Source organism: Morus notabilis, unplaced genomic scaffold, assembly GCF_000414095.1.
Source record: "Morus notabilis unplaced genomic scaffold, ASM41409v2 Scaffold199, whole genome shotgun sequence".
Lineage (NCBI taxonomy): Eukaryota > Viridiplantae > Streptophyta > Magnoliopsida > Rosales > Moraceae > Morus > Morus notabilis.
Genome location: NW_010366841.1, coordinates 478,353 through 550,441, shown reverse-complemented (window position 1 = coordinate 550,441; position 72,089 = coordinate 478,353). Strand labels below are relative to the sequence as shown.

The window sequence follows — 72,089 nt, the reverse complement described above, 5'->3', positions numbered from 1 at the left end:
TCTGGGGTCAGTTATATAGTTTTTTGTTTCTAATATGCTCTATTAAATACGAGACCTTTCTGAAGTCCTAGATCTTGAAAGTCGTACCTAACTACATCAGCCTAAGTAATTCTTGGTTTACCCATCGCTCTCTTAGTACTAGGTATTTGGATGTTCTCCGAAGCACAAACATGTGCATCTAACGATCTACGTTGTACATGCCCGTACCACTTTAGACGGTTTTTTTGCACCTTATCTTCTATTGGTGCTACACATACTTTACTACGAATAACTTCATTCCGTATGCGATCCATTCTCATATGACCACTCATCCATCTTAACATACGCATCTCCACCACACTCATCTTGTATATTTGTTGTCTCTTGATAGCCCAATATTCACTAACATATAACCTAGTTGGGCGAATTGATGTCCTATAGAATTTTTCTTTCAACTTAATAGGCATATTATCATCACATAAAATTCCCGTGGCATTCTTCCACTAAACCCACCCCGCCTTAATCATATGTCCAATATCCTCATCCATATCCCCTTCACACTGCACAATGGACCCAAGGTACCTAAATTTCCTAAAAGCCCCAATCACCACACAATCCAAAGAAATTCCATCACTCTGATCTCTCAAATTACTAAACCTACAATGCATGTACTCAGTCTTCGTTCTACTTAACTTAAACCCCTTCGTCTCAAGGGTTTGTCTCCATAGTTCTAACTTACAGTTAATTCCCTCCCGATGTTCATCAACTAAAACTATATCGTCTACAAAAAGCATACGCCAACGAATTTCATCTTAAATTTCTCTTGTGAGCTCGTCCATCACGATAGTGAAAAGATAAAGACGAAGAGTAGAACCTTGATGAAGCCAATCCGAATGGGAAACACTAACATAAATCAAATTTCATTTTAACATATAATTTGACATGAACACTTTAGGCACATCGATCTCACGTTGCCGTCACCTACAAGATAGAAATGTTAGTTTACTTAATTTAAGTATCATAAAATCCAATTATCATCATAGTACACCGTTAAATTCCTCATTAACCTGTTAAAGAAAAAGATGGGCGTTACAGAAGTAGTTATATAAAAAAGGTTTTCATTTAAATGCCAAAAACAAAAATTATTAAAAACAATTGTCTATCACATTTATCATACTATGTACAAATAGAATACCTCCAGATTTTAGTTATTGGAAGAAGCAGAAATGTCAGCTTTGTTTTAACTCCATTTTCTTGTGTGACTATTATGTAATTAGGCCACTCATTCATTCAAAAAAAAAGAATTCCACAATGTTTAATTACTTTAATAAAATAAAAAACTTTAAAAAGATCCTAGCCTGATGGCACGTGCGCCTCTTAGCTAGTAGTTTAGCTACAAAATTAACCTTTTGTTAGTTGTTACTAATTAAGAATTAGTAGTTACTAATTCAGAATTAGTAACAAAGGATTCGTTTTGTAGTTAAAGGACCACCTTTTAACTATAAATTGGCCGAATTGTCCACAAATAACTGGTTTTTACTTTTAAACGACAAAATTATTTATAGGTAAAAATAATATTTAGCTACAAAAATCATACTTACGAATAATTGTATCATAGTTAATTACAAATGCAAAAAGTTGTCACTAGCTACATTTATTGTTGACTCTATAGCTACAATTTAACTAGGGTCTTCACATACTCAAATCCATAGATTAGGGTTATATCCACAATCCAATCGAAAAATATCTCTGTCAGATTGGAAAAATTTCAATCCATTGCCAATTCAAAACTATTAGATTTCGAGGGTTGGATTTATGGATTTTACGGATTTTGACTTTTCAAATTAATAAGTATATTAAACGTCCAAACAACTTAATTAAACACAAAAAAGTATTCATCATTCATTAATATTACTTTAAAATAAAAAGTTTGCAATATCTAAAACCCACGTAGATATAGCATCACATAAATAGTTCAACAAATTCCAAATTATTACAACCCTAATAACAATAACAAACTAAATTTAATAAAACTCAAAATAAAATCTTCATTGTGTAGAACAAAAGAACATATGTGCTTGGCACTAAACTTGTAGAATCAGAAAACAAATTACAATATTATATACATACAAAGATTTTATTTTCAAAAAAATAAAAACTTAACTAAAACAATCTATAAATATATATATTATACATATGAGAAACTAATTCAAAACTTTTAGATAGAGTTTTTTTAATTCATTATCAATCCAAAGCCCTTCTCAATCCAATCCAAGTGGACTAGTCGGATTCACAAATTTCATGAACACCTCTAATTAATAGACCATAAAGAAAAAAAAAAGTTACGTGGCTAATTCTTCTAGCTGCAAATACATTACATATAACTACAAAATCATTTGTAGCTAAAATTCTAAGTGGATGAGGAAAATAGCAAAACTTGAAGGGGTAATTTAAATTTATAGCTAATATTAAATTTAAGTTTATTAAATGTCATAAAACCTTAAACCAGGTTAATTTACATTTTCTCTCCCTACATCTTCTTCTTTCTCTCCCTCCTCTTTCTATTCTCTTCTCTCTTTCTCTCCATCAATTCTCTTCTCTCTCTCTCTCTCTCTCTCTCTCTCTCCGTTTCTGTTTCCGGTGAAGACGATGCACCAGATCTGGATAAGACGATTTTGGATGCTGGCGAAGATGTCTAGAGTTGACCTACGCTTGAGATCTCCATATCAGAGATCATGCGGCGTTTCTGGGAGCCAAAAATCATGGTTTGAGATATCCAGATTGGAGATCATGATCTATGATCGTTGTCGAGTAGTTCTCCAAGTTCGACAATGTTGGTAAATATAAAATGTACCTTGTAAATGCTGCATTTATCAACATACAAAAATCTATTAAATTTGATAAATAGAGGTCTAACGTGGTAAATGAGGGATTTACCAGTCAAACAGAAGTTTTGATGTTGTAAACAATGTTATTTTATGGTAAATTGTCAGTTCACATGGTAAAATCATTATTTACGAAAATGCAGATGTTGGGTTTGTATGGTAAATGAAGGATTTATCAGGTAAATGCAACATTTACCACATTCACTCTCTCTCCTTTTTCTCTCATTCTCTCTCATCATCATCACAAACTCTCATCTTCTCTCTCCTTATCACTAATTGGTACACCATATTATTAAAATTTTAAAATATGTGTAAATTTTTAGGGCTTGTTCTTTTTATATTTTTGAGTTAGGTAACTTGAGTGTAAATTTTGAGTTAAGTTTGAGTTATAACTTGAGTTGAAGTTGTAACTTGAATTTGTGTTTGGTTGTGTACATTTGAGTTATGGTTTGAGATAAGAATCTTTTTTGAGTTTGTGTTTGAGTAAGTCAAAACTTGAATTTGTTTTTAGATAGTATTTTAAAAAAAAACTCAATGCTAATGAAAAATTTTAATAGGGTATATAGGTCTAGTTTTATTCGTCTTTTCGTTGTCAACGCATAGAAAAAAAAATCATCTCAATCAGAATTAAAATGAAAAAGTTATAGCATTTTTAAGAATAGAAAAAAATATTGTTCATTAACTTAAGTTCGAGTTTCTGAACTCGAGTTGAAGAGGAAACTTGAATTCGAGTTTTAGTTCCAAACTCGAATTCAAACTTGAGTTCAAACTCGAGTTCAAACTTAAAAGAACATAAACTTGAATAAAGTTGTAACTCGAGTTACCTTTTTTTGAGTTTTTCACTCAAAAACTACCTAAACGAACATGCCCTAGTCATCTGTTATTTACTAAACAACTAATATTATGCTATTTACTACTTTAAGCTTGAAAAATCTGCTATTTACTATCAATTTCCTTCTTTCTTTATTTCTTTATTTCTTTATTTCTTTATTTCTTTATTTCTTTCTTTAAGTGATATGGTGGGAGTATCTCGGTGGTGAAATAGCGCAAGAAAAGTTTTAAAAAAAAAAAAAAAAAAAAAAAAAAAAAACTGCCTTCATTTTATAAGTCACCGATGGGTTTCAATCCTCTAACCTATTTTCTTTTTAACATAAAAAGATAATACTTGCATGGAATCTTGACTTTTGGGTGGCCAAAAAGTTATTTGCTGAAAAATATAAGGTAAAAAAAATTAGAAGAAGGGCCTTCCTCTCAACCACAATGCCAAGCCCCCAATCTCATTCTGAAATCAAACTTGACCAAATCCAGCCAACACTATTGCTCAAAGTCTCACACCAACGTGTCTCTCAAACGATGGTAAAAAATTCTTCATTGATGAGTAGGAGAAATTTATTGGTTATGAAATTAACAAATTTTTAGAAACTGTCGTTAAATCTTTTAATGACCGATAATGGTCCTTATCCTGTGGTCTCTGTGTCGAACCTAAAAAAAAATATATATATATATATATATATATATTCCAAAAACTTTTTATTTTAAATGGGGAAATTTCATTTTATAATTAACTTAATATGAACTCTAAAATAATTGTAAATGACCATTAAATACAAAAGTATTCGACCACATGTTAGATCCACTAGTAAAGATAAATAAAGCACATAGATGAATATGAGTGTCGAGTCCCAATAGGGAAGGACCCGCTTGGCACATTAATAACCAAGCGCGATAAAGGCTCGTTTAACAAAACCACTACAGTCGATGGATTAAACCAGTCGATTGAAACAAAAAGACCCAGAGCACTAGAGTCACTCACAACACCGCATAGGATCAAGCCTAATAGGCTAAACTTATCACTACCATAAAAAGGCAGGACGAAAACTTTCATTATTACATGACGAAAACATAAAAATTAAAATGGCGGAATCAACATCGCATTTATTACATTAAAATATAAAAAATAAACGAGACAAAATTACTCAGCCACACAGACAAGATCCTCAGTGGTAAAATGACCACCAAGATCGTAAAGGATAAATCAGTAAGGACCCACACGACTCCACCATCGACGTTGAGCGCTCATCCACGTACAAATCTCCTTCCATGACCACCGTAATTAGAAGTGCGAGATCCTGAGATTGTAGATACGCCGAAGATCTGACATGCACAACAAAAACTGCATTTTTAAATAACAAAGTATTGTAAAATTTCAACTATGTATTTTTGTATGTTGTACTAATTGCAATTCCGAATCAGCATATATATTGTAAGAATATAAGATTCAATGAATTAAGCTATCACTCCACTAATGTATTTTTTGAAAATTATGTCTTTTTTATATTCACTGTACTACACCAATATCCATTACATACTTATATGCACAAAAATAAGTTCATTGAGATAAATGTAGTGATTTAGGATGTATTGATTAAATATTCCTTTTTTTTAATCTCCTTCAATTTCACTAAAGATTTGAATTTTTTTTCTACATACAAGTATTGTTTTTTTTTTTTTTTTTTTTTAATTTTCACCAAAATCAATACAATATTTCTTATACATCTGGACGCTTGATGTTTCCGTACGTCAACATCAAAAATTTTATTTTTAGTAAAGCAATAATATATACCTTCCAGATACTAAACTCGTTTGTCTGAAGCCACACACACACACACACATATATATATATATATATTATAGTGTAACATAAGCATTTTTTTTTTACCTCGTACGTGCATATTTTCATCATATTCTTCAAATTTTTCTTTTTTCTTTTTTTTTTTCCCCCTTTAAGTGGTTTGTGTGCATTCGTACGCAAGATTTTACTGGTCCAAGAGAAGAATCCAAGAAGGTGCTAGATTAAATATATATGATGGTGGAGTTTTGGCGTTTCTCAATGACATATACTTCATTGGTTCCCATGCAAAAACATCGGCCTAACCAGATTCGCCAATCTATTTTCGGGCCAAAAATCTTCCCCATCAACTTCATGGTTGTCAATTTTGTGGAAAGAATCTCGATATATATGTATTGAATATACGGCACTACTTCTCGCGTCATGCATCTTACGTAGTTCGAGACACCTTTTATAAGCAAGAAATGTTTGTGTTTATATGCATATCATCTCAAACCCAGTCTCATCTTGGCCATTAAACTCTCCTTTCAACCTCATTTTTTCCGATGGCGATTTGTCCTACATTCGAAATGTTGTTCTCAGAGGTCTTATATATTCGTCCGAAAATTTTGGAATCCCAAGGTGAGTGGCACATATTGTCCATCCATTTACCTATCAACTTCGATTTTCTAACGTAAAAGGTCCAAATTTGTGTCGAAGTCTTTATCACTACAAAGGGGAAAAAGGAAAACAAAACAAAAAAGAAGAAAAAACAGTGACTGTTATTTTAAAATAAAACTCTTTCAACTTGATGATTTCATTTCCAAGGTAGCAAATTTTCTTGTACATTTTTGACACATAAGAAGGACAGCTTAACCATGAAATGGGTTAGTGCAGCGGTAATCCCCTTTTTCACTAGGGGCAAAAAAAAAAAAAAAAAGGGAAACTTAATCATGTATTAGTACCAATTTCTCTTGGCAAAGTTAGGCACAATGCTTTCTTCCTACAGATTCTCCAGCAAAAGGGTAAAATAGTGCAAGTTAATTGAGTATGCATACTAATTAGCCAAAATAAAAGGAGAAAATTACAAGAATAACTCTTATGTTTCATCATCTTATTGTTTATGCCATTAAAAAATATCCTGATAAAAATATATTTTACCAAAATACTAATAGTACAAATGATAAATTTTAAATTTGATTACAAAAATAAATTTTAAATTTTAATAGTGGAACATGCTATTTTGCTTCTTTTCCTACCGTGTTTTATTGTTCAATTAATTGTTCAACAAATTGCAGCAGAAATAGTTTTGCATGACTTGTTATAAATTTTTAATACGAACATGTATAAATTTAATTTAAAAAATTATATTATTTTTAAGTTGGTCTACTAATATATTAAGTGTACTAGAGAACCTCTCAAATAATAGATATGGACTAAAACATATTCAACGAAAGTGTAAGAACTGCAGTAGTGCAGTTTAATTGACATGCACAAAAATTAAAATAATAATAATAATAATAATAACAAATGAATATAAAACTGTGGCTTTGGTGTGAATGTGATAGACTATTTGTCCACGTGGATGTATCTCAATCAATGCCTTTGCAAGACCACAATCTACATTCGAGAATCAATTGGGATCCGTTTATTTTATGCGTTTAAATTCATTCTTTTAGTTATGTTACAATGTTTTATTTTAACAAAAAATTTAAATTTTAAATTTCAGAATGAAAAATCATTAATTTAAACAAATAGACCAAACAAATCCTTAATTCTAAAAAAGCAACCGAAATCACCATGTTTTTTTACCTTGCATGCATGAGCGTGACTCCGGGAATTTAAATTGCTTTTTTTTTTTACTACAATTTTAGCCTGATCTCACACTAACATGGGCGATGAATTTCTGTAATTTAACAAAGAGTCTTATGTACTAATCATGTGATAACTTGAAATTATACATAATACAAATTAATTGGTCTCCACACTAATGTTAAAAATCTTTAAAAATTAGAACATATTGCACTTAATACAACATTTTTAAAACTATTAAAAAGATATATTTAAGAAGTAATCTGTCAAGAAATAAATCAATAACCAAAATAATACAATTCTCTCATAGTTCATGATCTAATTTAACAATACATAAAAGAACAAAAATTTTTTAAATAATATTCTCTTCTTAGATTGTCACGTGGTAGCTTCTCCTTCTCCTTCTTTTTTCTTTTTTTTTTCCATCTTTACATTATTATCTTTACTCTTTTTTGTTTTAAACTTTTGCTTTTTTATTTTTTTGTTTATGAATTTTTTTTTTAAATTTTGCTCATATTAGAATCCCACATTGGCTGGAGATATTGGCATGATCCACTTAATAAGGTGAGGGCAATCCTCCCTTAACAAGCTGGTTTTGTTAGGTTGAGTTAGGCCTAATATCCTTTGATTTCTGTAAAATGGTATCAGAGCAGGCCCAGTTTTGCAATATTGAGTCTCCCAATATCGACTTATTCGCAGCGGTTTGACATGGTCCACGCTGTGCGTGAGTGGACGTATTAGAATCTCACATTAACTGGAGATATTTGCATGATCCACTTAATAAGGTGGGGCAATCCTCCCTTAACAAGCCGATTTTATTAGATTGAGTTAGGCCCAATATCATTTGATTTCTGTAAAAGCTCACTTTGCTCCAATCAACATAATGTCTTTTGCGTGTGTATATATTTATTTTTTATCAATGGTTAAACTAGTTTTCCTCAAATTTATCCATACTTAATTATTTTCGGTGTCATTCTTATTATATCAAAAGTTATCTTTACATTTTTTTTTTTTTCTGTTGTAGCCCTCCACCCTCTCTTCTTTTTTTCTATTCTTTTCTACTTTTATTACCTTTTTACCTTTTAAAGGTTTTTTCTACTTTTTCTTCTTTTTAGTGGTTTGTGTGCAATCGTACGCAAGATTTTACTGGTCCAAGAGAAGAATCGAAGAAGGTGCTAGATTAAATATATATGATGGTGGAGTTTTGGCGTTTTTCAATGACATATACTTCATTGGTTCCCATGCAAAAACATCGGCCTAACCATATTCGCCAATCAATTTTCGGCCCAAAAATCTTCCCCATCGACTTCATAGTTGTCAATTTTGTGGAAAGAATCTCGATATATATGTATTGAAAATATGGCACTACTTCTCGCGTCATGCATCTTACGTAGTTCAAGACACCTTTTATAAGCAAGAAATGTTTGTGTTTATATGCATATCATCTCAAACCCATTCTCATCTTGGCCATTAAACTCTCCTTTCAACCTCATTTTTTCCGATGGCGATTTGTCCTACATTCGAAATGTTGTTCTCAGAGGTCTTATATATTCGTCCGAAAATTTTGGAATCCCAAGGTGAGTGGCACATATTGTCCATCCATTTACCTATCAACTTCGATTTTCTAACGTAAAAGGTCCAAATTTGTGTCGAAGTCTTTATCACTACAAAGGGGAAAAAGGAAAACAAAACAAAAAAGAAGAAAAAACAGTGACTGTTATTTTAAAATAAAACTCTTTCAACTTGATGATTTCATTTCCAAGGTAGCAAATTTTCTTGTACATTTTTGACACATAAGAAGGACAGCTTAACCATGAAATGGGTTAGTGCAGTGGTAATCCCCTTTTTCACTAGGGGCAAAAAAAAAAAAAAAAAGGGAAACTTAATCATGTATTAGTACCAATTTCTCTTGGCAAAGTTAGGCACAATGCTTTCTTCCTACAGATTCTCCAGCAAAAGGGTAAAATAGTGCAAGTTAATTGAGTATGCATACTAATTAGCCAAAATAAAAGGAGAAAATTACAAGAATAACTCTTATGTTTCATCATCTTATTGTTTATGCCATTAAAAAATATCCTGATAAAAATATATTTTACCAAAATACTAATAGTACAAATGATAAATTTTAAATTTGATTACAAAACTAAATTTTAAATTTTAATAGTGGAACATGCTATTTTGCTTCTTTTCCTACCGTGTTTTATTGTTCAATTAATTGTTCAACAAATTGCAGCAGAAATAGTTTTGCATGACTTGTTATAAATTTTTAATACGAACATGTATAAATTTTTTTTTTTTTTTTTTTTTAATTTTCACCAAAATCAATACAATATTTCTTATACATCTGGACGCTTGATGTTTCCGTACGTCAACATCAAAAATTTTATTTTTAGTAAAGCAATAATATATACCTTCCAGATACTAAACTCGTTTGTCTGAAGCCACACACACACACACACATATATATATATATATATTATAGTGTAACATAAGCATTTTTTTTTTACCTCGTACGTGCATATTTTCATCATATTCTTCAAATTTTTCTTTTTTCTTTTTTTTTTTCCCCCTTTAAGTGGTTTGTGTGCATTCGTACGCAAGATTTTACTGGTCCAAGAGAAGAATCGAAGAAGGTGCTAGATTAAATATATATGATGGTGGAGTTTTGGCGTTTCTCAATGACATATACTTCATTGGTTCCCATGCAAAAACATCGGCCTAACCAGATTCGCCAATCTATTTTCGGGCCAAAAATCTTCCCCATCAACTTCATGGTTGTCAATTTTGTGGAAAGAATCTCGATATATATGTATTGAAAATATGGCACTACTTCTCGCGTCATGCATCTTACGTAGTTCGAGACACCTTTTATAAGCAAGAAATGTTTGTGTTTATATGCATATCATCTCAAACCCATTCTCATCTTGGCCATTAAACTCTCCTTTCAACCTCATTTTTTCCGATGGCGATTTGTCCTACATTCGAAATGTTGTTCTCAGAGGTCTTATATATTCGTCCGAAAATTTTGGAATCCCAAGGTGAGTGGCACATATTGTCCATCCATTTACCTATCAACTTCGATTTTCTAACGTAAAAGGTCCAAATTTGTGTCGAAGTCTTTATCACTACAAAGGGGAAAAAGGAAAACAAAACAAAAAAGAAGAAAAAACAGTGACTGTTATTTTAAAATAAAACTCTTTCAACTTGATGATTTCATTTCCAAGGTAGCAAATTTTCTTGTACATTTTTGACACATAAGAAGGACAGCTTAACCATGAAATGGGTTAGTGCAGCGGTAATCCCCTTTTTCACTAGGGGCAAAAAAAAAAAAAAAAAGGAAAACTTAATCATGTATTAGTACCAATTTCTCTTGGCAAAGTTAGGCACGATGCTTTCTTCCAACAGATTCTCCAGCAAAAGGGTAAAATAGTGCAAGTTAATTGAGTATGCATACTAATTAGCCAAAATAAAAGGAGAAAATTACAAGAATAACTCTTATGTTTCATCATCTTATTGTTTATGCCATTAAAAAATATCCTGATAAAAATATATTTTACCAAAATACTAATAGTACAAATGATAAATTTTAAATTTGATTACAAAAATAAAATAGTGCTATCTTTTTAATGACATTCTTGAAAATTTCCCAAATAAAAATGAGTAGGCATACTTTTGTAACTAACCACGCAAGGCTATCCTTTGCGCCTGTAAGTTGTAAGCACTTACCAAACCACAAGATATTAATTAGGCCCTCCAAACCCTCCTCAGAAGCCTCGATACACAGATAGAGAAGTCTTGAAATTTTTTTTTTTTTAATTGACAATACAACACAGTAACAAATAAAAGTTTAGCAGCACAACTTACTAAAATTTTTTATAGAATTTTAATAGTGGAACATGCTATTTTGTTTCCTTTCCTACCGTGTTTTTATTGTTTAATTAATTGTTCAATAAATTACAGTAGAAATAAATTTACATGACTTATTATAAATTTTTAATACGAATTTGTACAAATTTAATTTAAAAAATTATATTATTCTTAAGTTAGATTATTAATATGTCATGCGTATTAAAAAACCTTCCAAATAATAGATACCGACTAAAACATATTCAACGAAAGTGTAAGAACAGCAGTAGCGCAGTTTAATTGACATTCACAAAAATTAAAAATAATAATAAGATATGTGGCTTTTGTGTGAATGTGACAGATCCACGTGGATGTATCTCAATCATTGCCTTTGCAAGACCGCAATCTTCATTCGAGAATCAATTTGAGTCTGTTTATTTCATGTTTAAATTTTTTTTATTTTATTATAATATTTTAATTTTATAAAAAATTTAAAATTTAAATATTAAAATGAAGAATTATTAATTTAAACGTATAAATAAAAGATCCGTAATATCTAAAAAAAACAACCAAAAGCACCATGCTTTTTACCTTGCATGCACGAGCGTGACTCCAGGAATTTAAATTGCTCTTTTTTTTTTGTTTTTTGTTTTTTATTTTTTGTTTACTACAAATTTAGCCTGATCTCACATTAAAGTGGGCAATTTAACAAAGATTCTTATGTACTCATCATGTGATAACTGAAAATTATACATGATATATAAATTGATTTGTCTCCACACTAATATTGTTAAAAATCTTTTTAAATTAGAACATATTGCACTTAATACAACATTTTTAAAACTATTAAAAATATATATAAAAGAAGTAATCTGTCAAAAAAAAATCAATGACCAAAATAATACAATTCTCATATTTCATGAACTAATATAATACATAAAAAAGTCAAAAGTTCTTGAATAGTACTATCTACTTAGATTGTCACGTGATCGCTTCTCTTCCTCCATTTTTTTCCCTTCTTTACATTATTATCTTTATTCGTTTTTCTTTTAAATTTTTGCTTTTTTATGTTTTTGCTTACGAATTTTAAAAAAAAAAAGTTTTGCTCACTTTGCTCCAATCAACATAATGTCTTTTGCATTTTGTCAATGGTTAAACTAATTTTCTTAAAATTTATCCATACTTAATTGTTTTTCGTGTCATTCTTATTATAGCAAAAGTTATCTTTACACCCTTTTTTTTTTCTATGGTAGCCCTTCACCCTCTTTTTTTTTTTCACATTCTTTTCTATTTTTTCTACTTTTATTACTTTTTTTTAATGTTTTTTCTTTTATTTTTATTTTATGAATATTTTTTTACAAATTAATTATTTTTAGGTGTGTTTTTCTCTTTTCTGGTCTTATTTTGTTTTTTATGCTTTTTTTTATTTTGTTAAGGGCTCTTTTATAGTTTATTATTTTCGTGACGATCTATATATTCAATCTAGCGTCTAACGTCTATAAAAACGGTCAAATCGACTTAGGAGGCACGTCTTGACTTCTTTTTTCTTCTTATTTTTTCCTGTCTTTTTAAACTTTTCCTCTTTTAATTTTTTTTCTTTTTTTCCTATTATCTTTTTTATATTTTCCTCTTTGAGATTTCTTTTACTTTTTACAATATATTTTTTAAAATACTTTCTTCTAATTAAAATAATCCTTTTGAATATATCCATACTCTTTTTTTTTTTATCAAAAACTCCTATATAACTATAACTTTTTTTCTTTCTTAAGTTTTCCTCTTCTCATCTTTTTATTTTTTTATTTTTCTTCTTTCCGTTTGCTTATTGACTTTTTCCTAACATTTTTTGATTGTTACATTTGTTTATATAATATCCTACTTTGAAATACTTTCTTTTTGTCACTTTATTTTAATTAAAATAATTCCTTTCAAATGTCCCTATACCTAAGATTTTTTTTTCTTGCTCAAAAACTCCTATATAATTTTAAATTTTTCTATATGAATTTTTTTAAAAAATTTCTCTTGATCTAATTAACAAACTTAATTTCTAACGATACTATGTATTTTGACGTGGAGATTAAACTTATAAAGTTATTCCTTATATGCATAGCACGTGGCTCAACTAGTATACTTAAAAACTCAATTCTAAAATTGTGCATGGGTCCTCTTAATGAGTCCTAATCACGTCCTTTACCTTTTTTTTTTTTTTTGAAATGGGAAAACCTTTAGCATTTTTTATGTATACAATTTTTTTTTTTTTTGGATGAAAATGTATACGTCCTTAATCCTTTTCTATATATACCAGCTTTTCCTGCACAAACTGGCCTGTGAGAGACATAACTTATACACCCAGTATACATTTTCTTTTCTTTAAATTAATAAGACTCGACACATACACTACACTAGAACTTGTTATAAAACATGGCAACCGAGCTCTTGTGCATGAGCCCTGGATGCCTCTTTACACACAAAGTTAGTACGTTACAAAGTGCACGGAGGCCCCATCATGGCATAGTTACCTCGACCACGTCTTCCCGGACCTCTCAGCTGGTAATTCGCTCTTCAACCAGACAAAGTTCGGGTTTAACAGCAGACAGACAGACGGCTAATTACCAGCCATCTTCTTGGAGCTACGATTTTCTGCAGTCCCTTGAAGCTACTTACCATGTAATTATATGATATAATACTCATGACTATATATTTTGTTTTAATTTGTACTGTACTGTACATAGTTAAACCTTTTTCTTTTTGTTTTTTGTGATCACTTAAAACCTTGAAAAATGAAAAGGGCATTAAGCAAACAAAAGACTGACCAAAAGCAGGTTATAGATATAGATATAGATATAGATATATATACCAAATACCTCACGATTATTAATTTTTAATGTTTGACCAAGTATGGATTACGACATTTCATATATACGCAGGTTGAAACATACGAGGAGAAAGTGGAGAAGCTGGAGAAAGAAGTAAGACTCATGATTAATGAAGAGAATGCTTCGTTTGTGGCCTCACTTGAGTTGATTGATGAGATCCAACGGTTGGGATTGGGATACCGTTTTGAGGAAGATATAAGGAAAGCCCTTGATAGGATTTCCTCACTGGAAGGATTTAATTCTGGAATCGAGAAAAGCCTACACGCTTCTGCTCTCAGTTTCAGGCTCCTTAGACAACATGGCTTTAACAATGTTACTCAAGGTACTAATTTTTGGATCTAACTATAATTCTTCTGATGTTTATAAATATATTAATTTTAGAGATGCTAATTATGATTCCAAGTTTTGTAACAACACTTAAATTGTCATTGTTTTATTGATAGATGTTTAAAAAATTCAATCAATTAATAATATAAGAAGATGCACCTATTAATAGAAGAATGATGACTCAAAAGTCAGTATAAAAGTTAGGATTAGACTTTATTGTATCCCTAACATTATTTTTATAAATTATGACACACATCCACGATAAAGCACTAATACAAAATTCTCACTAAGCAAACACGAAATTGTAGGGCAGTTATTACTATCCCAAAAATCTCCAACAGTTAGCTTTTGTTATATCCTTAAAAAATAATTTGATTTATGCTCTCTTGATTCTAGGTTGTTTAGCTCAGCAATCTTGAATTAACGGTCAATTCAATGCTTGTTTTAAGACAAGCACGTATAAAAATGTGATTTGAAGAGGAAATTGCCACAAGATTGAGATAGATATGTTTGAATAATTTTTCAAGAAAACAAAAAAAAAAAGTAATACATTAAGGCCTCGTAATGGTCTTTCAATATCAATAGGTTGATTGTTTTACTCCTGTATTTTTTAAAAGGAAAAAAGATTTTTGAGAGTTGTTTTTTAGAACCAAAATAGAGTAATTAATTACCGTGTTATTATTAAAAGTATATAAAATTTAAATATAAATTCTTAAAAATGAAAAATTGAAAAAAAAAATAAAGTTTCAGAGCAAGAAGGCAGAAAAAGGGTAAAAAAATGACTTAAAGAAATAAATAAGTTTTATAGCAAAAAGAATCAAAATGAAAAAAAAAAGAGTTTATGGGGAAAAATTATTTTAAAAAAAGCTAAAAAAAGGCCAAGATGAAAAAATATAAGTCTTAGGACAAAATGAACCAAAACGAAAAATAAAATAAAATTTGAGGACAAAAATGAGAAAGAGGGTAAAAAAGGATTAAAATGAAGAAATAAATAAGTTTTAAGGTAAAATTAATTAAAATGAAAAAAAAATGGAATTTTAGGAAAAAGAAAATGGGTAAAAGAGATTACTAAAATGAAGAAATAACTAAATTTTAGGACAAACAGAACCAAAATAAAAAAATAAAGTTACTATGTAAAAATAAAAAAAATGGTCAAAATGGGGTTAAAGTGAAGAAATAAATAAATTTTAGGACAAAAAGAACCAAAGCGAAAATAAAATAAAGTTTTAGGATAAAAATAAAAAAATAAAATTTTGATGTAAAAAGTAAAAGGATAAATAAAAAGGACCTAAAAGAAAAAAAAAAAGAGGAGAAGGGGCGAATTATATAAAAAGACGGACCTAAAAAAATTAGAGCAAAAATAGGAGAAGGAGAGAGAGACCTACAAATAAAGTTACGGAGAACTAATTAAAAGAACATTAAATAAATAAATAAAACAAAACAAAAGAATCTATAGGCACATAAGATTTTCTTTTTCAGGGGGTTGAAATAAACAAAACTTTAAACTAAAATTACAGTACAACTATTTTTTTTTTTTTAAACTCTTGTGTCTTTCTTTTCTTTTTTTTTTTCTTTGGTTTGTTTGGGATTTTAAATTAGAAAATTAACGTAATTAAACTTTAAAATTTAGGGTACACAAAGAATTAAAAAATTGGTATTTTTAGAAAATTCTATGTAAATATTATAATTTCAGGATTTCAAGGGGCAAGGAAGACACTTTTTTTTTTTTTTTTTTTTTAGCTGAGGTCAAAAGTAAAAGGAGCAGCTTAATTGATTGAAAAATTAATGGCACCTCTGTGTACTACTAATCAATCAGTTTAATTATCTTTGTCATATAATTTAAACTAATAAATATTGTGTTTATGATCCTAAAACAGACATCTTTAAAAATTTCAAGGATCATAATGGCAGTTTCAAGGAATCCCTCTTCAAAGATGTCAAAGGCGTGCTAAGTCTCTACGAAGCTTCACATCTCGCTTTCCCAGGAGAGGACCTCTTAGATGAGGCCAGGAAATTCACACGGAAACATCTCAATGACCTAATCAGATCAGGTAATTTAAGCAAAGACGTCGCTGAGGAAATCAGTCATGCATTAGAGATTCCTTTGCACCAAAGAATGCAAAGGCTGGAAGCTAGACGCTACATCGAAGCATATGATAAAAGGTCGGACGCTAATCGAATCCTACTCGAATTCGCCAAGTGGGATTTCAACATGGTGCAATCCACACTGAAGAACGATCTGAAAGACTTATCGAGGTATATATTGATGAACAATGCTAAAAGGCACTGGTGATATTTTACGCCACAGTACTAACAGAAAGTTGGCCTCATGCACAGATACTGAGGCAAAACTCTTTATTAGCTGTGGTGCTAAACACCAATACTGATGTCTTCAAGTATTTTTCTATGTCGATTTTTTGTTTATCATGAAAGAAAGCATTTAGTAGATATTTATAACTAGGTTAATTTGACTTGCAATATTATAGGTGGTGGAAAGACATGGGATTGACAAACAAGTTGAGCTTTGCAAGAGACAGACTTATGGAGTCCTTTTTCTGGGCTGTTGGGATGGCGTTTGAACCTCAATACAGCAACCTCCACAAAGAGTTAACAAAAGTGGTTGCTTTCATCACCGTCATCGACGACGTCTACGACGTTTATGGCACTGTGGAAGAACTAGAGCTATTCACCGATGCTGTTGAAAGGTTGGTGCTATAATTTTCTGTTGACTGAAATCTCCACAAAATAAACTTTCTTAATTATAGTAGAAAATTTTGATTATTATTAATTTGTAAATTTTTCTTAATTATGAATTTCAGATGGGATGTCAAAGCTGTGCAGAATCTTCCAGACTACATGAGGATATGCTTCCTAGCTCTCTACAACACTGTCAATGACTTGGTTTATGACACTCTCAAAGAGCATGGCGTGTACATTCTTCCTTACCTCACAAAAGCTGTAAGCAATGTTAATAACCATCTTAATTTATATGTTCAAATTGCCCATATTAAAGAGATTTTCAGCTTATGTATATATATAATTGGCAGTCTGGTAATTAACTAATTTGGCATAATTATTTGTCTGTTTTTAGTGGGCTGATATGTGTAAGGCTTTTCTACAAGAAAAGAAATGGACCCAAAACAAGGAAACGCCCAGTTTTGAGGAGTACCTCGAGAATGGGTGGATGTCATCATCAGGAGGACTCTTATTGGTTAATGCATATTTGTTGATGATCCAAAATATCACAAATCAAGGACTTGAGAGCTTAGAGAATTACCATGATCTCTTGCGATGGCCGTCTGTTATTTTTCGGCTTGTCAATGATTTGGCAACTTCAACGGTATTATAATTTATTATATGTTAATTAGATATATTTTCACATTTGGAAAGTTATGTAACAGCTTTTCAATTTGTTTTTTCTGCTATAAAAATGTAGGCGGAACTAGAGAGAGGTGAGACTAACAACTCAATCTCTCGCATCATGAGCGACAGAGGCCTTTCTGAGGAATATGCTCGTCAAGACATAAGAAATTTGATTGAAGAAACATGGACGAAGATGAACAAAGACGCGACTTCTGACGATTCTCCGTTCGCAAAGCCTTTTGTGGAGACGGCAATTAACCTTGCCCGGATTGCGCAATGCCAATACCAGCATGGAGATGGCCATGGAAATCCCGACGCTGGATCAAAGAACCGAGTCTTGTCTCTTATAATTTATCCCATTCAGTAACAAAAATCTTTTCTTTCTTCTTTCCTCATCTAATAATTTAGAAAACGGAGACGCTATAATGATGTAAGAAATGGATACAGAAATAAATATGTAACAAATAGACAGGAATAGAGCATAATCTAAATGTGTTATGTAAGTATTCTGTTTGAAGGAAGTATATATGTGTGATCCTTTAGCCACCAAAAAAGAAAGTAAATGTGCTTGTACTACACTTCCATATCTGACTCCACAACAAAGTTTAGATTTCAAATTCGAAAAAAAGGGTAAATTATTTGAAGTTTAAGAACACAAGGAGCAGCCAGTCTAGTGGAAATGTGCTCTTGAATGTACCTAGATTAACTTGGTCTAAATCTTTATGAGCAAAAGAGAGAATGATGAGTTGAGATTCCTGATCCAGTTTAACAAATCTTTCTTGACCAGATATGGAAGGTTTGGAATATTTGTTTGGTATGCAACTCATTGGAAAAAGATGGTTGCGGAGGCAGAGCACAAATTCTGAGAGGAGGAGGAGAAGGATTCGTGAGGTAAAAAGAGTACTCATCCTCAAAGCTTGGTGGATGAGCAGTAAAACGACAAAAAAAGGAAAAACGACAATACAGTAAAATGAAAATTAAACCTTAGAAACGAGAATATGTTAACTAGAAAACTTCGAAAATTACATAAGCAGTTCAACAGACCCAAGATAAATAAGAAACGACAAAGAAATCAAACTCAAAAAAATAAAGAAAGAAGAAAAAAGATCTTGCATACGACAACAAAATGAGTAAACGACAATAAAATTATAGAACATGGATAAATTAACAAATTAAGGACGATAGCAGCAAAAAATATATATATATATATATATATATATATATATATATATAACAAGAATCAATAAAATGTGAAAAAGACGTATGAACAAGAAAACAGAAAGAGACGTAAAAAGAAAATAAATAGAAGAAAGATTATTAATTAGAAATTTCTGCAAAAATTCAATGTAATATTCCTAATATATATGGTTAATTTGAAACAAATCGACAGCATTAGCTTCTCAATGTTAATTACGTTGTTTTTCCTTGTAGTGCTTGTTTTTAAGAAACAAACAAGTCAAAGGTTCCTCGGCAGTAGCTTGCAAAAAACTCAACGCGCATATATTCCGACTATAAACCCAATTCAAATGGTACAAGATGTTCGGAAATCATGAGGTTGTCCTTCTTGAATCATCGCTTTGCAGAGTCCTAAAATGCGGTTAAATAGACTATAAGGCAGAGAACAAGGCACGCTTGAAAGCATGGAGAGTTGAAGATGGTAGAGGAATGCATGACTTATCAATTTATCAGCTAAACTGCTTGTACAAGCTGAAACGGAGAGGTCAACCCAAATTAGGTTATTGAGGACCAAAACGATGTGCAACGTAGGCACAATTAAATACGGCATAAAAGTGAAACCCAAACGGCTTGTACAAGCTCATTACAAGTTACAACGTTTTAAATTTATTATTGTTTTTTTTTTAATGGTAAGGCCTTGGCAATGCATGTTTCTAATTGTTGACTCCAATCTAAATTTTAGGGGTGTTCACAGATCTAATTACACGGATTAGAAATTAATCCGTAATCCAAGCTGTTACTACGGATTAGAAAAATCTCAATCCGTTATTCATCCATGAGACCTCAACTCAATCCAATTCGAAGACAAGAGATTCACTACAACAAAAAGGGTTATTAGCGACGACACCTGTCGTTGCTAATTGTAGGCTATTTCCGATGACATGTCGTCACAATAAATGAAGCAAAATTTTTTAACGACATTTCACCGCATTTAATATTTCCGAGGACTGGTTGTCGTATATATGTAAATATTTGCGACTACAAGTCGTCGCTATACTAGGGGAGAGTATTTGATACGACATGTCGTCGCAAATATTTATCGGCGCCAAAACTAATATGGCGCTAACATGTTTGGCGCCAATTTGTCCATTAATTGTGACGACATGTCGTCGCTAATATTTAGAGTTACGGCTGGTAGTTAAGTGGCCAAAAAAAGACAGAAAATTTGGCGGTTTCCCGAAAATTAGTTCCAGAAAATTCTTCATTTTTTGCAACGAAATGTATGAACTATCGTCGCAAATATTAGTTCCAGAAAATTCTTCCAACCATGAGGAGTTTTTGCAATGATAGTATGAAATGTTATCGTAAATATTGATCAAATTTAATTTCTCACAAAAAAGGTAGAAAATTTGGCAGTTTCCTAAAAAAAATTTACGACAACTATATTAAAAAGTCAACGCAAATATTCGTTCCAGAAAATTCTTCCAACCTCGAGTATTTTATGCAACGACAGTATGAATTGTCATCGCAAATATTGATCGAATTTAATTTCTCACAAAAAAAGGCCGAAAATTTGGCGGTTTCCAAAAAAATATTTGCGACGACTATATTAAAAAGTCGTCGCAAATATTAGTTCAAGAAAATTCTTCCAACCACGAGTAATTTTTGCGACAACACTACGAACTGTCATCGCAAATATTGATCGAATTTAATTTCTCACAAAAAAAAAGACGGAAAATTTGGCAGTTTCCTAAAAAATATTTGCGACAACTATATTAAAAAGTCATCACAAATAAGGAATATAGGTATATTCCCAGTGAATATGGTCAGAAATATTAATGAGGTGATGGAGAACGACGTCATTTTGATATTAATTGCGATGACTTTTTTTTTTATTTTTTGCGATGATATATTGTCGTCGCAAAAAGCCATATGTATAAACACGATCGCAGAACTCTTTCCTCCATTTTTTCCAGTCACCCTCTCGGTTTTTTCCCTCCCTCACCGTCTATAAACCACCCCAAAACTCTGAAAAAAAAAAAAAGCTCAAATTTATCATTCTCTCTTCAAATCTTTGATTTCTGGAGAAAAGTATTTTGAGAAACTCCAAAAACAGCAGTGTTTTCACCTCGTCGTCGCCACCCATTTTCCTAGCCATCTTCCTACTATCGTCGCCCTCCCAGCCCTGCTGCATTACCGTTTTCCAACCCCGGGTGTTGTGGGTTTGAATTTTGAGAGTTAATATTTTTGGTATTTTGTAAATTGAATTTTTTTTTTTATTTTGGTTGTGGTTTGTGGTTTTGTTTTAGATTTTGAATTTGGTTTGTGGTTTTGTTTTAGATTTTAAATTTGGTTTGTGGCTTTCGATGTATTTAGATGTTATTGGTGGATTGTGAATATGGTAAATTAGTATTATAATTGAATGGGGTAGAATTGTGAATGTGGTAGATTGTAAATTACAATTGAATATAGTAGAATTGTGAATGTAGAATTGAACGTGGTAAATTAGAATTGTGAATGTGGTAGATTGTAAATTAGAATTTAAATTTAAATTTGTGGTAATTAGATTGAAATTTGTATGATAATTTTTATGTGATGATGATTATGTTGGTAAAAAAATTTAGATGAAAATTTTAAGAATTAAAAAAAAAGTAAAAAATAGTGATATGTTTAATAATTAAATGATAAATGGTAAAAAATAAATGAAGTTGAAAATTAAATGTAAAACATGTAAATAAAGTAATTATTATATTATAACAATTTGAGAAAATGTTATAAATGAAAGAAAAAAATATCTTAACAAATTTAATTAATGAAAAAAGTTTTAATAATTATTATATTAATAATAAAAAAAATTAAAAATAACTATTATAAAATAGTTAATAGATTATTAAAGACTTGGTATAAAAAAAATTTGTGTTAATTTTTATAAAATTTGATAAAACTTAATAAATTCTTCGTAGTGGAGATGCTACCTTCCTTAGATTTTTTTTAATCTTAGAAAAATTATAATAAATAGCATATTTTAAAAAATAAACTAAAAAAATAACAGTTTTGTAAAACTATTTGAAGTAAATATCAATTTATAGCGTAAATGTATCATTTACGATTAGTAAAAAATTTAAAAAATTACAGAATTTACTTGTAACAGTGCATCAATTAAAATTATTACTCCTTACTCTTAATTAATACTTTTTTAACTAATATAGAATTTTTTTTAATGAGAAATTTTATTTCATAAGAAACAGATTGCACAAGATATAAATGGGTCCAAATACAAAGGAATTCGACTTGAATCAATGATTGGATCCACTAGTAAGGACCAAAATAGCACAGGAGTGAATACAAGTACCGAAACTCAAATGAAGAAAGACTGGCTAGGCATATGAATCATGCAATTTAAAGGAGTATTTGTCTCATTTTCTCTCAAAGACAATTTACGTGGTAAAAACCTCTATTTTTGTGGAAAAAAAAATTTTAGCAATCGTAAAAAGAAAATTTATGTGAAAAAAAATCTATTTACAAGTCGTAAATGAAATATTTTATGTGGTAAACTGTTATTTACGTGTCCAGATCTATTTCCCTATTTTCCTATCTCAGTGGTTGTTATAACATCCGGTTAAATTAATTGAGATTAATGAATTTAATCCAATGGTTAGTGTTAATTAATCCGAGATCAGTGAAAGAATTTCAGTTATAATTATCACATAAGGACCTTTCCTTTTGAAAAGGATTGTGTTGAAATTGACACTGCTATCCCCCGAACAGTCTAAAGTGTTGGTAGCTAATTTTTTAGAATAGAAATAATGGGTGATTCCATACTCTATTCAAAACGGGCTTTCCAGTTAAATTAATTGAGATTAATTAATTTAATATGATGGTTAGTGTTAATTAATCCGAGATTAGTGAAAGAATTTCAATTATAATTATCTTGTAAAGACCTTTCCTTTTAAAAAGGATTGTGTTGAAATTGACACTGCTGTCCCCTGAACAGTTTTAAAGTGTCGGTAGCTAATTTTTCATAACATGAATAATGGGTCATTTCATACTCTATTCAAATTGAGCTTTGAAGTCTAATCATAATATTTGCCCAGAAAGCCTAAGCCCATGTTTAATCATTCACCAATAGTTTTGTAAGGGGTGGTTCCGACGATCTAACCGTTGGATCGTCGTGATTTTGTTGTCAAAACACTCAAAAGATCATGGGTAATAAAATCCCTCAACCAATTTTAAGATTTCATTACCGGAAATCTGAGATTTGAGTCGTTAAATTTTACCAACGTTGTCGGTCCCGATCTGTACTGTTAGAAGCTAAATTGTGTGAAATTGACCACACCATTGAACTCAGAAGGGTCAATTTACGGGGGATTGGACCTAAGTCCGCCGCGGAAATATGCTCTGGCAACCTCCGTCGCCGTTGCCGCCGGTGGTCAGATTCCGGCGAGCTTCTGTTCAGTAGCCTCCCGACTTCCGTTCATCGATGAGAGACCACATCCTGGCTCATTTCAACGTGTTGAATGCAATTGGTGCTAATTTCACTCCGTTGAAAAGTCTACCGGCACTGTGCACGCGAATTGAGGTGAATCGAACGGATTCGTTGAAGTTCAGAGCAAGCTATCCAACACTTCTAGGTCAAGAGGGCTTTAAAACAATTATGGGCCCGACATGTACAGCAAGCAGAACTAGCAACACGATCGGACAAGGAGCTTCAAGAATAGACAATTGGACATCATGAAATTATCCGTAAATTAAATTGCCAAGAGGTAGGATATTGTTTCCCTATCCTTGTTAGCCTGTTTTAAAGTATTTTGGCTATGTAAATGTTTTTAAAAGACAAAAACATGTTTGATAAGAAAAGTGTTTTAAGACAATAGCTTGATTATTGCTATTGATCTCATAATGAACTGATTTCAAGTTTGAATGAATAGTTTATTAAGAAAAGATATTTTACGAATTGGTAAGCCCGCTGATGGCCTAGATAGATATGGAGATCGTATCCTTAGGGGCAGGACTCAAAATTCAGACCAGGCCACTACAGTGGTGTTAAGACTTATTTTTATGGTTGTGTAAGTAATTTATCATAGTATAAATTACTTGCTGATGCCTGTAATATGAAATTTAAAGTTTATACTTCCTTTCAGAAAAAAGATGTTAGGTTCTAGTTGTTGTGTTGAAACTAGATATCTTTATTTATTTATTTACTCGTTTGTAAAGTTTTCTTAAATATCTCCAACTGGGCATTTTGCTTACTTTTTCTCTATTTTCAACGTTTTAACCCCTCCCTCCAGAGTTAGCGATTTAGATTTACAACATGGCAAGTGGATGCCAATAGATTGAAGGCGCGAGATTCAAAGTGGTTAGTTTATTTTGAATTTACAGTTTTTAATTCTGAGTTGTACTGTATTTTTGTATATAAACTGTATTTGGTCGATAGTGTCCCAGAGTTGTATAATTTTAAACTTTATAGACTGTTTTAAATATAGCTTGTAAAAGAAAGACTCCGGAACAATATATTTTAATATCTATTTTGGTATTTGTATATTTTATTTTATTTTCATGGATTTTCCTTTATTGATCCAGTTTAATTAAGTTAAATTTTAAATTAAATCTGAATAATCACGACCCTATCCTTGGGGTCATGACAGTTGTTCCTCTAGTAATTGTTTCCATGTCGTCTAAAGTTAGTAATCTGACTATATAAATAAGAAAAAAAAAACTAAAAATACTTAAGTAAATCACGAGATATCAAAATTTAATTAGAAGAGTAGTCACCGAGACATGAATATGGGACAGCAGATCTCGTTTCATCATTTACTTCAAATCGTTTAAAAAAATGCTATTTATTTAATTTAGTTTCATAGCTTTACTATTTACTACAATTTTTTTTTTTCTTCTTGGATTGTAGGTGTGAGTGGTTCAAACCTTTATCTTTATTTGTAACTTTATGTAGAATTTATCAACTATTTGTAATTATGACTACTATCACAAAAATGTATTCTGGAAAGCCAAAAATAAATAATGACAATAAATCCAACAAATTCTTCCAATGAGAGCTACTATACAGATACACTTTTTTTTTTTTTTTTTTTTTTTTTTTATAGAAATACATACATACATATTACGTTGTGTGAGGCTTGTGTAACAATTGCATCAAATTCAATGGAAGAAATGGGAACTCACCGACCGGAAATGAGGAGCCAAAAAACATAGGGCCTGTTTGGTTTCGTTTTTATTTCCGTTTTTCGAGGTTAAAAAATAAAAATGGGTAGACAAAATGCGTTTGGTGTAAAATTTTCTAAAAATTGAAAATAAAAACTTTTTTTGTCTTTTTTTGAAAATCTGAAAACGAATTAAGATCGTTTTCTCCGTTTTCGTTTTTGTTTCCTTCTTCTCCCATTTGCATCTTTCGAAGCATTTCACTCCTCTCTCTCTCTCTCTCTCATGAGCCTCCGCCAGCGACCATACCCACCGTCGCGTCTGGGCCCGGCAGCGGCGGCGGGAGATCCGGAGTCGGAGCCGTACAACATAATCCCGGTGCACAACCTGCTCACGGACCACCCATTGTTGCGGTACCCAGAGGTTTGAGCCGCGGTAGTGGCGCTGCGAGCCGTCGGGAACCTCCGTCAGCCGCCGTTCGCGCAATGGCTCCCTCACATGGACCTTCTCAATTGGCTCGCCCTATTCTTCGACTTCCAAAACGATAGCGTTCGGAACCAAAGGGAGCACCTCGTCCTCCACCTCACCAACACCCAGATGCACCTCACACTGCCGCCGGACAACATCGATACACTCGACACCGGCGTCTTGCGCCGCTTCCGCAAGAAGTCCAACATTTGGATCTCCGACCGGGTTGAAATGGCCTGTTGATGTTGGGAGCAATTTCTTTGTGACTTCTAGTAGGAGTAGGCATGTGGGTAAGACCGGGTTTGTGGAGCAGAGGTCGTTTTGGAACTTGTTTAGATGCTTTGATCATGCTCATTTTGTTCCTTCAGGCGGCCATTATTGTAAAGATCACTTGGAAGTTGAAAGATGGTAATGGTTCTGCGTTTTCAAAGTACAATAAACGGCATTAAAATTTAATGCTATTCTCAGGTTTTTTATCGTTCATCATGTTTTATACATCCTTTTTACTTTTTAGACGTATTTTTGAAGATTAATAGGAAGTATGTTTTATAAATTATTATTTAAAATATTATTATATGTTTTTAAAAATTAAACCACCAAACGCAGTTTCAATTTTTTTTAAATTGAAAACAATCTCAAAATAAAATTACCGAATACATTTTTAGAAATGATTCTAAAATGGAAATGAAAATATTTTCATTTTCATACAAAAAATAAAATTATTTTAGAACGAGTTCCAAACGCACCCATAAATTTTCAAGTCTATCTATTATACGTTATTTCACCAATGCGAGTGCCAAGTTGTTTCGAGTCTCAGCCTTGCTCAGCTCCAACTTCAAAGGTATGACATGTATGCAGATTTTTTGGTAGGTTAAGTTCTTTTCTAGCTACATCTTGCGCCCATTGCAAGTTTGAGTGAAATCGCCATCATTTTGCACCAACAAATTAAACCTTCCAATCTTTTCAGAAATAACTTTTAAAAAAACGACAATAAAATACAGACTTTTCTGGAGGAAAAAGGAACAGTTCTATATGATTAGAAGTAACTACTATCATAAACCTTACTGGGCCCGTTTGTTTCTATTTTTAAAAACGTTTTTCACGTTTTCCGAAAAGTAAAAACGGAAACGTCACAAAAATTACGTTTGGTGATCCATTTTCCCGAAAATAAAATTAAGAACACCAATTTCATTAGAGCTGACAATTTAGGTAGTGAGACGACGATACGATTCGAAATCTACATAAAATTTATAAGTTTGATTTATCATAAACAAGTTTAGGTTAAACTTATGAAACACGATCAAATAACATATCATTTTCAAATTGACCCGTAAACTCATAATTAATCTACTGTGATCCGTTTATTAAACGTGTGATATTTAAGTAATACAAATATAAAACACAATTATAACCCGTTTATTATCCGTTTACAACTATATTTTTTTTTAATACTTAATAATATATTCTTTTCTTCTTTAGGTTTTCACTTTTCACTTATTCCCTTCTCTCATTTTCTCACTCACGCGCCGCTATCTCCTTCTCGAGAGAGCTCCACCGCCGCTGGCCCGCTAGGTCTCCAGACAGCTCCACCGCCGCTTCTTCTTCGCTTCTTCTTCTTCTTCTTCTTTCATCTCCGCCCCATTCTCTCTGAACTCTCGTCATCTCTCCGTCAGATTCGGCGTTGGGAAAGTCTTGTTATTCTCATTTCTTCGTCAGATAGGGCTTCGTGAAGTCTTCTTCTTCTTCGTCTTCGTCAAACTCGGCCTTCGGGAAGTGAGATTCTCAGCTCCGTTTCAGGTATTTCCCATTTCTTCAGCAAATAAGTTTGTTTTCCTCGTGTTCAGAAAATCCACTTCATTTATGAACTTTACATGATTTCTGCTTTCTAACTTGGTTTTTTTTTTCCTGTGTTTATTTGTTTTACTTTCTAACTTGCTTTGAGTAAGGATGATTTCCTGTCCAAGGGATTTAAACTGGCGTTGTAAATAGAACAATGTCCACGGGGCTTCTTCTGGGTTCTTGACTAATTGCAAAGTAAGGATTTTCTCTAGTTCTTACGTTTGATTTCTCTTTTTCTGGTTAGGTCTTTTCTGTTCTTGTTGTTTATTCCAATTGGAATTGATTCGTCTATTGTGTTGAGTTTATTTAAGTTGATGAACGTGTTCTGATCTTTCTTCAAATTTGTGTTGGTGAATCATAATCGTCCAATTGTTGACAGCTCGTTTGCCCTTTTCTTGTTAATAACACATTTTGTTAGTTTCTTAGGTCTGTAACTGCTATTTCAAAGAACTGCTTTGGTTTGATCGCCCTTGGATTCTGAAACCCTCATAACTTTGTTTAATTCAGTCTAATCCATAGTTTGATTTCAAACAGATTACTTATCTTAGACTTAATCAAACCATTGGTGAATGATTACCTTTAAAAAAGGTACCATTGGTGAATGATTACCTTTAAAAAAGGTACTATTGGTGAGTGATTATTCTTCTTCATGATCATCCATATTCAATGAATATGATTTGTTTGCTTGCTCTTATGTTTGAATTACGCAATTTATGTCTATGGCTTCTTATTATGTTGTACTCAATAGAGTTAGCTTAATTCATTTTGCATACTGCACCATTTGATGATTTATGTGTTTATGGTTTGATCTGTGTTCATTTATGTGTTTTCGGTTCATTTCATTTTCCTTGTTCCCATAAAGAAGGGTAAAACAGGGGAAAAAAATGCGATATAACCCAAGCAAAATAAAACAGGGGGAAAAAATGGGATATAGCCCAACCAAAATAAAACAGGGGGAAAAAATGGGATATAACTCAACCAAAATAAACCAGGGGGAATAAATGGGATATAACCCAACCAAAATTAAAGGGGAAAGTCGGAAAATAAATCCTTTCCTGTGTAATTTCATCTGATTGTTATGGGATTTTTTGCTCTTTTTTACATCTATGTAGGTCATGGAGTTTCTCAAGTCACTTGTGATATGGAAGAAATCAAGTTCCTTATAAATACTATATAGAACATATAAAGAAGAGAATCCTCTTAACTTATACGTATACTATAAGGAGAACCTACTTGTTTTTCTAGAAATTATACGAAGAGCTTTGTGAGCAGAGTTGCGTAGAAGACGTTTTTTTTTTTTTTTTTCCCTTCAACATGGAGATGTCGGTGCCTAGTTGTTCTGCTCCAAGTTTTTGGTCTTAATTGTAAATTCTCAACTTTAATTATCTTCTATTTTGTTTTATGTGAGAGTTTTATGTGTTTGTTTTAATTTGTGAGAGAGTTTTATGTGTTTATTTTAATTTTTAACTTAGATTATTTAATGTCTCTTCAGCATGTTAAAGAAGTTGAGAAACAGATCTTTTAGTACAAACAGGTTGAGAAACAGGTTGATTTATAGCTTGATACGACCCATTTATTATCCATTTTATAAACGGGTTGAAAAACAGGTTGAGAAATAGGTTAGCACGACCCATTTATCACCCATTTTATAAATGGGTTGAAAAACAGGTTGAGAAATAGGTTAACACGACCCATTTATCACGCCATTTTATAAACGGATTGGCAAGTAATCAACGGGTTGACACGACACATTTACGACTTGTTTAATAAACGGGATAGTCGTGTCGTATTAACCTACCAATATACAGGTCGTGTTTGGGTTTTGTTATTCGACACGAATAATAAACGGGTTGTGTTCGTGTCAGTCTTAACCGTGTCAACTGAGGGGGTCAACACGATACGAGCACGACCCGTTTATCTCATGTTTCTAAAAATGATTTTTTATCGTTTTCATTTTCTCCATTGGATTTCCTTTGACTTCTCTTCGAAATCGCCGATCTCCCTCTCATCTTCTCTCCACATTCGATGTTCTGAGCTCATCTCTTTTCACGTTGAAGTCGCTTGATCTGATCTCATCTTCTCTCGTCGCCTGATCTGATCATGAATTTGTTGAAGGTTTTTTCTTGATCGGCGAATTTCCGGCCCTCCTCAACCAAATCAACCGAGGTATGGCCCTCCTCCAGGTGTTTAATTGGTTATTTTTTCTTATTTTCGGATAATTTGTTCATAATTTCTCCCAACCAGTAGATCTGATTTGGTCCGTGATTATGAAGGAAATTTTTGGTTATTTTTTCTATTATTGATTTCCCTAATACTCAGTATGTGATTATAAAAGAAATTTGTTATTGATCTGCAGTCCTATTGCTTGACTTTGTAACGATGGGTTGTTTACATGGTTTCATTAATCCTACAGGCTATTTTTTTACTTCTTTTAAAATTGTTGATTTTAGTAGGCTTAATAGGTGATGCTTTAAGAGTCATCATGAAGCATCAAAATTTATGTTTAAATCCTGTAATTAGTTGAAATGAGTTTGATCTGCTTAAAAAGAATAATAAGAACGAGGCCTCAGTGCTTATTTTTTATTTTTTTTCTTCTCGTATGAACATGCTTAAATATGGACAGTTTGTCTTTTGGCCTAAGTTAGTTGTCTTTTTATTATTATTCATTGTTAATAAAGGTAATAAGCGAAATTTTGTTTTAATCCACTTTTGCTCTTCTCTACCCCATAAAGATATTGAATAGACAGAACTTCTTTTTTTACCACTGTAAGTTTGAAAATAAAGATTTAAATGTCCCTCAAAAGTAAGTAAATAGATCCGAAACATATAAAATGCAGTTAATCCCGCTGTGGAAAAAGCTATTATTGCAAAAATTGGTGAATACAACCAACTATCATTAAGAATTTCATCTTTGGACCAAAAACAGCCAAGAGGTGGAATACCATCCGCTTAGGCAATGTAGTGTAGTGGAGCGTTGGGATATTATTGGAGGCAAGAGTTTTTATATTTTGATTAGGCTTTGTTGGTTATGGAATCTGTACTGAGATTTAGACTGTGAGATGCACAGAACATGTTATTACTTTGTTGTTACTCCAAGTAAGAGTACCTTAGGAATGAATTCAACATCTATTTAACTTGACGCATTTAGCTAAAACTGTTTATTGGCTATGTTTCGAAACTGTCATTTGATAGTTCTTACTCCCCTAAAGAAGTGGTGAATGGGTATACATAGGTGACTTTTTTGGCCACAACCCTGTAAGCAACCACTTCTCCTTTCACCAAAAACTCAAGAACATCTCTGTTGAACCCATCATCTACCTCAGCTTGCAAATATTGGCCTGCAGGGACATTAATGTATGTTTAGGATTTTATCATGTTCTTGATTGTTTGATTTCATATTGCTCGTCAGAACCAAAGATTGATGATTTAGTTAGTGTTTTGAGCGAGAGAAGTGCTTTATGAATATGATTTGTGCACTTAAACTAAGCACATCTATAAAGGCTTCTTTCCATTAGGCATAGTCTGACTCTAATCCGCAGGCACACTCTAACTAAAGAAAAATGAATAGGCTAGGATTATTTACTGTGTAATTTTTTTTTTAATGTAATTATTCACTAAGTAATTTTATTTGTATTTATTTACCATATATTTGTAATGTACTTAAAAAAACTGATTTGTAGGAGGCATGCTTGGGACGTTTAATTACTAGGCAATTGATTGGGGATTGTAGAAGGCAAAAAAGAAAGCCCAATCTTTCATTAAAAAAAAATATATAAAAAGAAAAAGAAAAGAAAAGAAAAGAAAAGAAAGCCCAAGGAAGCCTTGTCACCGGAACGGTTCTACCGCCGTGTCTCTTTGTCGGTGTCGTTTCTTTGCAAAACCCAGCCTTTTTGCTTCAGAACTAAGAGCTGTTTAAACGCTTGTTTGGGTTTGAAAAATTTTCTTTATTGACTGTTGAGTGATTTTTATTTTGGTCTGAAATTGGTTCAAACCTGTTTTCATTTGATGTTGAATTGGGATTGTAAAATTTTGGTTTACAACTTTGTCTAAAATTTGGATGAAATGTGTATTTCCATTCTTTGTAGGTGGTACTGTAAACCCAAGAAGTTGAAAAACATCTTCAATGGAAGTTAAAAGCATTGTAGCTGGACTTTTCTCAAACACAACAACCAATTCAATTCAGACCCCCAAGAAACCATTCTCTGCATTCTTTGTTCCTCCTTCCACCATTTCCTCTGTTCAACTCCAAAAACGGTTCTTTAGTTACCTTTACAAAGTCGCTCTTTCCACTTCACAGCGGGTTTGCCATAGCAAGAAGATAAGAATAAGAGAATGTAGAAGAAACCTCGTGGTTGAATTAGCTTCAGACAAAGATTTAAGAAGTGAGGTTCGACGGAGAAAGCTCGCGGTTTTCGTTTCCGGTGGAGGATCCAACTTCCGCTCCATTCACGAGGCTTCCCTTAAGGGATTGATTCTTGGAGATGTTGTTGTGCTAGTCACTAACAAACGTGGTAATGCAAATGCCTTCTTTTTATGCTATAACGTCTAGTGCTAATTAGTATTTGTATGTCATTGACTTCTTGTAATTGGGACTTGGAAGAAGTTATTGGTTTTCTTATTGTTGATTGAATGCTAAGCTTTTGTTCTTGTGAGGGTAGTAATATAAATCACTTTGAGAGACCTTATTCTGAGTTTAGTTGAAAATTTTGCCAATATAGGTTATCATGCAACTTGTGGAGTTGTGCTAATGATAATCTGTCACCTGTGATGAGAGTAAAACTACTTAGGCACTAGAAAGCTTTAACATCAGCTTCATTTCAATTTTAAAAAAAAAAAGTCATAATGAGGAAGAAGAGAAATGCTAGCATCACTCTTTCTGTCACTTTCTGCATTCACTGTTTGACACGTGGACTCCACTTAACATGATATATTATTATTTAAAAAGAAAATGAGATAGTAGAGTCTACATATTAAATAATGAATATAAAAAGTGACAAAAAGAGTGACATAAATAGTGATGCTAACATTTTTTTGATGAAGAAACATGTGAGTGCACTATTTTCCCTTTAGATTTAGTACGAATTTTCTTCTCTGTCATTGCAGGATGTGGAGGTGCTGAGTTTGCAAGAGAGAAGGGTATCCCAGTTATTTTGTTCCCCAAAACGAAAGATGAACTTGATGGATTATCCCCAACTGACCTTGTAGCTGCCCTTAGGTCAGCGTTCTCTTCCATAGTATAAATGGAGTCGTTCTTCGAGAAATCTTGTATTTTCTAGAAACCAAGAAATCTTGTATGTTCTTGTATGGCGTTACTAATTTAATCTTTGGATGTTTTATCTTAATCAGGGAATTTGAGGTTGACTTTGTCCTCCTAGCAGGATACCTAAAACTCATACCAGTTGAGCTCATCCGTGCTTATCCGAAATCAATTATCAATATCCATCCATCACTTCTTCCGGCTTTTGGAGGTAAAGGTTATTACGGTATGAAGGTGCACAAAGCAGTAATTGCTTCTGGAGCAAGGTATACCCTACTATCCCCAACTCTTCCAATCCTCTTATTTTTTGGAATTTTCAGAAATACCCCTTAGCGAGTCGTCGTTGTTTCCACCTTGATTAGATTCTCAGGTCCCACAATACATTTTGTCGATGAGCACTATGACACTGGTCGTATTCTTGCTCAGAGTGTTGTCCCTGTGCTTCCCAACGATACTGCAGAGGTGCTAGCAGCGAAGGTTCTTAGGGAGGTAAGAAAAATTCACGTCCTTCACTTTTTATTTCGTAGATTTTCATGTTTTCTCTCTGCCAAACAAAACAAACAAACTCATAATGTTTTTATCCCAAAACTTCCTCACAAAGGCGACGTGCATATGCATGATATTCCATAACTTTGTTCAGCTTACCTTACACCTTGTGTTTAACTTTTTATTATAGGAACACAGTTTGTATGTGGACGTGGTGGCGGCATTATGCGAAGATCGGGTATTGTGGAGGGAAGACGGTGTTCCTCTCATCCAGAGCAAAGAGAATCAGAACGAGTATAGATAGCACGAATAGCATTTTGTTACCCAAACGGCGAAAATGCTCGAGATTTGGGTTCCTGTATTGTAGAGGAAGGGTACACATGACATGACCACCGTTGTCAATAAGAAAATAGTACAAGTTTTGAAGCACTCCACCATCAGCGGTTCCATTTTTGACTAGTATCATCAATATTTGTATTTTAAAGTTTGATTTTAAACAAGCATAGTTTAGATTCTAGGGTGAAAATTATTTAAATTTCGATAACATGTTTGGCTCTAATTTATTCATTAATTGTGACATGTTGTCGCTAATATTCAGGGTTACAATTGGCAGTAACGTGGCCAAAAAAAGATAGAAATTTTGGCAGTTTCTTAGAAATTAGTTCTAGAAAATTCTACATTTTTTTGCGACGACGTGTATGAATTGTCGTTGGAAATATTAGTTCTAAAAAATTCTTCCAACCATGAATAGTTTTTGCGATGACAGTATGAAATGCAGTTGTAAATATTGATTGAATTTAATTTCTAACAAAACAAAAGGCAAAAAATTTGGTGGATTTCAGAAAAATATTTGTGACGACTATATTAAAAAGTCGTCGCAAATATTAGTTCTAGAAAATTCTTCTAACTGCGAGTATTTTTTGCGACGACAATATGAACTCTTGACGTAAATATTGATTGAATTTAATTTTTAACAAAAAAAAGGGTGAAAAATTTAGCTGTTTCTCGAAGAATATTTGCGACGACTATATTAAAAAGTCGTCGCAAATATTAGTTACATAAAATTCTTCAACCACGAGTATTTTTTGCGATGACAATATGAACTGTCACCGTAAATATTGCTCGAATTTAATTTCTCAAAAAAAAAAGGCGAAAAATTTAGCGGTTTCTCAAAAAATATTTGTGACATCTATATTAAAAAGTTGTCGCAAATAAGGAATATGGGTATAGTCCTCAAGAATATGCTCATAAATATTAATGTGGTGATGAAGAATGACGTCGTTTTGATATTAATTGCAACAATTTTTTTATTTTTTTGCAATGACATTATAGTCGGAAAAAAGCTGCCTGTATAAACGCGAACGCATAACTCTTTCCTCCATTTTTTCCGGTCACCCTCTCTGTTTTCTCTTTCTCTCTCCATCTAAAACCTCTATAAACTGCCCCAAAACTCTGAAAAAAGCTCAGATTTATAAATCTCTCTTCAAATCTTGGATTTGTGGAGCACAATTTTTTGAGAAGCTCCAAAAATAACAGTGTTTTCACCTCGCAGTTGCCGCCCGCTTTCCCGGCTGTCGTCCACGTTTTCCGGCTGCCGTCGCCCTCCCAGTCCTGCTGCCTTATTGTTTTCCAACCCTTGGTGTTTGTGGGTTTGGATTTTGTGAGTTAATATTTTTGGTATTTTGTAAATTGATTTTTTTTTTATTTTAGTTGTGGTTTGTGGTTTTGTTTTGGATTTTGAATTTGGTTTGTGGTTTTGGATGTATTTAGATGTTGTTGTTGGATTGTTAATGTGGTAAATTAGAATTAGAATTGAATTGGGTAGAATTGTGAATGTGGTAGATTGTAAATTAGAATTGGAATTGAATGTTGTAGAATTGTGAATGTGGAATTGAATTAGGGGTGTCAATTTATGTCACGTGTCGTGTTCGTGTCGTGTTTTGATCGTTTTTTTTAAATTTTCAGTCAACCCGAACACGACCCGTGACACGAAATTTTTTAAAAACCGCAACACGAACACGACACGACCACTTTACGAGCTGACACGACACGACCCGAAAATGACCCGTGACATGAAATTGACCCGTGAACCCGAAATTGACACGAAAATTGTATACTTTTATTTAGTTTTTTACATATTAGAAATAACTTAAAATTCATAACACACTAAATTACAATAACATCCATTGAAATTAAGCAAATAATAGTATAAGATTTTGAGTATAACTATCATGATATCACAAGTTCATAATAAAATTTAAAATATGAAATGAAAAATATATGTATTTTTTAGTTTTTTACGAGTTTCGTGTCGTGTTCGGGTTAGGCGGGTCCAACCCGAAATTGACCTGTATTTTTCGTGTCAATTTCAGGTCGACCCAATTCTGACCCGAACCTCTTTTTTCTCAACCCTAACCCGCAAAATTCGTGTCATTTTCGAATCGTGTCGTCGTGTCGTGACCCATATTGCCGGCCCTAAATTGAATGTTGTAAATTAGAATTGTGAATGTGGTAGATTATAAATTAGAATTGAAATTGAAATTGGTGGTAATTAGATTGAAATTTGTGGTAATTAGATTGAAATTTGTATGATAATTTTGATGTGATGATGATTATGTTATTGGTAAAAAAATTTAGATGAAAATGTAAAGTTAAAAAAAAGTAAAAAATAGTGATATGTTTAATAATTGAATGATAAATAGTGGAAAATAAATGAAGTTTAAAATTAAATGTAAATAAATGTAAATAAAGTAATTATTTATTACATTATAACAATTTGAGAAAATGTTATAAAGGAAAGAAAAAAATATGCTAACAAATTTAATTAATTAAAAAAAGTTTTAATAATTATTATATTGATAATAAAAAATTTAAAAATTATTATTATAAAATAGTTAATAGAATGTGAAAGTCTTATTAAAAAAATTTTGTGTTAATTTTCATAAAATTTGATAAAACTTCATAAATTCTTCGTAGCGGAATTGCCACCTTTCTTAGAGTTTTTTTTAATTTAAAAAAAAATATAATAAATAGCAGATTTTAAAAAAAAAACTAAACAAATAACAGTTTTTAAAACAATTTGAATTAAATAGAAATTTACAGCGTAAATGTGTCATTTACGATTAGTAAAAAATATAAAAAATTATAGAATTTACTTGTAACAGTGCATCGATTAAAATTTTTATTTCTTACTCTTAATTAATACTCTTTTAACTAATATATTATTTTTTTAATGAGAAATTTTATTTCATAAGAAACAAATTACACAAGATATAAATGGGTCCAAATACAAAGGAATTCGACCTGAATTAATGATTGGATCCACTAGTAAAGACCAAAAAATAGCACATGGATGAATATAAGTACTAAGACTCAAATGGAGAAAGACCCTTTAGGCACATGAACCATGCAATTTAAAGGAGTATTTGTCTCTTTTTCTCTCAAAAACAATTTACGTGGTAAAAACCTCTATTTTTGTGGAAAAAAGTTTTTAGCAATCGTAAAAAGAAAATTTATGTGAAAAATAACCTTTTACAAGTTGTAAATGAAACATTTTACGCGGTAAACTGTTATTTATGTGTCCATATATGATGTCTATATTTTCCTATCTCAGTGGTTGTTCCTCCACTAATTGTTCACATGTCATCTAAAGTTAGTAATCTGACCATATAAATAGGAAAAAAAATTAAAATACTTAAGCAAATCACGAGATGTGAAAATTTAATTAGAGTAGTCACCAAGACATGAATATGGGACAACAGATCTCGTTTCATTATTTACTTCAAATCGTTTAAAAAAAAATGCTATTTATTTAATTTAGTTTCATAGATTTACTATTTACTACAATTTTTTTTCTTCTTCTTGGATTGTGGGTGTGAATGGTTCAAACCTTTATCTTATTTGTAAATTTATGTAGAATTTATCAACTATTTGTAATTATGACTACTATCACAAAAATTTACTCCGGAAAGCTAAAAATAAATAATGACAATAAATCCAACAAATTCTTCCAATGAGAGCAAATACACAGATACACTCTTTTTTTTTTTTTTAACAGAAATACATAGATACATATTACGTTGCGTGAGGCTTGTGTAAAAGTGCATCAAATTCAATGGAAGAAATGGGAACTCCTAAGAAAAAAGGGGAGACGCACCGACCAGAAATGAGGAGCTAGAAAACATAGGGTGCGTTTGGAATTGATTCCAAAACGTTTTTGTTTTCTGTACGAAAATAAAAATGAAAACGTTTTTAGTTTCATTTTTGAATTATTTCTGAAAATACGTTTGGTAGTTTTATTTAGAGATTGATTTCAGTTTTAAAAAAAACTGAAACTGCGTTTGGTAGTTTAATTTTTGAAAACATGTAATAATATATTAAATAATAATATATTAAATAATAATATATTAAATAATAATATATTAAATAATAATATATTAAATAATAATATATTAAATAATAATATATTAAATAATAATATATTAAATAATAATATATTAAATAAATAACATTATTAAATATATTATATTAAATAAACATATATAATACAAAAACGGTTTCAGAAAAGAGGGAAGAAAATGAAAAAAAAAAAGGGAAACCCGTTTTCAGAAACCAGAAAACGAAAACGAGAAAATGAAAAACCCTTTTTTTCGTTTTCTGATTTCCACAAAAAGACAAAAACGTTTTTGGTTTTGTTTTTAAAAAAAATTTGCGCCAAACACGTTTTTAACACACGTTTTCATTTTTTGCTTTGAAAACCGTGAAAAACGAAAATGAAAACACAAACAAACAAGCCCATAGATTTTCAGGTTTATCTATTATACGTTATTTCAACATTTGAGATTTTACAAAAGGATCAACAGCGTAACACTTACGCAAAAGATTATACGAATATTTAATAATTAACATAAGTACCAAATTTTAACTTCAAATAAACATGGGTTAATTGTGTATCATTTTTAAATTATAGGGATCAGAACAAAAGAACCGTTATTTTTTAAGGCGTAAATTAAAATTAATCCTTTTTTATTATTATTTTTAAAAAAATTTAAATTTAAATTCCCCGGCTGTTTGCATCTATCAGTGTCTACATTTTTTTTTTCTCATTCCTCCCGTTTCTCTGTTTTTTTTTAATTAAGAAAAGGTGTAATACCATAATCTCTTCTTCATTTTTTTCCCCTTAATCCTTGGGATAAGTTTGTAACAAGAACTAAACGAAAGCATAAAAAATGCGTAAAGGAAGAAACTTTATTCATCGTTTCTATTCTAATTGAAGAAAGAGGGTAAATTACAATTATACTTTGAAATTAAACAGAGCTAGGATATATTTGCAATTTTTGATAACCATTTGCACAAAAATGACTATCTACATGTTTGGAAAATAAAAATATTGGCTTTCCTCAAGCGAATACTAATTTGGCTTTTGCCAACTGCTAACAAATTCTAATCTTGCTAGCCAAAACAGAACTACCAGCCCCAAAATCTAAAGCCGGAAAAGAAAAACAAAAAAAAAGGTCCCAAAATTAAACAAAAAACAATGCCTTCGATTCTTTTATACATAGCTATTATAACTAACTATACTATGGCTCTCGACCATTGAAGGCGGCAGTCAAATTCTCTACTCTCAAGCCGACCCTCGATGATGATAAATCACCCCTGCAAAATTATGGCATTATGGGCAAAGTCTCAAACCCCACAGAACTCTTTGCATCAAAAGCTTCATTGAGTTTAGACGCCTTTTTGGATGGAAGTGAATTAGTGGTCCTTCTGTAGGGACCAAACCATTTTGTCTTCATATAGGCGTTTCTTCTCCATGGTGGCATGGGCATTTCCCTGCTCTTCATTGATTGCTTAATTGCAGTGCTCACTAGCCTCACAATCTGCTTGAGCTCTGCTACTTTCCAAACAAATATCCGTGGGAAAATCTCAAGCAAAGAGGCATAATGATCGGTCGGACGGGCGGTCTCAAAGTCTCCGACTAGGAAGGCCTCCACAATGTAGCGAGTTCCTTGGACATTCATATCAACATACTCGTAGTCTCCTGCTGGAAACCTTTTGGATTTCTCCCACTTTGACTTGCAAAGCTCTGAACAATTTGGACACATGAAACATTAGCAATGACACTGCCATACAGTGACACAATTTCAATAAAATACAAATAAATTTGCCAAAAAAATGTGAATCTGTGTTGATATTGAATTGTGTGTAATCATCTCATTTCGGATCAAGTCAAGTGGAAAAATTGTGTGTGCGGGTGTGTGTTTTTCTCCATTTTGAAATCCACATTTTTTTTTTTTTTTTAATGAAGTGTGGATTTGCCGCTAAGCGCTAGAGAATGCCTATAATAGAGATGCAGAGTATCAAATCCCATACTCCCTCTCTCATTTTTCCATCACAATTTCTATTTATTATTTTCTTTATTTTATTTCATATTACCGTCACATCAGTAATTATTATAGGTTTATTACCATATATAAGTAACATGTATACTCTTTAAACAAACACTAGTACAAATATCACATTTAACGACGGTTTTTAACCATCGTTAAAAGATATGACGACAGTTACACAAACCGTTGTGATATTCGGAGTCATAAAATTTCTGAGACATATGATGACAGTTTTTACCGTCGTCTAGTAGGCACGTAGGAGGCACATTAGAGGACAGTTTTTTTCAAAAACTGTCCTTTAAGGTACACATTAGATGGCGATTTTTACAAAAACTAATGTGAATTTTTAACGACGGTTTCTATAAAAAGTGTCCTTAAAAGTCTTTTTAAAAAAAAAGCCGAAATATAGTTCTTTGCTTAAACAACGATTCCTTCAAATATTATTCACAAATTATAAAAGCATAAATCGTATTTCCTTCAACAACCCACACAAAAAACTTTCAAAAAAACATGTTACATATTCTCCTTCTCATTTATAATCAATATATATGTAACACAAAGATTGAAAGCCCATAAACAAAGTTTCTCTATGAAATATAACAACAAAAATACTTGAATACATAGAAAACTCTAAATCCAAGCAAATATAGAGTTTGTAAAAGAGTGTCAAGGTCACAAGGGCCACAAAAAAAACCAAGGTGTGGCGGTGAGGTCACGATGGCCGATGATTACGGAGGTGGCGGTTTGAGAAAGTGAAGAGCGTATATTAGTAGGAGTGAGGAGTGTAGAAGAGATGAGTTTTGAAAGAAAAACATTTAAGTATTGAGAGGGAGAATGAGAGAGAAAGATTGTTAAGGTGTGAGGAAGAGAGAGAGAGCTTAGGAGAAATGGAGGGAATTGATAGAAAAACTCAAGAGTTTGTAAGAGAGTCCTCGGAGTTATAAAAAGATATCAAAACCTTAAAAATTTTAAGAAAAAGAATAAGCGGAAAAAAGCCCGCCTTTATTTTCAAAAAATTTTAACAATAGACGACAATTTTTTTGAAGATGACGGTTTTTTGAAAACCGCCCTCTAATGTAACACTTTAGACGACGGTTTTTAAAACCGTCGTCTAATATAGCACTTTAGACGTCTAATGTTTGTGTATAAATTTTTGAAATACGGAATTCTTTGTGCCGCGTCTTTTTAGAACATTAAAAGACAGTTTTTTATTAAACATCGTTAAATAGGCGCCGTCTAATCTCCTATTTGTTGTAGTGAAAAAACCAACGACATATATATTTTCTTTATTTTGTTTTAGTGGGGAAAATAATAAAAACAACATTTTTGAACTAAAATAATAGTTTAGTAAGGATACAAATTGTCATATTACTTACTACTAAAATTGTATTTGATATTGATCAACAATTTGAATATATCTCACATATTCTAATATTTAGAAAGCACTGCCTATATGATATTCTAATTGTGTCTCAAATGTCACTTGAGGCTAGCTTAATTAAGTGGTTTGGTGTATTAGTGTGTGCATTAGTATCTGTGTCCACCAGAATTCGGATCCTAGTAGTTTCATTTTTTATTAATAAAAGTGAGAGACATAAACCCCACACCATATAAAAAAAAAAGAGACATAAACCCCACACCATATAAAAAAAAAATTATGAGAATAGAAGTGCATTGAAATAAAGTGAAAGGATTAATGAGAATGAAAGTGCAGGGAAATAAAGTGGAAGGGATAGAAGGAATTAAATGGCAACAAAAATTTAATATTTTGTAATGTTTAAAATCTTTTTTCATTAAAAAAACGTGAGTGATGTTGAAACAAATTTCTTCAAATTCAAAGAATATTATGGCCTTGTTTGTTTAAGCAATCCTAATCCAACAATTCAATATTCCACGGATTAGATTATGCAATTGACCTATGTTTTGGACCTTAACTCGTGTAGCTTCTCTCTTTTTAACATTCACATAAAATTAATAATAAAATTAAATACAAACATAACATAATATAAAACTAAAATAGTTTCAAAAAATCTAATTCATTAGAATACAAGTCTAACATAAAATTCAAGCTTTTAACCAAAAATTCAAGGCTTTTAATTGGATGTCGTATAAGACTAAGTCTTTTTCATACATATTCACTTAAATATATATGTATCATATGATTAAAAAAATCTGTTAATTTATAAACATATATAATATAATATATATTGAGGGGATTGGAGGATTATGCGGATTGAGAAATGCTTAATTTGTTGTAACTACAGGTTGGAAAAATCTCAATCCGTTACCAATATAAAATTCTTTCAATCTCATCCAATCAATTGGATTGGATTGAATTATGCAAATTAGACGGGTTGGTGGCTTACCCCTATCAAATCTCACAAAAAAAAAAAAAAAAAAAAAAACTTGGGATAATTTCTGTTATATATCTAACGATTGAAAACCAAAACCGGGCAGTATGTTGCATTTTTAGGGCCTATCATAGATCTTTTTATTATCATTATTATTTTGTTAAAAAGCTTATTACAAGAACAACATTCAAAAGTAAACAAAGCTGGCAGAAGCTAATTGCCAACAGTCATATTCTTCGTAAAATGTAATCCTATTTTGTAATCCCGAAGGACGAGAACGTGGACAATGCCATCAAAATATACGTTGCTTCAGCCAAATGCTCTTCAAATTATACGTACGTGGCAATAATAAGTACACAATCACTTAATTCCGAATTCTCGTATAAAATACTTCATCTTGGTAAATCAGGATGTTCTGTTGAAATAACTAAATTAAAAACATCGTAATTTGGACCCTTAATAACAGGCAAAGCCTTGGGAAATTTATACAGTAATACAGGAGAAGAGAAGTGGCGTCTAAGGAAAAGGATTTCTGGGACTTTGTCTCATGACTACATATAATCAATTAATATTATAAAATGATCTCTTGTTTGCGGCAAGATTTGGTACTTATAAACACTTTGATATGGATTAGCATCATCTTCTGTGACAAGTCACATGTGAAGAAGAATTTTATAAACTAATAATTTTTTTTTTCCTGAAATTTTGGTCAGTAACACGAAAGTTGAGGTCCAGAATAAAACCTGCATGTTACGTTATGTCAGGGAAGGGTTTTGGGGGAATTTAATCGAGGAGGCACACAAGTTGGTGATTGTAGCATGACTAGTAGTTTTCACCCCACAGCTTTAATTAACATATGATGTTTCTTTATCTTTAGTTTCGTTCACTTCGCAGATTCGAGTTTTCATTTTGAGTTGAGATATGATATTTTTTGAGAATTTTTTACTGTAGCAAAAAAAGTTAGATGTGATATTTTCTGAAAGTTTTTTACTGTAGAAACCTAGAACTAAAAACTCGAATCAGTGAAATGAACGAAACCTTTATGTACCTGTTTTATTTTTTTACATAAATACCGCGTGTATATATATAGACTCATTTTCTGTTTTCCCTTGTGATATTCACTTATACTATATCGGTGGTATCCATATATTCATGATTGATTTTGTGAGGTCCAGTTTTTGAACAGTTTGTTAACATTCCTTTTGTTCCCACCAAAAAACAAAAAATTAAAAATTAAAACCTCGTTTATTTTATCGATTCGAGTTTTTAATTCTAATTTTGCTACAATTAAAAACTCTCATAAAAAGTCACATATAACTTTTTTTGTTGCAGTTAAAAACTCACATAAAATCACATTTTAGCTTGAATTGAAAACTCGAATCAACGAACTCAATTCTAGTTTTGCTACAATTAAAAGCTCTCATAAAAAGTCACATATAACTTTTTTCTGCTGCAGTTAAAAGCTCTCACATAAAATTACATTTCAGCTTGAATTGAAAACTCAAATCGACGAACTGAATGAAACTTTAGGCAAAAAGTCAAGAGTCTTTTGTAAATTATATATTCTCTGAAAAATTACATAGCAACCACAACTATTTTCAGATTTACATCACATTTTGTTAACCTTTAACTCGTCTGTTTCCCTAGCATAAATCTAAAACTCTAATATCCGTGTCATAAGTCTAAAGGTTATATTTTGTTTTTTTTTTTTTGTGACATTCTTCAAAATATTTTTCGTGTTCTTTTCTTTTTTTGTTGATTAATTTACTGACTTTTATACTAAATGTGGTGTTCTCACCATCTCGCTGTCTCTAAGTCCTATCTCATTTTCACATTACTTATTAGATATTACAAAAAAATTAGACTGCATAGCAGTTACGGACTAAATTTAGACTGCATAGCAGTTACGGAATAAGTTACTTGGGGTGGCCTCCAAATTAATCGGGAAAAATAAAAATAATTAAAAAAAAACAATTAGCATAAGATGTACTTACAGTCAATGGAATGACTCCCATAATCTACTTGAATATATATATATATATATATATATATATATATATATATATATTCTGGTTGCTTTTAGGGCAAGTCAACCACTTCATTGACCCTAAAATAAACTTATTAGTAAATGACTCGTAGTGTTCTTGTTCTATTAGTTGACTGATGATGGAATCCTTTGTAAGTTTTAATATTGAAGAAAAAGCAGCTAAAGGAACAACTTTAACATGATTTTTGAGAAATCGTGTGGTCGTTTAAGGATTATAAAAGTTTGCATTTTGATGGATTCAACTTAATTGATACAACTTATTTATTTATTTTTTAACTCATAAGATTGCCAGCTTGCAAAGCATATCATCCACTGCTAGTGAATGCTGAAAATGACTTTAGAAGACGTATCTATAATCTAAAATACTACAGAGAATTAGCAGGGACCACTTGTGTGCCACCAAATATGAACACCATGAAAGCTTTCTTTAAAGACTGTACAACAAAGATTCGTTCTCTGTTAAATGAAACAACTCACACATGATTCACCTTTAGCTGGGGAAAAAAAAAAAAAAGGCAAAAGGGAAAGAACAGACAATTGTAAAAAATTAGAAGGTAAAAACAAAAATTCATTTCTTTATGCTATACAATATATGAATCATGAGGTGATTTGTTTAAAATACAAATCGAATGGCAAGTTTGAGAGCTTTGTCTTTTATGAACACAGCCTAGGCAAGGATCTTGAATGACTGTGGCTTGGAGCCCTTGATTTCATGATCTTTGCCATTTGGATTTGCATTTTTCTGCATACTTTTTCCAACTCCATCACCCTCCATTGCATTCCTTGCAAATGCGCCCTCAGGTCTTTGCTATCGGATTGAAGATCGAGTTTCCCCGCGTAAAGGACTATTTGGTCTTCTGATTCGTGTTTCTTTGATTCGTTTCCGGCTTCCATGGCTGTAGAGGGTGAATCAGCAAATGACTTGGGAGGTTTGGTGGTGGCATGGAGTAAGCTTTTGAGCTTGAACTGCTGAGAGATTAGTGCTTGGACTGCAGACTTCGAAGGGAATTTCGTGTTCTGAGAAAGGTGTATGCAGGCTTCAGCTGAGAGCTTCTCAAGGTTCAGAGAACAGCATATTTTCATCTTTTCCTCTTCGGATAATCCTGAATGCACCTATTGAAAACCAGATTCAATCAATAAACACAACATACAGATCAAAGTTGTCAAAAAGACAGATCTAGAATTAAATTATTCAATTAGGACAAGGTTCTAGAAACAGATCAAATCCAACAATGGGATTTCTCAACTCAATGCTTAAATCCAAAAGTCAAATAATAAACCTCGTACATATAAATGAGTTTGAGATCAATGCAATACCTCAAGATACATGTCCACGGCATGATAAATCTCATCGTAGGAATCTCGAGCAGATTCTGGTAAGGCCATGATCAGGGCCAAGAATTTTGAAGGTTTTAAATAAGGATCTGGTGCTACTTCAGCAATATACAAGTCCAACAAGGATGCTACTTTATTCAATCTCATCGCAGATACTTGACAGAGTCCGCGAAGAAATACCTTGAGAAATCTCAGAACAAGATTCACATCATACAAGTAATTCATCCCATAGGGAGATGGAGCAAGCAAATTATCTAATGTTGCATGATCCAACTGTGAACCAATCATATTCTCCAACTTATTCCTGCTATTTTTCCTCAACTTCAGATTCAGAGCAACCCAGTGAATCTCAAACAAACTCTTGCAGGATACGCAGCTTTGGTCAAGAATGTAAAGCATGTCAACAACGGTTTCGACAATTCTGCACTTCTCGCTGAATGAGGCAGTAGAAGACTTTGATTTCTGGTAATAAACAAGGAACCTACTGATAATGACATGGTTGAATTTTCGAGAAACCATGGACTTCACAAGCATTTCAACCAAGACAAGACTTAAAAACAGGAGATCCTCAAACCACCAAGTTGTTTTAGAGAAGACAGTCTTCAAACTCTCGGTGCTTTTGGTGTCGCATGAAAACCGAAACCCTGAGCTATCTGGGGAAGAAGTAGACGGACAAGGACTCACTTCGCTGGCCAAAGCCAGCCTCCCAACAAGAGAATCAAAGCACTTGTCAAGAATTCCTGAAGAATCAGAAGCCGGAAGTAAGCCTTGGCATTGCTTCAGAGCCATTAGAAGCTCGGCCCACGTCCAGTATCTCGTCTCTTCAAAGGATTTCTCGGTTTGTTCCAACAAATTACTAGCTTTAGAAACAGAACTCTTCATTTCCATGAATTTTGCAGCACAATGCAGGAGAGAAATATTGGAAGGAGTTATCGCAGTCCTACCAAAGTTGTAGCAGAACCTCAACATCAGCTCAAAACACTCTGCCCCACCAGGAAAGTCATGGAATACTACTTTAAGGCTAGGTGCTGAGCCTTTGGATTTACCAAATAATTTACTTAACCTGCCTGAATATGAAGCAAGTATTTTCTGCAAATGGGCACGAATAAAAATAAATAAAAATAAAAAAAATAAAGAGTTAAAATGATAAAGAAAAGGCCAACATGTTTTGGCAATACAAGTACAATTCTTCAGAGATTAACTTGAACATACAAGAAAGGGGAAAGGGGGACAGGTATTTGTGTCACAGAGAAAACCAAAAGGAATTTGGAAATAAAGTTCTGCAGATTCAAGCAATAAAAGGACAAGAGCTTAATCAATCCTACGGTAGAATGAGACCAACCAAAAGAATTAACTCATGGAATTAAAGGAAACAAAAAGGTGGGATTAAAAGTAGGAATCTAAAACAACAGAACCTGCAAAAGAATGGTGACAGGTCGTTATAGACAATAAATTTTTGGTAAGGGCAACCAAGAAAAAGATGTCTGCTAATCAGCTAGTAAAAAGGAACTTATGGGGAAAAAAAGATAGAGAGAATTAAATGCCTACGAAAGCAACCCTTTAGTCCTTCTCAAAAGGAGTGAATAATAAAACAAGTAAATAATAAAGATATAAACGTTTGAGCCCCATAACACAGCATTAAATGACACAATTCCTCATAAAAAGAGAAGGTCCTCTTACTTGGTGTAGAGTTTCTCAAAACGGTGACAACAAATTGGCAATGAAGCAGAAGAAGAAAGTGATAGCTAAAAGCTATGGTTGCCACTACCATGAAGCATATCGATGCATTACAGGTGTGAAATAAATGATGGGCCGAGAGAAAAAAGGAGGAGGAAAAAAAACAAACAAAAAAAGAACCATAATAAATTCAATGTCATTTTTTGCTCAAGGATCACAAACTAGAGAGCTTGTATGAATTGGCACCAAAAATCCAGACTTTCCAATTATGTGTATGCAAATAAATGAAGAACATTGAGGACCAAGTTTTTACCCTGTCCACCATGAAAGTCTCTTCGCCATTGACATCAACTTCAAGGTCACAGAAAAACTCCATGACCCCAGAAAAGAAAATTATAAAAAGGAAATGGGGAAATCCAAAAAAAAAAAAAATAATCATACAAAATATCAAGTCTTTCTTGGGAATCTGTATCAGACTAACAACCCCAGAGGAGACAAGGAGTTGAGGAAGGAGAGCAAGAACAAAAGGCCATATTCTGAGAAGAAGAAGGAGACAAACACTAGGAAATGAAAATTCTCACTTGGGCCTTGCAAATTGGAAATGGGCACTCGCCAATTGTTGCTGGAGTGGAGAAAAAAATGGTTTTTTCAACTGGGATACAGAGACAACACACACACAAAAGAGGTTTTGAGAGAGAAACAAACAAGGAGAGTAAAGACAAATAAGTCACTTATAATATTCCACTGTGAGGGAAGCAGTTAGAGAGAGAGAGTTGCTGTGTCTGTGTGTGTGACCAACCGGGCTCAAATCTGACATTCCCCGAAAAGACAACGTAGTTTATTAGTTGAAAAATGAGATTTTTCTTTTTTTCTCTTTTTCTTTATTTTGGGGACAAACAAAAACCATAAGCTTTAGCTGCTTAGGCCTCAAGCTTTTTTGCTGGCTTTTGTAATTGTTATTTATTTCGATTTCCAGGTTCATCGCTGCAAGTCTCCGTGGCAGTGCACCCACCAAAATATACTTCACTCCCCTGTTTGCTGAAATGACAGAATTGCCCATTTTGGCACATCTCTTTTTCAGTTTCCATTTTTTTCCTCTTACTTCCTTCTCCACGTTGGAGGCTGGACTCTCTTAGAAATGGGTTTGATATTGGCTACACTTTGTCCAAAGGGTCCCACAAAGAAGGATCCTGATGTTGTCATTGGCCCACAAATGGATCGTGATTAAGAACCTAACCACGTCGATTCTTCCGTGTTGTACACATAGAACGCGTACAGTACTATTTAGCTACAACCGGATTGAATTGAATATTTTTGGGCAATGGAATATTGCCGTGAGGTCGTTCCCATGATATTTATCTTATAACCTACCTTATTCACAAGAGTTTTCATCGAATATGTTTTTTTAACGAAGCAAAATGCTTAGTATACTAAGGTCTCGTTCCCTTCGTAAATTTAAATTTTTAATTTGAGTTGAGATGTGACATTTTCTGAGAGCTTTTCACTGTAGCAGAAAAAGTTAAATGTGACATTTTCTGAGAGCTTTTTAATGTAAAAACATAAAAGTAAAAACTCGAATCGGTGAAATGTATAGATATTTCACAAAGTGAATTATTCATATACCTAGTCCATTACAAAGTGGATTATTCATATACCTAGTCTATCACGGTAGGATTAAATCAAATGATTAAATTCTCGATGGAAGTACGCGCACTCATTAAAATTGTAAATTTGATACATACATACAATTTTACTTAATAATGTAGAATTTTAACTATATTTCATTAATTTACGCAGTCTGTGTGTGTTATACACGCTAAGCTTCTCTCTCCTTTTTTAGTTCAATTTTTATTTTTATTTTATTTCGTTGGGCCTACGAGAATTGAAAAATGCCGCTTCCGACCATGCAGCAGATGCACGGTAAGGATATGAACCAAACGAGGGACGCGTGAAATGTCAGATTCGCAAACTGAGAAGACTGTTTTACCCCTGAATGCAGGTTCAATTCACGTTTTCACCGTTCTGACAAGTTGGATTAGAAAAAAAAAATAAATAAATAAAAGAGTGGGAAATGGGATTTTCACCTGCGAAGGAGAATAATAATAAGTACATTTATCTCCATCTTTTCAACATCATATGATGCTTTGTGAAGACTTGTGATCATGATAATCATTACCAAATCATCTGCTTTGTCTGCTAAAGCAAACAATAAATGAAGGAACGATGTCGTTTGTAGTTGGTAAAGTCTTAACAGGACGAAACGACGATGTTCCAAATTTGAAGCAATCAGGATTAAAATCATTGCTTTTTTAATTTCTTGGGCAACGTTATCTTGCATGTCAATTTCCCAACATCGATTTTTTTTTTTTTTTTGGCTCCGAATTCCCATCATCAATTGAATGCATAAAATGATACATATTGGATACGTCGCAAATTCATATTAAAAGAAAGTGTCTGAAAAAGCTCAAGAAATTTATTTGTAGTTTTTAAAATTTTGATTAGTAGTATTCCAACAATTAAAGGCGTTACTCAGACCAAGTTTATGTCCTAATTATGTTCATTTACATAATTAAAATCAATTGTGTAGATAAGAAAAAAATACTGTAATAAACAAATTAAATTTATAATTTTTTGTTTAATTTGAGGGCACACAAAAAAATAACGTGAATTGATAGTTATAGTTTGCGTTATGGATGCTTGCCTCTGTTAATTTTTTTTCTACTCTGCTCTGTTCATTAAAGAAACTAAATAATATATAAGAATAAAATTAAGAAACATGTAAAAATTAAAATAAGGTTACACTAGTTTTTGCCAATATTTGAGTATGTATTATTTATTAAAAGAAAAAAAAAGAGTATGTAAATCTTATAACCCTTTTTTCTAGAATATGTTATGGATTTTAATCAACATTATTGCACCTCTTTTCTTTTTATTTTTCTTTTGGGTTATGATTATTTTCTATAGTTGTGTAAAATTTTAAAACTCTAAAGAGGGGTGGGATCACGATGTAACATTTTCGCTAACACAATAACCAATTAGGATTTTATAGATATGTAGTGACAACAAACGGGGCACTTTACAATTGTCCCTTTTCTTTTGTTCATTGACCCCATCATGTCTCAACTTGAAATTCAAGTTTCAAACACCAATAAAAGAGCCACGGAAAAGTATTTCAAGGAAATCTTCCACGAGGCCTACAGAAGTTTATTAAAGACTAATATCAGCCATTATCTTTCAGCAAACTGAAAAAGAAACATTTATTTTTTTTGAATTAATCACCATTAATGGCATATTTACTTATATGTAATCAAAGTGGATATGAATTAGAGTGGACAGGAATTGGAGTCAGGAATCGGAGTCAGAATAAGCTGTTTACTTAGGTTCTAAGAATTGGAGTCGGAATCAGTCTCAATCTCATTCATGTGTTTGCTTACACCCAGAATCGAAATAAATTGTTATAAATTTACTTACCTATCATTTTAATAGATTTTTGTGTGTTGAACTTTAAAAAAAAAAATTGTATATTATGCTAATTATCTAAATATTAGGATAACTAATTAGTAATTATATTTTTTTTAAACACACCTAATCACACCTAGATTTTTTTAATTAGTAATTAGAAATTGTAATGGTATGGATCTCCACGAATCCTTGAAATGATGTTGTGCAATCAAGGGGCAAAACATGGCTTGATCACAAATTCAACAAATAAACACATAAAATAAAAATAAAAATAAAAAAAATAAAAAAAACTTGCGATTTAATAAAAAAAATCACGGTGATTTATGTTATTGACTCACCTTGAAGAGAAAATGGATGCTCTTGGTTGCTATGGATGCAATGCTATGTTTTGAAGAGAAGAAAATATCAGAGGAAGTGAGCAAAGAGATACGAAAAAGTGAAAATAAATTAATGCATTTTTAATTTTTTAATTTTTAATTTTAATTTTTTAATTTTAATTTTTCTATTCACAAATTTATTAGTAGAATTAAAAGTAGAATCGTAATTCATATTTATTATTAGGGTTGAGAGTGCCAATCCGGTGGAGAGTGAAGAGTGTCAATCTCATTCTTTAATCTTAAATTAGTGTAAGACCTACACATTTTTATTCTCATTTTAAAATAAAAATAAATAAATAAATATGAGGTTGATTTTCTCATTTTCTATTCTCCGCTCCCTAATAAGTAAACATGACATAAGAACATACCTAATATTCCTTAGTTCGATTATACCTTTTCTTCCCGAACCTTAATTGAGCACGTTGCAACAAAGTGTTGAAAGTCAGTTTTTTTTTTAAATAAAAATAAAAATAAAAAAGCAAAGTCGTTGATAGCTGCATCTGCAGTGTGTTTGCTATTTATTGGTATGCCTGGGCCATTAGCCCATTTGGTTTATGCACGATTCCAAAGATGAGAAAATGGCTGAATTTATTGGGCTTGTTTTTTTGAGTGAAAAATTTAAAAAAATACAACTCGAGTTACAACTTTATTTGAGTTCATGTTCTTTTAAGTTTAAACTCGAGTTCAAACTTGAGTTTAGGACTAAAACTCAAGTTCAAATTTCCCCTTCAACTCGAGTTCATAAACTCGAACTCAAATTAATGAATAATATTTTTTTTATTCTTAAAAATACTATATAACTTTTTCGTTTTAATTCTGATTGAGATGATTTTTTTTCTATGCGTTGACAACGAAAAGACGAATAAAACCCGACCCATATACCCTATTAAAATTTTTCATTAGCATTGAGTTTTTATTAAAATACTATCTAAATACAAATTCAAGTTTTGACTCACTCAAACACAAACTCAAAAAGATTCTTATCTCAAACCATAACTCAAATGTACACAATCAAACACAAACTCAAGTTACAAGTTCAACTCAAATTATAACTCAAATTCAACTCAAGAATTATACTCAAGTTAAACTCCAAAAGAACAAGCCTATTGTTATGCACGAGTCTAAGTTTTTATTTTTTATTTTTAATTAATACCTTTTATTAATATAATTATTTAATTAAAAAGAGTATTAATCAAGAACAAAAGTTAAAAATTTAAGTTTTATGTACTTTTAAGAGTTATTTGTAAGATTTTTCTTTCAAGATCTATATATATTTGGGGAAAGAAGACAAAAACCTTTTAGAGTGCATAGGTATAAACTTTTATTCTTTACTTTTGATTAATATTTTTATAGTCAAATAACTATGTTAGTCATAAGGGTATTAATTAGTAAATGATAAAAATCTAGACTCGTACACTCTAAGAGTAAGTTCAACAATTTTATCTATATATTTTGAAACATTTCAACCGCGTTCTTTTTGCGGGTTTGAGTCGTCTTTTTATTTTCCAATTTTATTTTTTTATTGTTACTCTTTTAAAGAAAAATTTAAAACTTACTCTTAAAGTGTATGGATCTGAATTTCTACAATTTACTCTTAATCATTATCATTTTAACTAATATAATTATTTAATTAAAAATATTAATTAAGAATAAAAGATAAAAATTCATACTCATATACTTTAAAATATATTTTTATACTTTTTTTCATGGGCTCAAAGAACTTATGTGCTTTTGAAAGATGACAAGACATATAAACTGTTTATGTGTAACAGACCAAGGCCAACCTCTCATGCTTGTGAAGGTTATAAGATCTTTTCCAACTTAAGCTTTGTTCTTCACTCAGGGAACACTTCATGCTCAAGAATTATTACGTTTCCCCACCACGTTTCGAATTCAAATTCGGAAAATTTTATTATTAATTGATCCTAAAAATGAATAACTAGACTGATCCCTTATATTATAATGAAAAAAATAAAAGAAAATTAAACTTTTGAGCTCTGGGTTTGACACGAATGACCCAAAACCTCACGTAGGTTCACTCAAATTTGTTATATTCGATTAAGGCGCAGCTTAAGAATTTTGGGGCTATCAAGAAGAGCGAGGTACTTGTTTGTTTGTTTTTATTTTTGTCTCTACAAGGAATAAATTCAGGGCTTTTATCCTAGGAATTATCTTTTTATTTTTTTCATGTATTATTGTTATAGATAGAAACTTTATTACTTTAATCGTTAGATAAATTTTTAACGGTTTAATATGTGAGTGTTTTATGTAAAAAATTTACACCGCATAATACGAACTGCTATTATTAATATATCAAACCGTTTGAAAATTTTATCTAGCAACTACAATAGTAGTACCTCCCAGAATGATGGATTTAGGTATTAAGTATTTTTTTTTCCCTCTTTCTTTGTTTTTTCTGTTGAGCGGGATGTGGATTTCCTAGTACGGAGATCAAAGAATATGCTAGCGGGCACGATGGACAGTGGGGATGGAATAGCTATAGGTGAATTAAGATAGCTGATCTTTAAAGATAAAGAAGGTCGTGAATTTTATGTACGTTGTATACCTTTTTTTTTTTTAGAAACATTTATGGCTGTTTTGGGAGATTGAGACAAAATTGTTAGAGCCGATGTTCCTTTTAGAAGGGCATAATCGAAATGTAGTATCAAACAAATAGGCATAATTATTGAGTTCTATGGCGGTAAACTCAATGGAGTCAGTTATTGTGAAAAAAACACTACAAGAAAAAGGGGTTTTTGCGACGACAAAAAGTCGTCGCAAAAACCCGAATGTCGTCGCAAATAAGATTTTTTGCGACGACATGTCGTCGCAAATAATTTGTCGCAAAAACGTTTTTTACGACGACATAGTGTCGTCGTAAATGTATTTACGACGACAGTCTGTATTTGCGACGACAGGCGTCGCTAATACGTCATTGCAAAATTCTCGTGATATGATCATTTTTTGCGACGACATTTCAAATTGTCGTCACAAATAATCTTATTTTTTTACGACGACAAGTCTAAAAAAGTCGTCGCAAAAACCCGAATGTCGTCGCAAATAAGATTTTTTGCGACGACATTTCAAATTGTCGTCACAAATAATCTTATTTTTTTACGACGACAAGTCTAAAAAAGTCGTCGCAAAAAACCGAAATTTATTTTTTTTATAATTTTTAAAAAATGGCAATTAATTAATTTTTAATATTTTTAATTAAACATTATTATGTTAGATACTGAATAGAATTTATCAAGATACATTAAAAGTGAAATATAAATTAATATTAAAAACAGTAAATCTAAATAATTTTATAAAATATATTATGAATACTACATGAAGTGCATATATAATGTTCAAAAAAATATAAAAGTCTAAATAAAGTGAAAAATAAAAAAGTACATATAACGGAACTAATCGTCTAAGTTTGCAGCATCGCTAGCATCTGAATCATCATCAGGACAGTCATCATCTGAAGGAGGCAGAGGAGCGTCTAGGTCAACTAGTTCTGGACGATCAATTGGATGTTGGGCTCCAATTTAGCCATTAACTCTAACACCTTCTAACTAAATTTCAGCAACATAACGGCTTATTTTTCTTATGATCCAAAAATCTAAACCTGCAGAAAAATAACTTTAAAAGATTTTGGCACACTTTAGCTGCAAGATGTGCCACCCATAACAAGAATCACAAACATATACTAAATTTCAACAATATAAGAAAATCATAGTTCAAATATCAAAATCATAATCCCAAATTCATACAACCAAAAACTACAACAATTTTAAACTAAAAGTACAATAAATATAAAAAACTTACAAAGTTTAAACCCACTAAACGGGGGCTGAAAGAAGCGGGATTACGTCGGAGGAACCGGGCAAACAGCGACGAAGGTGAAAAATCAAACGCCTACATCAAATTGAAACATCAAACATAATTTAACATGACCGAAATTAACATTTTATTAACATCTAGAGTAACATATTTAAATACACAAAAAAATTTCATTCCTCGGCATTAAATCTAATTATGTTAACAAATAATGTAAATTAATAAATTAACCACTAGTTCAAAAATAATTCTAAATTAACGTCATACAAATACTTTACAAACAACTCAACAAAACACATAAAAACAATAAAAAAGTTACCAGAGTGTGTAAAACATACCGGTAAACGTCAAACGGTGAGGCGGCGATGGGCGATTCAGCGGGGCGGCGGCGGAATCTGGCTGGCGACGGCGGCGGCAAGCAAGGGAAGAAAGTGAGAGAAGGGAAGAGAGGGAGACAAGGGAAGAGAGGGAGAGAATGGAAGAGAGGGAGACAAGGGAAGAGAGGGAGAGAAGGGAGAGAAGGGAAGAGAGAGAGAGAAGAGGAGAGAGGAGTGGCGGGGGGGGGGGGGGGCGGCGGGAGCGGCAGCGGTGACCGGAGAGGGGAAGAAAAGAGAAGGGAAGAGAAAGAGAAGAGGGCCGGTGGCGACGGGCGGTGGCGGCGACGGCGAGGGGAAGAAGAGGCAAAGAAAGAGAGACTTAGCAGGAGAGAGAGAGAGAAAGCGTTGGGGGAAAATGAAGAGGAAGAAGATAGGGTATATTAGATCAGACTTATTTGCGACGACAATGTCGTCGCAAATAAGTTTAGAATGTCGTCGCAAATAATCATTTTTCCCGCGTTTAGTTTTTGGTGAAATCTTAAAAAGATTATTTGCGATGACAAAGAGAAAATGTCGTCGCAAATAACATGAAATTATTTGCGACGACAAATGTCGTCGCAAATAAATGTAAAATGTCGTAGCAAATAAATGTAAAATGTCATCGCAAATAATCATTTTTCCCTCATTTAGTTTTTGGTGAAATCTTAAAAACATTATTTGCGAAGACAAAGAGAAAATGTCGTCGTAAATAACATGAAATTATTTGCGACGACTTGTCGTCGCTAAAAATGGATTACCTTGGCGGCAAAAATCCACGCCATTGAAATTTACGCTCTAAAATTATTTGCGACGACATTTAAGTTATTAGCGATGACATGATTATTTTATTTAACGAGGAGTAATTGCGACGACATGCCATCACAAATATTGTATTATTTGTGACGATAAATGTCGTCGCAAATGGCCTTTTTTGTTGTAGTGAAAATGCTAGACGTGCTCAATTAGGTGAAATTGATGAGTGAGTATTTTATACACAAATCAAGTACTTTTTAGCTCGAGTATTTGTAAGTTTTCAAGCATTTTTATTAGTTTAATGTGTTTTTATTTTATTTTTGTAGGTTAAAGTTAAAATGGAATAAAATGAGCGAAAATTCTACTTTGGAACATACTTAAATATTAGGGACATAACTCTCTCATCCAAAGTCCAAATGAGTTTATCTTGGTGGCGTTGGAAAGGTAAGAGATAGAGCTACAACTTTCATGAAGACACCAAACATAAATTCGGCCATATAAAGGCGAAAATCCTCATCAAAATCACACGCCCACTGCAGTGGAAAATCCATCCGCTGCAACGGATTTCCTACCCGAAGCAGGAAAACCACACACCCGCTACAGTGGTTGTACCAGTTTCGCTAGGGTTTTTTCAAAAACCTTAGCGGCATTGCAACAAAAAACTGATCTATTACAGTGCCCAGACACGAAATGCTATCAATTTGAGTTGATTTGGAGAAAATATAAAAGGGGAGAAGACTCATTTTCCCAAAGTTGGAGAGAGAGAGGAAAAAGAGACACAAAATTCTTAGAGAACAAGGAACTTTGGAGGCTCAAATCTCATGATTTCATTGAAGATCCTTGAAGAAGATGGTGGATTCAAGCTAAAAAAAATCATTCTTACAACATAGCTCTTCCTTCTCCCTTTATTTCCTTTTTAGTTTTTAGATTTTATTTTTGGTTATAGATTCCTCTATGTTGAGCTAAATTATTATTCTAGGACTTGATGTAATCTTGTTTGATCTATATTTTAAATATTTTGTCAATTGTTAGTTTGATTTCCATTTAATTCATTTGTGTTTCTCTATGTTAATTGTTGTAATTTGTGTTTTCATGGATGAGAGATATATGTGTGTGGATTTAGGCTCGGGAGAGTTACTTTCACATGTTAGATTTGAGAAAACACAACCTAGAGTTAGTTGAGTTCGGTAGGCCAATTAATTCGGATAATCAAAATTAGGTTGCTTAATAGTGCTTGATTCGGTTAGGCTAATAGGGATATTATTTAACTGAGTTTTGCATATTATTTTGCTCGGCACTTAAGAGAGGGAGTGAAATTAACTTCGAAAATCTAAGATTAATGAATTGAGTGGAATTGGCTAGCAATAACTAAATAGGATGAATATGGAAATGATATGGTAAAGTCAAGTCCCTAGTACATTTGTGCATAGGAGTTTCATATTTTATTTTATTTTCATATTTATATTTGATCTTGTTCTATTCTAATTTCAATTAGTTCATATTCCTAAATAAAGTTGAATTACAATAATTACGGTACTTAATGACAATTTAATACCTAATCCATGTGGAGATGATACTCATTCATTCTTTACTATCAAAACTTAACACCGTATGCTTGCGGACTTACAGAAATTATTTTGAATTAGAGCATACGACTTTGAAATACAATGGTGTTTTTTACAGCAGTCCAAGAGATTGGTTTACTTTTGGACATGCTTTGATTGCTCTACTATTCTTCTTCGGACATATTTGGTACGCTGTTTAGGAATTTTTTTTTTTTTTTTTTTGGCTGGTGAATTCAACTTGATGCGGGAGAGGCATGAGTGCAGTTCGAACTTATGGCGTATTCGTTTGTAGTGAGCTTTAACTCGGAGATAAAAGAAGATGCTAGCTACTACGCTGCTTTTATTTTTTATTTTTATTTTTGCTTGTGTAGCTACCCGTTGAGTCTTGCAGTTGTCCTAAAACATGACTATACATATACCTACGAATCTCTCGTAATTTCTAGCTGCATGACTCGAAAATGTTCATATTCTAACAGGCGAAGCTCAATCCGATAAAGCATTTACTAAAGATGACATGATTAGTAATGGAACAAATTTAAATATCAAATACGCATACACTCTCAAATTTGTATTCACGCTAATTTGTTCCTATTGACGCAAATGATTGCTTTAATTTTTCAATTTCTTTAATTTCCATATGCATGGGGTGAAAATCTCTATGTTTGTATAGAAGATATACAAAGATTTGGATTCTTAATGTACGTATAGCTTATTTATGGCTTTACATGACTAATTAGGTGGCATAGGTGCTGCTCTCTTTAGCCAACTGATTATATCGTTTTCTAAGTCATAAATCCGAAGTAATAATATAATATTCCTATCAGGAGTACTGTACTAGTGCTTATCCGCTTTTAATAATCACACAATATAACGACAAACAGAAATAGAGTTCAGGGCTTTCCGGCGTTGTTCTTTTCATTCTCTCTATCTATTTAGTTGAGGAGAATATACTTATTATATGTGTATTATACGTATTCTCTCTATATCTTTTGTTTTCTTTCTCATGTCACGTCTCAATTACTATAACCTCGTATGATCATTAATGATAGGTAACAATTTAAAACGTTTACATGCTTATATCAACAGTTCTCGTACGTGTTACATACTTTTTCCTTCTACTTTCATCAAATGATCAAGTAGCATAAGCTAATTTTCATAATAGAGTCACTCTTTTCGTGATTCTCCTTTCACAATTACCATAATCTCGTGTCATTAATGATGTTATATAACAAATTATACGTTCATTATGTACTTGTATAAATCAAACAACGTAAATTATAACATGCTAACATTACAGTACGGAACTAAAAATGACAAAGACATGTCTAATTCCATGAGGAACATATAGTAAAAGCGTCCTTTTACTTGTAAAAGAATCTAAAGCGCAAAATACAAGGTTTTTCATTGGATTGGCTTGGTTTATAAAAATGACAAAGACATGTCTAATTCCATGTGAAGTAACGAATGGTTCTGAAGGTATCTATTACTCCTGCAAATGTCGCTGATAATTCAAGTCAGATCTAGTACTCCTGTAGATCTTTATCACCTTCACTGATCTTTTCATTTTTATTTTCTTGTAATTTCTCTTAGCGCAAACAGCAAGGACACAAATATACATTCATTATTGTTCAGTGTTTTCTTTCCGCGGGATCTCTTGTTTTATTCCTTTTCACAAGCATATTTTTGCTCAGAAACAGTGAAAAATATCTCTGCTGCTAAAGAGCAAATCGGTGAAAGTAGTCCTGTTGATTCATCAGCTTGATTGTCGTTTATTGCGTATATTTCTAGGTAGTACTATACTACTACAGAACGCAGTGTGTGGAGGAAATGATAATCAGTTGCATTCTAATAAAGTGTGAACACCCCCTCCGGCCCCCTCTGTTGACCTCGTAGAGAAGTGTCGACACGCCCAACTACCTACAAAGTGTAAAAGCAACTCGAGTCCCACGTCATTTAACACACAAGCATAAACATCAATTTATAAGGAGGGCCACTCCACTTAGTAAGTAGACCTTTTAAATGAAAGCTTATAAAGTTGTTAGAAAACCCAATTTCCACGTAATATCGTAGCTTAACTAGCTAATTGTTCTATTCATCTAATATAAGATTGGCGACTCTAATGAGAGCACCATCTTGCAGGAACATGTAGAGGGTACATAAAAGCAAATCCAAGATAAAGAACGTTTCTTTTCTTTTTTTCCCTGCTTTCTTTGATGAGAAGTATTGTCCTAAGAGTTCAAACATGTTGTCTCATTTTTCCTTTTTTAGTTGTCCCTCTAATTTAATTTGATACTTTATTAATTGCATAAATATTTTTAGTATATTTCTATTTATGTGACCAAGTTGCTAAATTTAGATGAATTGACAAACAAATAGTGAAGAGATAATAGAGAGATAGCTAATGGAACAAGATAATGAAGACAATCTAATACTCTTGAGTTTGACATATATAGCAATTTAGTTATTAATATTAACTCTTAACTGATATATTTGTGATATCTCTGCACTGGCTTTGATAAAATGAAAGGGAGTACCGGCCTAGAATTTACAACTAATTATTTACATTTTTTGGTAGAAACACGAATTATTTACTTATCTAATTAATGTAATAGTAGGTTGTAATTGCATATATAGATAATGACTAGGCCGTTTTAAACATTGAAACAATACAAATAGAGCTAAGTGAACTCGACAGAAGAGAATTTAAAACAGCATTTTCTGGGATTTCCATCTATAAGAGACAAAACACTTTTCAGTTTACATAACGCCCCATCAAACAGGTTCCACACATCTATCTTGATGCAACTTTCTCATAAATCCATGCTATTATTATATAACACACACACACACAAACATATATATATATATATATATATATATATATTACTTCTGTAGGGAGAATAACTGTAGTATCAGACAAGAACCAATGGTTCCCAATCAGCAAGAGTACTTAAATATTTATGTATTAATATAAATTAATTAGTTGATTTGTCCATGGTGGGGAAGAGGCCTAATTTGTCTTATGCTGTGGCATCACATGGCACAAGGCACCAAGTTGGTCTCTCATAGATATCGTTTACTGGAAGCATATGAATGGTAGCCATGAAACTCTGATTAACTAAATAAAAGCCAAAGAGTAATTAAAATACTAATTGGGGTGTTTTGTCGTAAAACTCTCTTCATTAGTAGAGATTCGACAAAAAGTTGGCCGGCTAAGACAGCTTCTTCAACCTACTCTTTATAACCCTCTGCTAAACATTAATCATAAATCAACACAGCTAGTCGGACCATGACATATATAATCACCAAAATACACGTGAAGGAAAGGAAGGGTATATATTGGTAGCGCTTTGTAACTAATAGAACAAATAAGCGATTTATAATATGTATATATATATATATACACACATATATACATATATGTAAATTTATCATGATTTGATTTTGAAAGATGAGATTATATTCATAATTATGTAGTACTGATAGCAATTACCATGAACCACATATTTGGGAAATTATATGATAAGGACATTGTCTGTTACCTGCCGTACTATGCTAATTATCTAGTTTAGCTTGTTAAATTCGCAATATGCATAACATGGGAACGCACGCGTACGGCTGCTTTCTATACCCCGTGGGGCCCCCTTAGCAAACAGCAATAGTGCCCTTACTTCCAATCATAAACTCATAATCATATACAATAATTTTAGGTCGACTAACTTTTGGCCAGTTTAATTTGCTGATTTAAATTTTTAATTTGAGTTGAGATGTAACTTTATGTGAGAATTTTTTATTGTAGTAAAAATATTAAATGTGATTGTTTCTAAAAACTTTTTACTATAACAAAATTCGAATTGTAAATTTGAATCGGTGAAATGAACGGATCAAACCTTTGTTACTAGTTATTTTGTTTTCTATAATAAGAGATAACTTTGCCATAATTAAGCTAGGCTAGCTCAATTGGTGCTTAGTAGACGTATAAATTGTTTTCCATATATAGAATTCTGGGTTAATAGGCGTATAAATTGTTTTCAATGTATTGAATTCTGGGTTTAGAGATTCAATACATTTCGATTATTAATTTTGTTGAGTTAGCAAAGTGAACAGCATAATCTTTTCTTTGTTTTCGGTCGCCTTTTTTTGTGTGATTAAGATAATGATAGCGATATCTAAAAAACAAAAAAAGAAAGATCAAATTACTGTTTTCTTGATACATGGGCAGTTGCCGATCTTGAGGCCGGAGGTAAAGAAAAAAAAATGTTCCAAAAATTGACTAAATGGACACAAATTAGAATTTAAGGACCCGTTTAATTTATTGATTTAAATTTTTAATTTGAATTGAGATGTGACTTTATGTGAAAATTTTTTACTTTAATAAAAAAATTAAATATGACTGTTTTTAATATCTTTTTACTGTAAAAAAACTTAAATTTTAAATTTAAATTAATGAAATGAAGGAGGCTAACACTCTATATTAGCCTATCACCTAAAACAAAATTTACTTTGATTCTTTAAATTTTTTACACGTATGCCACTAGTGACAAAGATGTTCCGAAAAGATCATTCAAAGAAGAAAATCTCTCGAAACTACAAGTTCTTAAAAGCCTAGCTAGTTTTCCTTTTGTCATTTTATTATCCAGCTCGAATTTCCTTTCATCAGTACTTTATTATTTGTCTTCTTTCGGCTAATTAATGTGTCCGGATAACTTGTCCAACAGAAACCTCTCCCTTAGTATTTATATTAATACATTCTTCAAGTGGCAGATCAAAAGCTCTCAACTCTCTATCTCTCTCTCTCAAATATTACACAAACATATTTAAAATGCGATTTCCATGAAGAGATTTCCAATACCCAAGACCTCATGTTTTCTGAAAGTGAAATTAATTAGTTCCATCTACAAAAGATAAAAAACCCTAGCTTCTTCAATCCCATCGACCAATATCAAGGAGACACGTGTCAAACACAAAAAATCAACCAAATTTAACTCTCCCTCTCCATAATCTCCTCTCTCTCTCTCCCGGCCTTTGAACTTTCAGATATTCCTCATGCACGTTGGCCAATCACCAACAAAACCCTAATTTTCTCCCCTCATCTTTTTAATTCCCTCCAGCCATGAAAACTGAATCAAGAGGAAGCACAACGTCTCTTTCTCTCCAAAGCCCTAATAATCTCTTCAACAGTAGTACCGCTCATGAAGGCTCTCTAGAGCTAGCCGGCACGCTTAACGGGTGTACTCAGCTCGGAAGCCTCGACGGCGGGTGTATAGAGAAGCTTTTGCTTCACTGCGCGAGTGCCCTAGAGAGAAACGACGTCACTTTGGCCCAACAAATCATGTGGGTGCTCAACAACGTCGCTTCCTCCGTCGGCGACCTCAACCAAAGGCTCGCGTCATGGTTTCTAAGGGCACTAATCTCGAGGGCCTCTAGGGTTTGCCCCACGGCGATGAACAGCCTCAGGAGAAATGGTGACGTTGGAAGGCGGTTGATGTCGGTGACCGAGTTGGCCGGGTATGTTGATCTAATTCCTTGGCACCGGTTTGGATATTGTGCTTCCAATAGTGTTATATTCAAGGCGGTTCAAGGTTATGAAAAGGTTCATGTCTTGGATTTTAGCATCACGCATTGTATGCAATGGCCTACTTTGATTGACGCCTTGGCTAAAAGGCCTGAAGGGCCTCCTTCGCTTAGAATCACCGTTCCATCTTTTAGGCCACAAGTCCCTCCTCTGCTCAACGTCTCATGTGAACAAGTTGGTCTCCGTTTGGCGAACTTTTCTAAGTTTAAAAACGTCCCTTTTGAATTCAACGTGATTGGAAACTCATCATCTTCCTCTAGTAGTGAAACAACACTAATTACTACTAGTGAAGAATGTAATTTGTACAAGTTTCAATTTGAAGTCCTCTTAAGTCAACTAAACCCTTCGTCGCTAAACCTCCAAGACGATGAGGCTTTGGTGGTGAATTTCCAAAATTGGCTACGATATTTGCCCGATGATCATCAGCAAATCGGAAGTTCTACTACTCCGCGTAAAGATGCTAATGATTTCAACTCTTTGCGCGACACTTTCCTCAACGTGATTAGAGATCTCAACCCAAGAATCGTAGTCGTTGTCGACGAAGACTCGGATCTAAATGCGTCAAGCCTCACGTCGAGAATCGCGACTTGTTTCAACTATCTATGGATTCCCTTTGACGCTTTGGAGACTTTCTTGCCGAAAGATAGTTGCCAAAGGATCGAATATGAATCCGACATCGGTCACAAGATCGAAAACGTCATAGGTTTTGAAGGGTTCCAAAGGATAGAGCGATTAGAGTCAGGTGTCACGTCGTCGCAACGGATGAGGAACGCCGGCTTCTTTAGCATTCCGTTTTGGGAAGACACCGTTAAGGAAGTGAAGGATTTGCTTGATGAACATGCAAGTGGGTGGGGCATGAAGAGGGAAGAAGATATGTTGGTGCTCACATGGAAAGGCCACAACTCCGTTTTTGCCACAGCTTGGGTCGCCAGTAATATTATTGGATTGGAGGATTAAATGTGTGTGGCCTAAAGTGTCCTAAAAAATGTTACATAAGTCGATTAATGTTATTATTGGGCCTACCATGAGCTGGGGTGTCTGGGATTTTCCTCACAGTGGTCCATTTCTTGGTTAAGATCAGGGCAGTGACAATAACATGTTTTGCCTTTCTTGGTTCAGTGGAATTTGTTTTATCCTCGTCAAAAAGGCTGCAGAAATTAGGCACAAGACAAAATCGTGTCCATTTTGTATTTGAGTATTGATCACTAAATTGCTGCCGATATGATGGTCACATGAAATGCAGAAAAAGAGAAACGTACAAACACATGTCTATTGTATGGGGCAAATTGTGCTATGGTATTTCACATCACAAAAAAGAAAAAAAAGGCAAAAAAAAAAAAAAACGCCCCTGGCAAAACTGGCATGTATTTTGTCTTCTAATCATCAGCAATGAATACTGAATATTGTTTTAAATATTTCCAGTGTTTTTTTAGGTATAACTTGTAAATATTTATGAAGATATATAGGAGTAATAACTTTCTTACAACATTCAGCAAAAAAAACTAATGTAAACCTTAGCTTTATTTAATTCCGTTTATATCATGGAAAGCAACACATTTTAGTACATTCCCTTTTTCTTGGGGAAATAAAATTTAAAAAAAAACAAAAACAAAAACAAACTGTCCGCCCTGCAAGATTCGAACCAGCAACCTAAACAGTGAATACTGATTATTGTTTTAAATATTTTCCAGTATTTTTTAGGTATAACCTGTAAATATTTATGAAGATATATAGGAGCAATAACTTTCTTACAACATTCAGCAAAAAAAACTAATGTAAATCTCTTTATCTAATTCCGTTTATATCATGGAAAACAACACATTTTAGTACATTCCCTTTTTCTTGGGGAAATAAAATTTAAGAAAAACAAAAACAAACTATCCGACCTGCCGGATTCGAACCAGGACCTAAGGATATCTGACAGATATAACTCACTACAGTCCTCCGCTCTACCAACTGAGCTAAGGTCGGTACAATTAGCTTGCGCAAACTAGCAAATATATAGCAAGAAATAAATGTAGAGACCTGAAGTAACACATAAATTATTATCTTATATATATAATATATGTAGGTATATAGATATATCTTTTTTTTTTTCAATGCAACAAGAAAACTAAATGTATGTTTAATTCATGAGTTCAAATCATAATTTATAATTTTTATTTTTAAATTTTAAATTTTTTATAAGAGAAAAACGCTATAACGAAATTAATAATTATGGTTTAAATCATAGAGAATCCTTAACCAAGCATACCCTAATTCGTTATTTGTATCCTACCCACAGCCTTCTTGAATAACAACAAAAATTTTGAATTCCAACAAATCTTAGAGGAATGTCCCACTCCCAATTTTAAGAATATGCACTTTCTTAAATACTTAAAACTTCCTACAATCATTCTCTCGTGTTATCTATTAATTTAAAATTAGCAAAGTTATAAAAGGAGGACACAGAATAAAGTGGTGAGTTATGGGGATATATTTTTTAATTTTCTCAATATATTATATGGGACTGAATTCAGCGTAATTAATTTTATCCAGATATTTGTACTAAAACTTGGTAAACTAAGTAAAAATTAGCAAATAATGATTAAATAAAAGATTGAGTAATTTCTTCAATTTGCTTTGGGAAATCATTGACTAATCTGTTTACTGATAGTAATTGTAATGACTGAGAAAATCTCAGACTTTAAATAATACAATTTACGTATTTAAGTTAATGATTTTTCTAGAAAATATTATGTGATTGAAGAATTTATGAAATTAATATCTGTATTCCTAAATTCTGTAGCAGATTTCATGTTCAGTTCATGTTTTCGATCGATAAATTCCCGCCGTACTTTAAAGCGGAATAATTTTCAGTACAAGTATGGTTTGAGAATCTTAATTTCAAGAATCTCCAAGCATAGCACGATGTTAGCAGCGTAAAAAAAACGCACTGACATTTTTAAATAAGAGAAAATCCTTAATTGCCATACAGCTAGGTTAAAGTCACAAGATAAATACCCATAACAAAAGGGTACAATGTGAGCTCAGGAGTTGACACCGTCAGAACAACGTCATTCCCGAGATAGAATGCAGAAAAGTTAAATTTAGAATTTGTTCAGTCTAGAATTAATTTCAAGACTTTAAACAGTTCAAGATATTACGCGAGTAAGAATTTAATGTGATCTCAAAGTAGTCGAGGATTTAATATTGAACTGTAATTAAGCAGTAGAAAAGGAACCGTCAGAAACTAGAATTCCTATCGGCTAAGTACCTCCTTATAGTAAGTATGATTTTTATCTGATTCAAAGGAAACTTAAAAGAGTGGATAAAAGTACAAGGGGTGGGTTATATTTTTCTCTCTCTCCTTCTCCACTTTGGCCGGCCATGCATAGAAAAATAGAGCCAAAATTTGGCTAGTTGAGTGTGCTAGAAGGTTACAAGTTAAGGTGTGATGTGATGGTGGTGGTTGAAGGGGAAATCATGGCATATTTGCTTCAATTTTTCTCCACCTAGAACCGGCCATGATTTAGGGGAATTGAACCAAAATTTGGTTGATTGAGGGAGTTGAGGTGGTGTTAAAAAAATAATTTCTAAGTTGCCTATAAAAGGAACCATCATAGGATAAGCCTCATTTTTTCTCCTCTCCTTTTTCCCACACTAAAATCCGGCCATACCACACTCCTCCATTCTCTCTCAAATATTTTCTCTCACTCTCCCAATCTTGAGCCACTAGCAAACCATAGAAGAAGAATAAAGAGATCAAGGGATTCTAGGAGGAGACTAGTCAAGCATTCCTCCAAGGGTAAAGAAACTCTAAATCCTCTCTTTCTCATGTTTTAGTAAAGTTTGATATGTAGAAATATTCCTCTCAAACTTCCTTATACTCTTATAGTTTCAAGCCATTAACAAATCTTAGAGGAGTTCAAAGCTTTTCAAGAGAGAGAGAGAGTTCTTCAAGGGTAAGTTTTTAAACTCTTCTCCATTAATTTCTAGCCAACCTTAAGCTTGAATTTATGGATGTAAATTTGTGGTTCTTGAGGAGATGAGTTGTAATAAGGGTGTTTGAGTTTTATGTTAGTTTTGTGAGTTTTGAACTTAGATTGATTAGCAATATGTGGTATGTTTATACATGGTTGAAGTTTGCTTACTTTCGCTTAGGGAAAAAAAATTTCCGGTTACTTTGAATGCAAAAATGAGGACCTAGAGCAAGATTTTTCGGTCTTTCAAAGCTTGAACTTATAGCCCTTGATGTTTTGAACATTTTCGGTGACTATGACAAAACCTAATTTTAACTCTAAAAGCAAGTTTTTAGCCATTTTACAAAAAAATGGACAGGCTGTCCAACACAGTTTCAAAAAGAAAATTTTTGCTACAGTATTGCTATAGCATCCGCAGTATTTTAAAAGATTACTGCAGCATTTCCTACAGCAAAAGAAAAAAAATAACAGCCACTGTTTTCAGCCAAACGAGACCTCTAGGGACTGAATTTCAACTTTCACCAAAAATAACAATTTTAGATCTTGACGAGATGAAGAATTATCGCGAAGAACAAAATTTTGAAATCTGACTCTATGATGCAGCATAACGCAGATTTCAGAAACTGCACAGTTTTTAACAAAACAAAACTAAACAGTGTCGGTTTTAACAAAAAAGTCATCAAAGAACCCGATATAGGATTTCAATAAAATACAATGGCATTAAACCTCATTTTAACGAAAGTATTCGTAAAGAAAGTTTTCAAGAAAAAATTGTTTTCTTTAAAGAACATAGTGGTTTATCGAGCGAATTATCCCGACGGGCACCCACGAGTCCAATACAATAGGTCCGTAGAATTTTGAAGGTTTGATGTAGGTCCAATCCCGCATTGATTTAAGAGACTCCGTTTGAGTTAAATTTCAACGGCCTAAGAGTTAGAATGTCGTGAATAAGTTTCTAGGCCGGATTGGGCATTAATATCATAATAAGCTCAATGAGGAAAATTATGGAGAATAAGTTACTAGATTGGGTAAATGATTTTCAATCTAGACATAAGTACGTTAAGGGCAATTAAGAAAAATAAGATCTTGAGGATTTAATAAATTGATCCTGATAGTAAATTATCCTTCAGTAAAGGAAATTAATACATGCCTTAAGTGAAGGGCTAGATTTCCTTCATAAGTTGCTAAAATAGAATAGCAAATGGCAGATAATCTCACTCTCAATGGGTGTTCATTTTCAGAAGTAAGCAAGTAAGAGAATAGCTTGTTCGGCAAAAAGTGGATTCTAGCTCTGTAAATCAGGTAAGTAGGAATCTCGCCTACAGTATGAATAGATTTTAAAGAAAAAGTTACACATATTGTATATGCATGTTTATGCTTTAAGTATTATATGCGATGCTATGTCATGCTGCATACACTTAAGTAGTGCACATGAATTATATGTGTTTGAGTACATTTCATGTTATCGTATGCTATGCTATGTCATATTGCATACACCTTAATAAGTTAAGAAGAACTTATAAGAATAATCTAAATTGAGTGTCGTACCAGCCTCCGACTCAAAGGAGGTAACTCAAGCTCCAACTTAAGGGAGAAAAGAAAAAATAATAATAATGTCATCCGACTCAAGAGAGGCATTCAAGTTATAATCATAGTGTCGTGGGGGACCTTGCAAACCCTCACGTCCTGATGATTGCGCGCAAATGGTACGCGAGCACTCGGGCCCACAAGAAAGAAAGATAAGATAAGATAAGATAATAAGACTATGATAAGACATCATAATTAAGCATAATCAGCTCATGCATATTTATTCATGTGTACTTACAGTTATTTTACGAGAGATAGTTCCTACTTGCTGAGTGAAAGCTCAATCAGATATGTTCATGCTGTAGGTAAGAAACCTATCAGCAATTCTTGAAGGGCAATGGCGAGCGGTGGACGAATGGTAGAGATGGGAATAGATACCGCTAACATTTAAATCTTCCGCAGTAAGTTTAAGTAAAATCATGTATATGTCTATATCATTCAAATGTTTCAAGCATGTATGTTTGAAAAGTATATGTACATATTTATGTTAAGGAAACCGAGGTTGTAGCCAACAACCTTAGTCGTGAGTATGTAAAGTTTTATAACGTTGCAACAGTGCATGCAACAAGTAAACGAATTTTAAACGTGACGATTGATTTGAAAAAGACTTAAAAAATGTAATTGAATTTAAGATTTCTCTCGAAATCCGTTTTAAAGTCAAATTAGATGGCCGAGGAGTTGGCTAGTTTTAGAAAGGCTTTTAAAGAGTATTTGAAACAAGAGTTCAAACGCTGCTCCGTTTGAAAGATATTTCTAAAAGGTTTTATCTTAAGTAAAATTAAGAAAAGCTTTAAGAAATTAAGTGATTCATTCTTTTGAAATCATTGTTACGAATTATGAAATTATTCCTTCTTATATTTAAAAAAAAAAATGTTCTGCAAATTTTAAGAAATCCCAGTAAGTACAAGTTAAAAAGTTAAGCTACGGTGACGGCCTCCCAATAAGGTCGTCACAGTACTATTATGATACTCTCATTTATTAATATGCTATGAATTACCTATGATTATTTTCAAAAAAAAATATATTTATAATAATAACCTGTGATTCTTCATATATTTCTAATTTCATAAACTAATTATCTGAAGCAGATGAATAAACAAAAATGATCATCAGTTACACAAATTTGATCCTCAGGCCCCATTATCAATAAAGAGAATAAAATCAATGCAATTCATATGCTTTTGCAAACGCTTTGAGATCTGCACAAGCAATTTGACAAAAATTAACATTCAGCTATAATGAGGATTGAGGATAACAAAATCAAAGCAAGGAAATTAACTAGATTAATCAAAGCAAATTATTGTCTGTTCAGCTCAAATTTTCATCAACCAAAAGCCACTACATGAAACTTCTCTGTTTCATGGTTATTTGAAAGTTTATCACTAAAATATTAGCTAGAAAAGAGAAGAAAAGTATTGCTATGGCAGAGTCTGTCATTTCCATAACATTTATCTTACCAATATTACAACTTGTTCAAAATGTAAAGTTTTGGACCAAAATTGCAGTTTAGCTTAGTCGCCAGAACCCCCATTCATTAGAACTAGTAAGAACAACCCTGGAAAGAAAGCTCAACAGTTAGTAAACACATCTAAATGGACTAAAAATTGTATTGATTAATGTTGTTACTTGAAAAGCACTATCTGACATTGCAGTCTAGTTTTTAGATGTTACCACGTCAAAGTATGCACGAACTACCATTGAAAGAAATCTTTATCGCAGAACTTGTTTAATAATATCAACATTCGATACCTACCCACTTAGTATTAAAGTTCTACGGCAGGGCATGTTATTTTGTCTTATTGGGGAGCTAGTAATTTTTAGAGTCATATTAAATTTTCTAACAATTTGATCAATGGGTGTTCCACATTAACATAATTTACCATACGACATTAAGTACTCCCGCATATAGATTCATCCTCTGAATTTTTATCTAGACTAAAGAGAAAGAAAACCCAAAATTTTGTGAACAATGTTGGGTCGAATTTGTTGATTCTCAAATACGAAGATACCAAATAGGCTACATCAAACTGGCATGCCCAGTAACCCATGTGTGGTATTTGAAACGTCTTCCTAATTATATCGTCAATCTTTTAGATAAGCTTCTTAAAGAATTAGAAGGCCTACCGAACAAAAAAAAAAAAAAGGAGACGCAGTTCTTGAAATTCTTGAAAGCAGAAGTGTCATCCAGCTTGCCCTCTCGTATCCAAGGGATATGGCTTTCCATCAACCAATTTGAAAGGATTCATCTCTAGGAAAGTGAAGTCCAGATCGGTCAATGAGAACAAAAGAAGTTGACTTGATCAAATCGCAAAAAAGCTGATGAATCTTTCTTCACTAATCTAATATATCAAAGAAATGCCAAAGACATCTTTGTTCAGAAGGATTGTCATGAACATTTGTGAACCTTGAAACAGAGCAAGTACACCTTTATTGAACTCTTCAATTTCTCCTTTTAATCTAGATTGAAGAACAATTTTTTTCTCAACAGTTTCCAATTCAAGCGATGGAACCAAACATAAGGGACTTCAGCACTGGTAAGGAGAAGTACTATCAATGAACTCTATATATGTATATACATATTTCAAAATTGATACAAATAAATTCAAACTATTGATAAAGATAACATGTACAAAATGATTGTTTTCTCTAATATCTTGGACGATAATAGAAGCAACCATTGTGTGTGAGTTTGAAGATTTATGGTCTGTTTGGTTCACGTGTTTAAGTTAGTAATTTTGATTTTGAATTCAAATTTTATAAGAGAGCTATTGGCAGAAAATTTGTTGTGAGAGAAAAGTATTGTAACAGAATCATAATCATAATTTAAATGCGTGAAACAAGCGGGTCCTTAAGATTTTTGTTTATGTTCTGAAAAATAAAGATAGAGGGGACATATATGCACAAGGAAAAAAAAATCATTGAGGAGATCACAAGGAGGGCGCATGGATGCAGGGAATGGACGATGATTGTCGAGGGCATATGACGCAGAAAAGGGATGACAATTGTTGACGACACAGGTCCATAGAGAAAAGACGACAATCTTCAGGAGGCATGGGCCGAGGGAATGAACGATAATGATGAGATTTCTTTACTTCTTCCCTCACGTACTTTAGTTTTAAATGTTTTGTGCTATCATCAAATTTTCAGTATTTGACTTAACTACTAAAATTTGGGGCATTATTAAAGTATCTAAACTTACACTAATCAATTAAATGTTACAGAGTAGAGTTATTGTACAGCTAAAAAAAAAGAATTATGCGGGGATGAACATATAATATGAATATTATTTTCCTTACTTTTTTAATTAATTTTGATATTTATTATATTTTTTTCTGAGTTTAAATTCTATTTATTTTATGCTATATTTTAACAAAATTTTGGATCCTTCACCAATTGATGTGCCATTCTTGTTGTCGCCATGATTGTCACCTCTGCCGCTATTTGTTGTTTTGTTGTTTGTGGTAGTGATTTAGCTGGAATTTGTTTATTGGATTTGTTTTTATTTCTTTGTTCTTAAGTTTTTGTTTGATGGGGTTATGTTTATGGTATTCATGTGAATTTGATCTGTGTTGCTCATATTTCGTTGAGAAACTTTGTCTTATGGCTTTTGAATTTAAATTTCTATTATGTTTTTTTTTATTGAATTGCGTTTGTTATATTTACTTCGAAAACTTTGTTTACGGATTTAAATTTGGGTTGTGTTTATTGATGATATATATATATATATATATATATATATTGGAGAATTTG

General features: G+C 32.4%; 5 protein-coding genes and 1 non-coding gene across 10 annotated transcripts; 3 read left to right on the top strand and 3 right to left on the bottom strand.

Annotated features, from left to right (window-relative positions):
• Positions 1 to 13,518: 13,518 nt before the first annotated feature.
• LOC21401277 (isoprene synthase, chloroplastic) lies at positions 13,519 to 18,235 on the top strand. Its single transcript, XM_010111265.2, has 7 exons — positions 13,519 to 13,794; positions 14,055 to 14,325; positions 16,208 to 16,586; positions 16,817 to 17,035; positions 17,150 to 17,288; positions 17,422 to 17,670; positions 17,767 to 18,235. Exons 1-7 carry the CDS (start codon positions 13,549 to 13,551, stop codon positions 18,058 to 18,060), a joined length of 1,797 nt encoding a protein of 598 aa, XP_010109567.1. The 5' UTR covers positions 13,519 to 13,548; the 3' UTR covers positions 18,061 to 18,235.
• Positions 18,236 to 26,974: 8,739 nt separating this feature from the next.
• Positions 26,975 to 33,826, top strand: LOC21401276 (phosphoribosylglycinamide formyltransferase, chloroplastic). Of its 4 annotated transcripts, none has more exons than XM_024174195.1 (8): positions 26,975 to 27,290; positions 27,440 to 27,527; positions 29,448 to 29,498; positions 31,418 to 31,843; positions 32,436 to 32,547; positions 32,679 to 32,855; positions 32,952 to 33,078; positions 33,266 to 33,826. In XM_024174195.1, the coding sequence occupies exons 4-8, from the start codon at positions 31,456 to 31,458 to the stop codon at positions 33,377 to 33,379; spliced, it is 918 nt and encodes a 305-aa protein (XP_024029963.1). In that variant the 5' UTR covers positions 26,975 to 27,290; positions 27,440 to 27,527; positions 29,448 to 29,498; positions 31,418 to 31,455; the 3' UTR covers positions 33,380 to 33,826. The 4 variants fall into 4 exon arrangements, with proteins under 4 accessions (XP_024029963.1, XP_024029962.1, XP_024029964.1 ...); XM_024174194.1 differs by having other exon boundaries at positions 29,390 to 29,498; XM_024174196.1 differs by lacking the exon at positions 29,448 to 29,498.
• Positions 33,827 to 38,738: 4,912 nt separating this feature from the next.
• LOC21401275 lies at positions 38,739 to 39,179 on the bottom strand. Its single transcript, XM_010111263.1, has one exon. It carries the CDS (start codon positions 39,177 to 39,179, stop codon positions 38,739 to 38,741), a length of 441 nt encoding a protein of 146 aa, XP_010109565.1.
• Positions 39,180 to 44,262: 5,083 nt separating this feature from the next.
• LOC21401274 (BTB/POZ domain-containing protein At3g22104) lies at positions 44,263 to 47,848 on the bottom strand. Of its 2 annotated transcripts, none has more exons than XM_024174203.1 (3): positions 46,878 to 47,848; positions 45,180 to 46,286; positions 44,263 to 44,975 (listed from the first exon to the last, which is right to left on the bottom strand). In XM_024174203.1, exons 2-3 carry the CDS (start codon positions 46,164 to 46,166, stop codon positions 44,517 to 44,519), a joined length of 1,446 nt encoding a protein of 481 aa, XP_024029971.1. In that variant the 5' UTR covers positions 46,167 to 46,286; positions 46,878 to 47,848; the 3' UTR covers positions 44,263 to 44,516. The 2 variants fall into 2 exon arrangements, with proteins under 2 accessions (XP_024029971.1, XP_024029970.1); XM_024174202.1 differs by having other exon boundaries at positions 47,188 to 47,848.
• A 14,403-nt stretch (positions 47,849 to 62,251) lies between these two features.
• On the top strand, positions 62,252 to 64,125 carry LOC21401273 (scarecrow-like protein 32). Its single transcript, XM_010111261.2, has one exon. The coding sequence runs from the start codon at positions 62,329 to 62,331 to the stop codon at positions 63,745 to 63,747; it is 1,419 nt and encodes a 472-aa protein (XP_010109563.1). The 5' UTR covers positions 62,252 to 62,328; the 3' UTR covers positions 63,748 to 64,125.
• A 545-nt stretch (positions 64,126 to 64,670) lies between these two features.
• TRNAY-GUA lies at positions 64,671 to 64,761 on the bottom strand. The gene is given in 2 exon segments: positions 64,671 to 64,705; positions 64,725 to 64,761. It is a non-coding gene; the product is annotated as a tRNA-Tyr (tRNA).
• Positions 64,762 to 72,089: the final 7,328 nt, after the last annotated feature.

Excerpts from the sequence above, each read along its gene's own strand:
- LOC21401277 (XM_010111265.2), top strand. The coding sequence starts at position 13,549 with ATGGCAACCGAGCTCTTGTGCATGAGCCCTGGATGCCTCTTTACACAC. Across the intron at positions 13,795-14,054 it reads CCCTTGAAGCTACTTACCAT|GTTGAAACATACGAGGAGAA; the intron begins GTAATTATATGA and ends ATATATACGCAG. Across the intron at positions 17,036-17,149 it reads TTCACCGATGCTGTTGAAAG|ATGGGATGTCAAAGCTGTGC; the intron begins GTTGGTGCTATA and ends TATGAATTTCAG.
- LOC21401276 (XM_024174196.1), top strand. The coding sequence starts at position 31,456 with ATGGAAGTTAAAAGCATTGTAGCTGGACTTTTCTCAAACACAACAACC. Across the intron at positions 32,856-32,951 it reads GTAATTGCTTCTGGAGCAAG|ATTCTCAGGTCCCACAATAC; the intron begins GTATACCCTACT and ends CACCTTGATTAG. Across the intron at positions 33,079-33,265 it reads CAGCGAAGGTTCTTAGGGAG|GAACACAGTTTGTATGTGGA; the intron begins GTAAGAAAAATT and ends TTTTTATTATAG.
- LOC21401275 (XM_010111263.1), bottom strand. The coding sequence starts at position 39,179 with ATGTGTCCAAATTGTTCAGAGCTTTGCAAGTCAAAGTGGGAGAAATCC.
- LOC21401274 (XM_024174202.1), bottom strand. The coding sequence starts at position 47,313 with ATGATTATTTTTTTTTTTTTTGGATTTCCCCATTTCCTTTTTATAATT. Across the intron at positions 46,287-47,187 it reads AGACTTTCATGGTGGACAGG|AAAATACTTGCTTCATATTC; the intron begins GTAAAAACTTGG and ends GCCCATTTGCAG. Across the intron at positions 44,976-45,179 it reads CCGTGGACATGTATCTTGAG|GTGCATTCAGGATTATCCGA; the intron begins GTATTGCATTGA and ends GGTTTTCAATAG.
- LOC21401273 (XM_010111261.2), top strand. The coding sequence starts at position 62,329 with ATGAAAACTGAATCAAGAGGAAGCACAACGTCTCTTTCTCTCCAAAGC.